The 60,948-nt window shown below is 41.5% G+C and overlaps 3 protein-coding genes across 14 annotated transcripts in view; 2 read left to right on the top strand and 1 right to left on the bottom strand.

Annotated features, from left to right (window-relative positions):
• The first annotated feature begins 462 nt into the window (after positions 1–462).
• On the top strand, positions 463–37,600 carry f2 (coagulation factor II (thrombin)). Its single transcript, XM_019365363.2, has 15 exons — positions 463–620; positions 1,286–1,366; positions 1,827–1,906; positions 1,995–2,019; positions 4,605–4,670; positions 4,739–4,853; positions 5,459–5,595; positions 24,286–24,579; positions 24,668–24,784; positions 24,947–25,070; positions 33,351–33,518; positions 33,595–33,768; positions 34,350–34,528; positions 34,765–34,835; positions 37,364–37,600. The coding sequence occupies exons 1-15, from the start codon at positions 548–550 to the stop codon at positions 37,517–37,519; spliced, it is 1,860 nt and encodes a 619-aa protein (XP_019220908.1). The 5' UTR covers positions 463–547; the 3' UTR covers positions 37,520–37,600.
• Positions 37,601–38,929: 1,329 nt separating this feature from the next.
• LOC102081024 (zinc finger protein 271) lies at positions 38,930–50,578 on the bottom strand. Of its 2 annotated transcripts, none has more exons than XM_005462666.4 (12): positions 50,451–50,578; positions 49,183–49,385; positions 47,533–47,601; positions 44,705–44,800; positions 44,515–44,613; positions 44,312–44,435; positions 43,914–44,214; positions 43,776–43,822; positions 43,050–43,162; positions 42,346–42,859; positions 40,808–41,263; positions 38,930–40,697 (listed from the first exon to the last, which is right to left on the bottom strand). In XM_005462666.4, exons 1-12 carry the CDS (start codon positions 50,452–50,454, stop codon positions 40,483–40,485), a joined length of 2,241 nt encoding a protein of 746 aa, XP_005462723.1. In that variant the 5' UTR covers positions 50,455–50,578; the 3' UTR covers positions 38,930–40,482. The 2 variants fall into 2 exon arrangements, with proteins under 2 accessions (XP_005462723.1, XP_005462724.1); XM_005462667.4 differs by having other exon boundaries at positions 44,705–44,797.
• Positions 50,566–60,948, top strand: part of sft2d2b (SFT2 domain containing 2b) — a 14,670-nt gene continuing 4,287 nt past the window's right edge. The window contains exons 1-11 of one of the 11 annotated variants that reach the window (XM_019365377.2): positions 50,574–50,648; positions 51,256–52,082; positions 54,773–54,997; positions 55,086–55,184; positions 55,612–56,689; positions 58,464–58,553; positions 58,630–58,715; positions 58,858–58,939; positions 60,083–60,118; positions 60,208–60,266; positions 60,369–60,398. In XM_019365377.2, the coding sequence (XP_019220922.1) occupies positions 56,621–56,689; positions 58,464–58,553; positions 58,630–58,715; positions 58,858–58,939; positions 60,083–60,118; positions 60,208–60,266; positions 60,369–60,398 (452 nt within the window). In that variant the 5' untranslated portion in view covers positions 50,574–50,648; positions 51,256–52,082; positions 54,773–54,997; positions 55,086–55,184; positions 55,612–56,620. Of the gene's footprint in view, positions 50,662–51,255; positions 52,083–52,117; positions 52,981–53,564; positions 53,627–54,298; positions 54,358–54,772; positions 54,998–55,085; positions 55,185–55,611; positions 56,690–58,463; positions 58,554–58,629; positions 58,716–58,857; positions 58,940–60,082; positions 60,119–60,207; positions 60,267–60,368; positions 60,399–60,948 lie in introns of those variants that run through there. The other 10 variants (XM_003457772.5, XM_019365379.2, XM_025903358.1 and 7 more) reach the window with 10 other exon arrangements.

The raw sequence follows: 60,948 nt of genomic DNA, 5'->3' as shown, positions 1-60,948 counted from the left end.
ATCTTATTTTAAATGTTGAATAATTTTTGTGTATGATGGGTTTGGACAGAACGATGGATCTTTTCGCTGACTTCAGGAACCCAAGACTATGATAACTGAATCTATCTACTGCCAGGTGATAGCTTTCGCCTGTAATGAAAGACCAGAACAACTGGTTTTATTATTATTAAACGATCAAAAACACTGCAGGTGTTCGAATGTAAGAAATGTCCCAAAGATGGTACAGGCCAAATCAAGACATTTTAAGATTTTTTTAGGGACTTGTTATTTTGTAAATTGTGACTTGCCATATGAATCTCATATGTTTTAATACCAAACAATAATTCATGTATAGTTTCAGAGCCGTTGTGTTAAACTACAGCAGTATTAACTCACAGTAGGACTCGAGTTGTTGAGAAAACCGACTTATCAGTCTGGCTCAAACTTTGACCCTTTGGTCCATAATCCCCCCCCCTCCAGAGGACGGACAGAGAGACAGAGACGGACAAACAAAGTACTCTGAGTACTGCTGGATCTGGTTCTGAGGTTCTGCTCAGAGGTCTGGATCATGATGGAACCAACATCAAAACCTGCTGCTGTTCTGCTGCTGTTTCTCCTGCACAGCTGTGTAGCAAACCATGGTAATGAACTCCTTTCCTCTTTAATGTAGGATCAAGGGTATTTGCAATGTGTACAATAACAGTAATATGAATAATCTAGATCAAAATTGTACTTTGATATGAATATGTGTATGTACATGTATGTATATACGTAGCAATTCATCTATAATGCATATTGTGCCATTTGAATATGATAAAATCTTCACTGATATTAGAAAGAAAAAAAAGTAGAAAAATGCATTTTGTGGGACCACAGAATGCATTTTTGTGTAAATCCAATCCCAAAAAGTTTATATTCAAACAGACAAAAATATATTTGATCAAAAAATGGAACTTAGAAAACATGTGAAATGTTTACGCTGAGTAAATGTACTATTTCAAAAACCGTACCTCATGTTGAATTTGATGGCAGCAGCACATCTGAAAGGCCTGTGTTTACCTGTGTATAGCTCTCCTCTCCTTTATCAACTGTATGTAAACATCAGGGATGAGGAGAGCAGCTGATGTGATTTTGAAAGAGGTACTTTGTCCCATTTTTGTCTGATAGAGGGTTCTAGCTGCTCAACAGTCCCAGGTCATCTTGCATTTGATCATTTGTGTGACTACAGAACAGATTTTAAATTAAACTGGAGGCTGAGTGTTGGTGATGCTGGAAGGGTTTAACTGATTTTCCATCTTTGTTGTAGTTTTTCTCAGCAGCCACCTCGCATCACAGGTTTTGGTCCGGAACAGACGAGCCAATCAGATGTTTGAGGAGCTGAAAGCAGGTGACCACACAGCAGCTTTTCTCCTCATTATTACATCCACTATTGTTCGACATCTTGACCATTCATATGATGATGTGTCTACTGAACTGAACAACACTTAAAAGAAACACTCGTAAAATCTCCTTGATTAAAATAAATGTTTGTACAGGGAGCAGGTTCATTTCTCTCCCTTTCGTATCTACTTCAGATTCAATTGTAATCACTTACTTTAGCATGCGCTGCAGGTTTGGAACAATATTAGCTTTGAGTCTTTGTTGACAGGAGGTGGGCAGAGACTGCTAAATGTTAGCATTAATTTTGGAAAGTAAATCAAAAAGAACCAAAAAGAGCCAAACAAAGACAACAAACAACTGTGAAGTGACACAAAATGACCCTAACATGTTTTACAGGTGCTCTCTATGTTTGTGTCTCATGATACTGTCACGATTACAGTGTGTTAATGTGGATTATTTCATATCAGGGAACCTGGAGAGAGAGTGTGTGGAGGAAATCTGTGACCACAATGAAGCCGGAGAGGTGTTCATGCAGCCAGTTGAAGCAGTATGTCTTTACTTCTCTCTGCGTCAGAAGCTTTAACAGTTCTGAGACAGTTCAAAGTCTAACTGCACAACAATCTCTCTTCCTACAGGAAAAATTCTGGAGCAAATACCTGGGTGAGATATACTGCATTTAAACATCATATATATTTGATACTAAGAGATACGTATAGGTATGATTTTTTTTTTTTTTATTACAGGGAAACTATATTTTCCATAACTATATTTTATTATATTAAACAAGAAAAACATTTCTTTCTTCAATTTTCTTGTTTTGTAGAAACAACAGTTCCAAAGTCATTCAGTTAGTGATGTTCGATTCGTGAACGAATCGTTCAATACTCGAGAATCACTTTACTGACTCGTGAATCATGATTCACAAGCGCAACTGACTCACTGACTCATCATTGTTGCTGTTAGCAAACTAATTCCATTAGTAGAAATATATCTAGCTTATAATTAAAATTGTGGGGAAAAAAACAACATCCAGTTTCCTAACAAAAACATTTCTGCTCTGAACTGGAAGAAAAAACCCTGAGTAGAAGCTCACATCAAGACAATAGCTCCTCGGTTCACAGTAGCATCGTTCAGCTAGCATGCTAACAGCACATTTGAGTTACTCACCCCCTCCCTTGCTGTGCTGAATCATAGCATAAGCGAATCACTCAGGACTCACTAACCCCCTCCCTCCTGGCTCACAGCTCAAACGAGTTGAACGAATCACTGACTCACTCACCCCCTCCCTTCCTGTTACGAATCACTCACTGGCCGTTTATCAATGCCCAAGTACGCGAGTACGTACTCGCGTTCTCGGTGAGTATGTACTCGCCGAGAACGCACGGGAGTACGTACCCGCCGAGAACGCGAGCACGGACTCGCGATTTGTACAATTGGAACACCTGCGTACGTGATGATGTCACAGGTCCGGAGTTTTTACTGCCGTCCCCTCTTAATTTAACTGTGAGTAACATGTTATGAAGCTTAACTGTAATCACAGCCAAACCGGTTTACTCAGGAACAAATAAAACACTGAAATAAACCAAACATTAACATTTAGAAGTGATCTAAGTGACTTATATATCATTTTTAACCTCAGTAGTGAAACCTCTATTAATAAAAATAGTGTACATGTACATACGTGTACATACCTTAATAAAAACAACCAGGTGAGATGTTAGAACGCTTTTATTTCTATTCTAGTGGACACTCAATACTATAGACAGCTGCTGGGGTTTCTTTAACCTGAGTAGTGAGAAGTGGGTGGTGGGGGGGGGTTGAAAACGATGTGCCGGGAGTCCGCTGTTGAGTTTTGGACGAAATGCATTCTGGGATATTTAGCTGTCCCAAGTCCACACCGATGCATGCTCGATAAAACGGGCGGATCGAGAACACATCCGGGACTTTTTCGCGTTCTCGGCTTGGTCTCCGACTGATGACGTATCACGAGTACACGAGAACGCAAGTACGCACAAGTACGCATATTGATAAATGCCCACTCACTCACCCCCTCCCTCCTGGCTCACAGCTTCTTCTTCTTCTTGGTTGGCAACCAATGTTAAGGTGCTTTACCGCCCCCTGGCTCACAGCTCAGTGGACATTTAGATGAGAAAAGATATATTTGACACATTTAAGGAAAATACCAATAAAATAAAATAAAAATAAATAAATGTTCCCTTTAGAATTTTTTTTTGCTCTTTTTTGCTCTAAAAAAAATAGTTGTTTTCTTTTACAATCATTCATCTTAGCAGTAGAATTTATATTAAAAGAGAAACAAATTAAGTTTGAGTGAAAATATACATTTTTGCACTCTCTGGTCAACTGACTCAGTGACTCAAATGACTCAAGAAACCCAATTCACTTTGGTGAGTGACTCATTAAAACTCGATTCAGTAAAAAGAAGCGAATTTACCATCACTACATTCAGTGTATCAGAGGAAATTCTTATATTCTTTTTAGACAAAATAAAACAAAACATTCATCCATCGATCCATTTTCTTCAGCTCCTTCGTGTCCCGGTCACGGAGGCAGACCTCCCTCTCTCCGACCACCTCCTCCACTGTCCAGGGAACACCAAGGCAATCGGTCTGCTTCCTCAATGGAAGAAGTGGAATTAAGGAGGTCCTTGAAGTATTCGTTGCACCACCCACAATATCCTTAGCTGAAATCAGCAGCGCTCCAGCCGCACTATACATACTGCAGCTAGCGCACTGCTTCCTCCACCAGAGTCATCAAGGACACTTGTGTCCACCCCTCTAAAACAGAGTTGTTTGTGTTTATCTGGATAGATGGATGGATGGATGGATGAATAGATGGATGGACGGATGGGTGTTTGGATGGATGGACGGGTGGGTGGATGGATGGATGGGTGGGTGGGTGTGTGTTTGAATGGGTGGGTGGTGGGTGGGTGGTTGTTTTAGTCCAGTTTAGCTTTGTTGTGTTTCTGAATAGAACCTAGAATTCATTGAGTGTTTCTATGCTTTCTCCTGGTTTGAATGAATTTGATTTTGTTCAATCTTGTTAAGTTTTTTTTGCTTCTGTTAAACTTTGTGCAGTTGGATGAATGCAAGCAGTGTTTTTTTTTTGTTATTTGTACACCAGAGTTTATTCAGCTGTGAGCTGCACTGCAAACACGAACAAAGTCAAGAACAGCACACAAAGGGAGCAAACAAACATCTCACTGTGTCTGTCTATTTGTTCTGCAGGCTGTAATGGAACTCAGATGTCAAGAACAGCAAAGAACATCTATCTCATCAGAACATGCATAAAAGGTGAATATAAATGCAATATAAAGCAGTTAACTAGCGTGCATTAACACAGAGTGTGTGTCTGTCCTTAGATCAGTGTATTTCTGCTCAGGATAACGGTGTGAACTACACAGGAGACATCAGCATCACGCAGTCGGGCAGAGTGTGTCAACACTGGAGGCACGGCTTTCCACATCCTATCTTTAGGTAACTGAGCAATTCCCCACATAAAAACAAAAATTACAGTTCTGAAACTAACTAAAGAGCTTCTTAAATTAGGTAAGAAATAACCAAAGCAAAGCAGGTCATCACTCATTACCTAGGCAAAAGCAGAAAAACACAAAGGACATTTAATTTAGTCATATTTAAAAGGGCTAGCTCACAAACTAACTGGTAAAACAAAAATGATTAACTGCCCAAGTCATAACTCAGTAATCAATGAAATAAACAAAATGAATGAACTAATGAAGAGCAAACGTCCTGCTAGGACAGATGCCGCAACTTCCTCCCTTGACTCTTACCCTGAGTACCTTCTAAATGACTCAAGTCCTCACCTTATATCTAAAGCTAAACCCTCACTTGTGTCCACAATCTCATTCTTTTCATCACTACCCATAACTCACTGACATAGGAACCATTAAATCTTCAGTTTTGTTTTTACAGTAGATCAGTACAGCATCCACATTAGTGCAGACGTAATGCCAGTCTGACAGTCTTCCCGTTCCATTCTCTCCACACTGGTGAACAACACACTGGGATTCTTCCTCCACTTGGGTAACTAATTCATTCCTTGTTTTCCTGTCTGTCTACAGAGAGTATAATGCTTCAGAGCCAGGCAGCAATTTGAAGGAGAATTTCTGCAGAAACCCTGATAGTCATCCAGAAGGACCCTGGTGTTTTACCAAAGACCCATGTGTCCAGAAAGAAACCTGCAGAGTACCAATATGTGGCAAGTATCTGCTACAGCCACTGAGTAAAGATTATGAATACAATGATGTGGCAGAGGTGTGGTCTCTGGCCCGCTGCAGAGTAGGACTGACGCAGTGAGCTCGTAGGGCAGCACAGAGGTGGGAAGAACAGGTGTACCTCGCAGGTTAATTGACTGTGTGTCTGCTCTTTTTGATAGTGACAGTCAGGCAGGAGAGGAGTGTGTGGCAATGAGCAAGGACTGTCTGCGTCCTGAGCTGATCAAGGCTAAAAACCACAGTTGCATTGCCACAAATAAAATGATTGTTAATCCACCCTTGTTAATCCAACCAAGCTGATAGGGGCTGCGGAGGAAATGTGGGCGGCACGGGGACCTATGGTGGGAATGTCCTATGATGGAGGTGGGCCAGGTGTTCCTCGTCGCCGCGGCTCCAGCACCCACCCCCGGTCCAGGAGGGACGTACTGACGTCAGGTGTCAAGGGGGTATATGCCACAACTTGGTGGACATGGGCTACATGTAGACCTTGGTCCACCAAAGTTTGGTTCTCCCTGGGGCATTGTTGGAAGCAGAGTGGGTGGACATGAAGTGTGTGCATGGTGACATTCACAAGTTATTCTGTAGTGTCGCTGTTGCTAATAATAATAACATGTATGTGGTAGTCCCCATAAGGAAATTACTCCTCTGGATTTAACCCATTCACCCAGTGAAGCAGAGGGCAGCCACCAATGCAGCACCCTTGGAGCAGTGTGTATGGACGGTAACTTGCTCAGAGGTACCTCAGGGTATTCGTTCTGTGAATCCGAACCCCCGACCTTCGGATCATAGGGCAGCATCTCTACCCTACTGAGCTAGCCCTGTCCTGCTAAAGTACAAGGGCAAAACGCATAGAGTAAGGGCGGCAGTTAGCCCTCGCCTGTGCGGGGTCGTCCAACATTGAACCCAGGGGGAAGGGGTCAGCGGGACCTTCTACGGAGGTCCCACCACCTCTGGTGGTGTGGCCCACAGATGATTTTCCTCTGGTGCAGTCTCGGGACGACACCCTACACTCAGCCTATGACAGGGGATTTCTTTAAATCACCCCGTAGTTCTTCAGCTAAGACCCCTGAGTTAGAAAACACAAACACTGCAGCTTCTTTCACTAGCGAGGGCAGCCATGAACGCACGACCTGCGTCTCATCATTGCCTGCGTGCTTTATTTATACAAGTCTGTGTCTGTATGTGTGTGTGTGTACAAAGATAACAACGTCACTCAGAGCAGCGGGTTTTTCCCTTTTCTACATCTGTATGTTCTCATAAAAGAGCTGAGGTTTCTCTTCTCTACATCTAAATGTTCTCTGAAAACAGGAAGCGGTTAGTAGCTGAATAAATTCATTTTCAAGTTACTAGGTGAAAAGTCACGTAGACATGTGCTTAATGATAAATGAAGGAATACATTTCATGGAGCTGATCACATATATACAATTTTCTTCTGACATTCCGCCCTGTTTATCAGAGAAATTAAATGTACAATTAATCAGTGAGTAACTACTTGTCTTTCACATTTTCAGTTACTACATCATTAGTTGCACTTCATCTTCATGAAACAAATAGGAAAAAAGTCTTCATGATCTTCATCGGTTTTGGTACATCTGCATACAAACTTATCATCCGTGAAATTACAGCTTTAAACAAGGAATAACATAAGAAAAGAAAAGCAAAATAAAACCAGAAAAACTCCAACGCTGATCAACAGTCTCTTTAGCATCTGAAGCCATGTTTAAAGAATGTACATTATCTGGTATATAGGTGCAGCATGTGGTGTTGAATATGACGCACAATCCTCCTTTTCTCAGCCAGGATCATGTCCAGTGCTACACGATGTTGCATTACAGCAATTCTGAGAGCGTCTATTTCTTGGTTTTGTCCCTCGTTGACCTTGCAGGATGCTTTGAGAAACAAGCCGAATCTATAGTCCAGTATCTCACTTCTGAGAGCATGTTTTCCAACTCCTGCCTACAGGAAGAGTAAGTTGAGTACCTTTTGTCCAGTTGTCTAGAATTTGAATTCTTCAGGTACGTCGGTTCCCCAGATTGAGTCATGTGGTCTGACTGTTGAAGTTGAGCGTTTCTTCCTGGATGAGGATGATGATGATGGTGTTGTTGTGCACTTTACAAAAGTCATTCTGAAGGTGTGGTCGGAGATCAGAATTAGTGCACTTGTTCCAGGGTGTTTCCCATACATGGTTGTGTTAATGCTCGGCACATGCAGCAGACATAACAGTCTTTCTCTGTGATCCTGTTAAACACGTATCTGTATCAGGCATTTTCATCCAAGGATGGATGTAGTCTCGTGTCATGTCCATTAGGTGGAAGTTGTCATACGTCCATCTTCTCTGTCTGCCTCGTGGCTCAGCTGCTGTTGGCATCAGCTGGGGTCCTGTAAGGGTGAGCTTTGTAGTCAAGGTAACCAGGAGGGTTCCCCTTCCCATTGTTGCACATAGGTCCATCACACCTGCACCTGGCTGCCCTAAAGTTGATCGGATGGAGATTAGAGTGCGGGCTTACCCAACGGGGGCCCAATCAGCACTGCCCCTCCTCACCTTTGAAGCAACCAAGCGTAGGTGAGGCTTTCCTAATGTGCTTCCTCCTTGGTGTCGGGGCTTCCCGGGACCTCAACCTTTTTGCAGTGGCTCTGATGTATCCAGGAGGGTCTCTCTGCAATTTTACAGGCTGTGGGTGTTGTCAATAACACTTGGTATGGGCCCTGCCAGCGAGGCAAGCTCCTGGTTTCAACCTGTAAGAGACTGGAGAAGATTCGTACGGCAGTTTATTGTTCAAAACAATATCCTTGTTTTCTAGTAGTTTTGCCATCCATTCTGCCAGAGTTGTTTCTCTGACAGATTTGTCTAAAGGTTCACTTTTTGCAGCTGAGATTGCATCTGCTTTTTACACTGGATAAATCTCTGGCCATTTTGAGAATACGTCTATAATTACTAGAGCGTATTTTGAGCCTTGACTTTCACTCAATTCAATAAAGTCCATGTGAATGGTGTTTTTGACAGATCATGCATGTCCTCACAAATTCCTTTGCTGAAGTTTCAAAATTTAGAGTATAAAAGTGTGTGTTTATGACTTGGACCATCCCTCCCGTTGAAACATGGGTCACTCCATGGGTCACCAATGCTGCTGTTCTGTGTAGGGACCTGGGGAGTATTGGTTTACCTTCACAAGTCTTGGACAGTTTCGGTCGTTGTGTCCTTGGGCAAGACACTTCACCCGTTGCCTACTGGTGGTGGTCAGAGGGCCCGGTGGCGCCAGTGTTCGGCAGCCTCGCCTCTGTCAGTGCGCCCCAGGGTGGCTGTGGCTACTATGTAGCTTGCCATCACCAGTGTGTGAATGTGTGTGTGAATGGGTGGATGTCTGGATATGTAAAGCGCTTTGGGGTCCTTAGGGACTAGTAAAGCGCTATATAAATACAGGCCATTTACCATTTTACCATTTACAAGTCATTAGATCATTTTCTAGTTGTGCTCCACACTTTAACCATTTCTTCTGTTCTGTGGTTGATGCTGCTTTTGTTCATCTTTAAGTACATCAAGTGGTATTTGCATAGAGGATGCAGACATGAATGTGTCTACAGTTTGCTGTGCGGCTAACTTAGCTGCTTGATCTGCAAAGTTATTGCCTTCAGTTATTTCTGATTTATCTTTCTGATGTGCAGCACATTTACACAATGCTAACTGTTTTGGCAATGTTATCACTTCTAACAGTGTTTTCAGAAGATTTCCATGTTGTACTGGGTGTCCAGTAGATGTAATCATTCCCCTGTTCTGCCAAATTTTTGCAAAGTGGTGCACTGCTGAAAAAACATGCTGACTGTCAGTATATATATTTATGTCTTGGCCTGCGTGCAATTCACATGCACGTATGACTGCTGTGAGTTCTGCACGCTGTGCAGAGTGTGAGGATGTTAGCGGTTTCGCTTCTATGACTCTTTCTGCTGTAGTTACTGCATAACCTACACAGTTTCGTCCTAGGCTATTTTTAGACGCTGAGCCGTCTACAAAAATGTCAGTGAAACCAGCTTATGGTGTGCTGTAAATGTCAACACGCGGCTTTGTCTCCTCATCTAGTTTTTGCATACAGCAGTGTGGATGACCTTCTTTGGGTGAGGCCAAAAGTGTGCTCGGGTTCAACTGACCACACTTCTCGATTCTAATGTGTGATTGTGACAATAAGATTCCAACATACGACAGTTGTCTTGCATGTGTGAGGTAGGACAAATTGGCTTGGAGTAAAATTGAAGTCACTGCGTGGGGTACTTTGATGATCAAAGTGTGCCTTAAAACAATGTCGGCTGACTTTTTTACTGCCTCTGTTGCGGCTGCACAGGCTTGCACACACGTAGGCAGGCCTGACGCAACAGTCTAATTTGTAACAGAGTAGAATGCAAGCGGGCGTTTATTTTGTCTCCAAATGCCCGTATTAAAACTGCTTTAATGTAACCTGCTCCTCCATCCACATGTAAGTAGAAAGGCTATTTTCAAGTTACTGAATGCTTCTTCTGCTTTTTTCTTTGTAGATGAAACACTACATTTTTACTTAAGGCATTTTAGGCAATTTCTATTTTTTCAAAGAATTCATACATGTCACACATCTTACATATGTCAAACTTTTAAGTTAGGATTAAAACTTTGCATTGCTTACAGCTCATAGCTCACGGCTCTAAAACTAGGCATTAGTAAATCATATGCCTAATCATTATATGTCACTGTGATCCACAAGTATGATCTAAAAGACAAATAAAAAAAAAATGTGTAACTTGCTCATAAGGTTGGTAGTGTCCACATATTTAATTCAGCTTCTCAATCCTGTGGCTTTAGCTGTTGTATACAGGATTTGGCTTATTAGTTGTTAGTATAGGAGTGCTCTATATCTCAACAATGTCTCATCTAGGATGACAGGTTTTCAATCAGGTCAAGTGCCTCTATGCACCTGATTAGATTAGGTATTTTCCTTATTTTCTTCATCTCATATATCATTGTACTGAGTTTGAGCAAACCTTAAGCTTGAATCAGACTACTTTTAACAATTATCCACCTCACATCATAACTGACTGAGGTGCCTCTTCTTATTAATAGTATGTCATTATTAATGTTATTATTGTTTTGTTTTTCCTTTTTTTTTATAACAGCAATAGTATATTACAGTATTTTATTAGTATATTACAATATACTACTATACTACTAATATACAATAGTTTATTATTTTATATTTTATTATGTATCCATCAGGGGCTGGGGGTGATCTGCAGTTTCACCCCCTCCCAAGCTGGAGACATTTACCTTTTCACACACTTTCCTTGGCTGAACAATGACACAGCCTTAATATACCTTATGCATCTCTCTATTTTATTTAATATGTTTTTGTGTGAATTATCTGCTTTCATTCATTCTATTCATTCTGGGCATGGTTGCCCTTCCCAACTATGTTTCATTGTTAATACCAGTTTACAGGTTGTTATCCTTCCTATTATTAGTTTGAATACAGTATAGATAAGCTCTAATTTAATTTAACCTTTTGTTTATTCCACTTTATTCCTCTTGTATTTACATGTATTCAGTTGGGTCTGTATCCAGCCCTTTTTAAACTTTGATCTCTAATCTTTTACTTGATAAGGGATTATTATGTCCCTCCTGATATGAGTGAATGTATAGTGGGACATTTTGTTTTTTTAGGATTTCTCCATCTACAAGCACTGATTTGTCCGGCGCCTGGACATTTCTTTTCTAGCCACTGCTCGTCAGCAGTGAGTTTGGTGGGCTGATTTCCCATTATCACAGAACTGCAGAGCCTTCTCTGGTACTAGACTCGGGGGTGGTAGCTGACACGCCCTTCCCTCTGCACTATTCGGAGCAGTGTCAGTTTTATGAGGCGAAACTCAACCTTTCCCCTTTATCACCAGTACTTGGGCTTTTGCAGGATACACAAAGAAAACAATAAAAAACAATGGAAGTAGTTCAGCAGCTTATAGTGCTGTAAAATCATCTTACTTCCAAAAACATACACAAAACACATATACATACACACAGATAGACATTTGCGCGCTAATTTGTCACGAAGTATTTCCGGCTACTTCTGAAACCAGTCTAAATATAATTTATTACGAAGTAATTGCGGCTACCTCTAAACCCAGCCTAAATTTAGTTCCTTCCGGCGAACTCAAACCTATTTCATGTGTTTATTTCTTTTAACCCTTGCGGCGGGTTAGACCCCTTTAGACCCTTGCGGCGGGTTAGACCTACTTAGACCCTTGCGGCGGGTTAGACCTAAACAGTGTTTTCTCACCCTCAGTCGTCTTTTGCTGGTTGTTCAGATCATCTGGCTGTATCCCAGCGTCTTGGACCAGAACTATTACACCGGCCTGGACCTGAATTTTTCTTACGTCCCAGGTCTTTCACCTCTACCTGGAGAGGGCTGTCGACAGACTTCGGTGCTGGCTTCCCACGACGTCAGGATACAGCAGTCAGACCTTACATTGGAGTCACAGAAACGTGTCTGTTGTTTCCATCGCTAAGCTCGAAGGACCAATTTAAATGACAGGGGATTTCTTTAAATCACCCCGTAGTTCTTCAGCTAAGATCCCTGAGTTAGAAAACACAAACACTGCAGCTTCTTTCACTCGCGAGGGCAGCCATGAACGCACGACCTGCGTCTCATCATTGCCTGCGTGCTTTATTTATACAAGTCTGTGTCTGTGTGTGTGTGTGTGTACAAAGATAACAACGTCACTCAGAGCAGCGGGTTTTTCCCTTTTCTACATCTGTATGTTCTCGTAAAAGAGCTGAGGTTTCTCTTCTCTACATCTAAATGTTCTCTGAAAACAGGAAGCGGTTAGTAGCTGAATAAATTCATTTTCAAGTTAGTGAAAAGTCACGTAGACATGTGCTTAATGATAAATGGAGGAATACATTTCATGGAGCTGATCACATATATACAATTTTCTTCTGACAGCCTACAACCAAGTGATGGATATTGTTGGTCACCTGGTCAACCCTGAAGCCACGCGGGCTTACCTGCATTTATCGGCTTTATCGAGTGAGTGGCAATGCTCGCACAAATGAGACACCCAGTTGTTGGTGCCACACCACGGCAGGGCACATGGGATGTGAAAAAACTGTGGAGCATATAATGGCTGGCATCTTGGCCAATGTGCGCTGATGGTGTGCATCATGCCCAGAGTGCCAGCTGGTTATTCCAAAAGCACCTTTGCGTCTATTACCCTTAATGCAGGTCCCGTTTGAACGTATTGGTATAGACCTCATCAGGCCATTTTACCGGAGTGCATGCGGCTATCACTTCGTATTAGTCCTGGTGGATTATTCGACGTGATACCCGGAAGCGGTGCTGCTGTGCACCATCTCCGTGAGGAGCGTGGCACAAGCACTGTTTCAGGTCATCTCCCTAGTCGGTATTCCTAACGAAATACTGACTGACCAGGGCACACTGGTCATGTCTCGCACACTAAAGGAACTATACGGATTCCCCAAAAGTTGACTCTGTTCATCTGGATGTAGCGTTTTCTGTGGAAGAAGTGTTTCTTCACTCATCCAAGTGACTGCTTCAGTCTCAGCTGAAGAAACTACACGGATTATTGGGCATTAAATCTATTCGGACTAGCATCTACCACCCTGGGGCGATCGTGGCTCAAGAGTTGGCAGTTCATCTTGTAATTGGAAGGTTGCCAGTTCGAGCCCCGGCTCCGACAGTTTCGGTCGTTGTGTCCTTGGGCAAGACCATTGACTGTAGAAAACATGAACGACGCGACTCCGCCTCCTACCATTGTGCAAAAATGAAGCCAAAATACCCCACTTGTGGAGGCTGCCATCTTGCAAAGTTGGAGCCAGAGTCTGCGCAGTAGTGACTTGAGGTGGAGCGACTGTGTAACGCTCCCGCCCACACACCCGCTGGACGTGACCGCAAACACGCCCCCCTACACTTTTTACGTAGCCCGGCTGCTCGAGTTTTTTGCTGGTTTACCGCGGCTGACGACTCCTTTAATTAAGGTAAATACAACCATGTCACTGTTATGAAAAAAGACACACAGCTTATCATCTTATAGTTCTAAAATCACTCTGTTGTTAATTCGTTAGTTAGATTAGCCGCTAGCATATGCACTGTGTTGGAGGCTTGTTGCTAGCTAGTTAGCAATGCTACACACCTAATACTCTTAATAGTCTGTGTTATTGAAGGATTCAGCACTTCTTATGTTTGTTATCCATTTTTAGACAGCGATGAGATCAGCTGCACACTCTACAGAGGCCCAGAGTTACTGTTAATATCAAAAATATAATGCTGTCCTTTGAGATTTTAACATAAGACTGTGAGTGTAATGGATCTAAAACTGTTTAAATCTTCAGAGCCCTCTACATCCTGGTAACATGGAAACATCAGCAGAACGTTTCAGTAGTGTAGTCTAATTTGTTCTTTTCATTTAATAATAGAGTCCATATTTTATCAACAGCTACATTCACCCTGGGGAGAAACTAGTGAGGGAGACCATCAGGACCAAGCTGGGTTTCCTGGGTCCAGAGGTTTGGAGAAACTTCTTCCCTTTCTTCATCATAGCTGTCCTGTGCCAGAAGTTCTGTTGACCGACTGAAAGAGGCATCATTTAAGAAACACCAGGAAGACTGAAGCCCGTCGCATTGATCAAACAGGATTCATGATCTTCACCAGCAGCTCCCTCACAGGGAAACCTTCAGCACTCCTCCGTAGGCCCGCCCCAGGAGATGGATAAACCCAGCATTTCATGAACACTGTGATGGAGACCTTTGGTTTGTGTAATGTTATAAATACTCGGATACTCCCCAGAGGCTCCGGACTTTTACATAAAGATATTATATTCAGTCCTGTAGAAAGTTATATATTTAAAAATATATGATCCTCTCTAGTTACTCTGGTATGAACAACTCTGAATCACTTTATGGTAAATAACACACTATGTGCAAAAAACTGTGAAAGAATTCCAGATGACAAGTTTGTAGTTCAACATACAAGTGACGACCTTTGACCTTCATCAGGTTTTATTTAATTGTGAGAAAATCTCATATGCTCTTCATGCAGCTGAGTACATCAAGTGTTTAAAACAGAAGCTGTGCAGGTCTGAGATCAGCAGCTTTGTGAAACACCAAACTGAGGTCCTGTTAATGCCGATATATAGTGACACTGTTACATGAGTGATTAATCCTTTTGTTTTTTTGTCTTTAACTTTATCAATAAAGCTGCACCTTTCACTACAGCACGTGTGGTACTTTAACCTTCGCACTGTTTTCATCAGTTCATTTTGCAGTTAACATGTGAACATGTTGGATGATCTGTCTGCTGTCACTGGGTGGTGCTGAGGTCTGAATCTGAGGGCAGCTCCTGTAATCACAAAGAGAACAGAACCATCAAACTCAGATATAAATTTTATCCCTCAAAATTGAAATAAAGCTGATTCTTCTGTCCTCACACACTCAGGAACTGAAGTTCTTCTCTTACATTTTTTTCCATATTACAGTACACTACAGTACTTTAATCCATAGTTCCTGATTAATGAGGAGTTACTGAAGTACAAGCTTTTAAAAAAATGTTACTGTCTTTACAGATGTGGCAAGAGACTGAAAACATGCTGTTGTTTGCACATATTTGATATTCAGCTCTGCACAGGAGCCACAGCCTGTTGCTTTTACAGTATAATACTTGTAATAAAAGTACAGTAACAGTAATTAGTGACTGAGTAGCCCGGGGCGTTTCTCTTGATTTCTTTAGTAAATTCATTCACCTGCACAGATTAGCTAAACGAACCCTGACAGCCGAGTGCTCATTTTAGCTAGCTAGGTCTCAGGAGCTAGCTAAGGACAGTAGTTACGGATTAGCTTACAAACACGTTTAACTTACCGAAAAAGTGCAGCGGGGCCTCGGGTCCTTCTGTCGGGTAGTCCAGTATACTGAAGAACACCTCAGGCTTTCAGGTTAAAACAGTTGGTCGTGTTTTCGTAACGTAAACGCTGGTCCTCCTCTCAGAACCTACGCTCTATCTGCTATTCCCGAACAGAGATACGCAAGTTTCTCCGTGACTGCAGCTGTCAGTCAAAGCTGCTATGATGACGTTTCACCCCAATTTAACATCACCGCGGTAGGAATTAGAATCAAACTTATGGGAAAGGAGACCCCTTGGACATCAATCAGCATGATGAGAACCCAGATAGCAAGACGACATTGAATCTATGTTGATTTTTCATCCGAACCGTCGTATATGGTCGGGGTTGAAATGCCAATGTTGTAACAACATTGAAATACTGTGGTAAACCGACGGTCTTACTATAGAGACGTTGTAACGATGTTGATTCCCCGTTGTTTTTTTGTCATTGATATTTGATCTATTTGTAGTCGACCAGGTGACAACAACAACGTCGAGAAAACGTCTATTTATAGTTGACGATCATTCGGCTCCGGTCACCATCAAAAACCATCGATTTGTAGTTGAGCATTAAATTGCACTGCAACTGATCGGGTATAAAGTACCAGAGAAAGTAGATTTATTGTTCATTTGTTATCAATGACTTGGTCTAGTTCACCAGCTTTAAAAAAATCATGTCTACGTGCAATTTATGTATAGTTGACCGGGAAATTAAAGCAGCGATCACTTGGACTATTCCGCAGCACCCCTCTCACATTGGTACATCCCCCCAGGTATTCATTGTCTTCTACAGTAGAGCGGGACATTTGATTTACTCTCAGCGGAATTGACCAGAGAAGGCATCAGTTCATGCACTGCACTGGCCTGCACCACGATTAGTATAAGGTAAGAATGAATGATTTTTTTTTCCTACTCGTTATTTCCATGTTTGCATTTGAATAACAGTAAAAAAAACTCGTTAATGTTGTACATTAACAAGTTTTTTACTGTTATTTACGAGCCCGAAATTGTGTCTACTTCTTACAATCCGGCAACAAATAAACTGCACTGCGAACAAAGTATATCAACAAAGAAAACATTTTCGTTTCATAATTTCTTCGTTATATTCCCTTACAAAGCTAGCTTTAACGCTTCGAGTTTTCCTTTGTTCTTGCCGTGGCCTCGGCGCTTGACCCAGACTTTCGCTCTGTAGTTGCTTAGTACTACAAAAAATTCTAAATCTGTGATATATGATTGATAAACGTAAAGTTAACTGTATAAACGTGTTCAATGACTTTGTTACTTTTGATGATTGGAGAGCACTCGTTTCAATTCGCACACGAAAACTTTAGACTCAGTTTGAATGCCCACGTGACTGTACGTTGCACGCTGACCTAACTTTACGTTGCACGCGTACATGACTTTCCGTTTGTGCCTTGAATAATGAATAAGGCTACGTCCACACGTACCAGCGTATTTTTGAAAACGCTGATTTTTCTATGCGTTTGCACCTTTTGTCCACACGTAATTTATGTCTGGCCGTACATTGTGTTTGTATTTCCAGGCACATTTCACGAAGCAGAACGCAGTCTTCAGAGATATCCACGTGAACGCTGTGATACGTCTGACCTTCAGTCCGAAGAAGAAACCCAGACCAGTCTTAAAAGCAAGCACAAGTAAAACCCTTTTATTCACAAACATATCTTTGATTGTTAAGAATTTATGATCTTGTCTTTTATACATATCTGTGGTGCTTGCATACTGCAATATCACCACATAATATAGTCCAAAAAGTGGAAGTTTGTAAACTTTTTAAAAATGCAAAGTCGTGTACACTTGTGCACTTCAAAAATTCATTGTATACTGTACCTTCTTGCACGTCTCTGTTTCCTGTGTGTGTTGTTAGAAATCAAACTAACTTTAGGAAACAATATGCCAAAAGCATATTTACAATTACTTAAGACCATTTTTAATTTCTTTTCTTTAGACCAAATCCCCTGTACACATATACGGACTCAGAGGATGAGCAACCTACAAAAAAACGGTTTCCCCAGGCCCCTTGAGTGAAAATACCAGGTAATAAAATACTGTCTAGTGTCTGTGTACATATCTGTCTGACACAAGGAAACTTTTTTTGACAAGTTGTCTGTATTCTTAAATACTTAAAAAATTATCTTTTTCTAAACAGCCCTCATCACTCCAGTCTGCCCCCCAGCCCACTGATAGCAACCATCATAATGCCCCACCCAGCTTCCGGCACCTTTCGCCACTCCGGCACAAACCGACACAGCTTTGCGATCTCGCCAGCATGCAGTCTGATGTCTTCCCTATAGATGGTATGCTTTTAAAAAAAGTTTTAAAGCTGCATCACAATGTCATTGTACTCTTATCTAAAAAAACAAACAAACCCCAATTTATACTCCTGAATGTCATCTTGTTGTGATTTTTTTTTTTTTTTTTTTTCCTGCAGATTCCAGAGACTCTGTGAGGCCACTATTACAAGGCAAGTTTGAAAATCTTGGAATTTCACAGTTTACATGGTATAACAAATATATGTGACAGGCAAAAACTAGTAAACACAAGGGAATAGAAATACATTGTACTGCCAATACTTTGGTTTATTCTTTGTATGACTTGAAAATCAGGCTTTAGGGAAAACTAAATGACATGTTTCTATCATCAATTACATGAAGTAAACACACAAGCACTTGCATACACATTTAAGACATGAGACATGCTAATTCCATCTCATAAAATGTGTCTATAGGTGAGACGCTTTGCGTTGATTGGTGCTGCTGGACCACACTGGAGGTGCGAGTCCGCCGTGTAATGGTTTATGCCATTACAAAGGAGCTGGCCTCTGTACTCAACTGGGCAGGGGAAAAAAAACCAAGGACCAGACAAAGCAAAAAAGGGCATTTAAAGAGACAGCGCTGTGCAGATGCACATTTGGTAAGTTTTAACATTTATTGTAGTTTTATGAGCTTAAAGTGAACAATAAAGGGATCAATTGATGTGCTGGGTGCGTTTCACATTTCCTATGTCTGTTTTTTGCTATATTACTTTGTCTTTCTTAATAACAAGACTTTCATGTCCGGTTAATCTGGAGATGGAGTCTTTGGTCTTCGGCTTGTTTTATCCTCGGGTTGTACACTTTGCACAGCCCGAGGACCCCATGTTTTCTTTTCTTTTTTTTTTCTTTTTTTTAAAGGATACACGGCACACCATGCTAAGACATATCACATTTTCAGCTTATAGCTCTTTGGGAATCAAATGCGGCAGTTTACTGATTTCCGCCTGGTGACTTTCATGTTTATCAGCCTAGGAGTTTACATACTTTCTCCCTGCTGAAGACAATTAACAAGAGCTTATTCATGTGCTCTAGTTCCCTTTTTTTTGTCTTTGTTTTTTTTGTGTGTGTGTCTATTTTTGTCCTAGATGGCCTGGCGCAGCAGGTAGGGGCGAACTCTGTCTGAGTTGGTCTTTGCTCAAGCAGTCCAGAAATGGCTCAGATATGCTCCAGATCGTACGGGTGGCGCAGGACGCACATCATCCATCCCCATCCCGGAGTAAATAATAAAAAGTGACGTGAAACATAGAAATGTAAATAGGAAACTTTGTCTTTTAATAAAGTATTTTGCAAATGATACATGTCTATTGACCTTTTTTGTTTTTTGTTTTCAATAAAAAGCAACTGTGCGAAAGAGGTGGAAAATCAATACCATAGCTCAACAGTGTTTCAATATCAGAATCTGACATTGTTTCAATGTCAACAGTGTTAGAAAATATAACGTCGAATCAATGTCAGGTTTCAACATTGATTCAACATCAAAACCTGACGTTGTTTCAACGTTAAAAATGGGTGCAAGAGTGATGTTGGGTCAACGTCACACTTCAACGTTGCTTCAATGACGTCGCCTGATATTGACTCAACACTGTTTCAATGTTTCCTTGCTATCTGGGAACTATTGATAACAAAAGAAAGAATCTTTGGAAAAAAATTATCTAAGGAGAATAAATGTATTTTGGTCTGACCCCAGTCCCATCCGTTAACATGGAGGAGGCGGGGTTTATGACCTATACTGCAGCCAGACACCAGGGGGTGATAGAGACGTTTTGGCTTCATTTTTGGGGGGCTGTCGTGTCGTCCATGTTTTCTACAGTCAATGGGCAAGACGCTTCACCCGTTGCCTACTGGTGGTGGTCAGAGGGCCCGGTGGCACCAGTGTCCGGCAGCCTCACCTCTGTCAGTGCGCCCCAGGGTGGCTGTGGCTACAATGTAGCTTGTGAATGAGTGTGTGGATGGGTGGATGACTGAACGTCTAAAGCGCTTTGGGGTCCTTAGGGACTAAGTAAAGTGCTATACAAATACAGGCCATGTACCATTTACCCTCAGAGCGATGGGTTGGTGGATCAGCTGAATAAGACGTTAAAATCATTAAAAACGTTAAAATCCATGATATGATCCATAGTTAATTCACAAGGATGAATGCAATTGGGATTGCTGGTTAGACCCTCTGTTGTTCACAGTGCTGGAGGTGCGCCAGGCCTCCACAGGATTTTCTCCCTTTGAGTTGCTGTGGCACCCCCCGTGGCAGGTAGCCACGGCAGGCAGCCACGGGGGTGCTCGACCTGATTAAAGAAAACTGGGAGGAAGATCCGAGCCCTGCAAAAAATGAAACTCAATACATGCTGGACCTGAGATTAAAGCTTTACTCTTTGGGGTGGCTCTCACGAGAAAATTTACTCCAGGCCCAGCAGCGTCAACAGAGCTTGTACAACAGAGCGGCTAGACTCAGGCAATTTTCACCAGGGGGATAAGTGCTTGTATTGCTCCCTTCTTCCAGCTCCAAACTGCTTGCCAAGTGGCAAGCACCCATCATGGTCACACGGTGAGTGGGGGACTTTGACTATAAGGTAGTATGGTCGGACAGGGGAGGAGCCACACAGATTTACCTCCTCAACCTCCTTAAAGCCTGGAGAGAGGGTGAAACCACTTCTTTGGTGAGCCTGGTGATCGAGAAAGATGACTTGGGGCCGGAGGTGCCAAAATCCACCATCCCTGCCTCTGTCCATTGTGACGACCATCTTGCACAGGCCCAGAGAGCGGATGTTGCTGTGTTGCAATGGTGCTTTGCCAATGTGTTCTCCCCCCTCCCCGGCTGTACTTCTCTCATAGAGCACCATTTTGAAACACAGCGTGGCGTCAGTAGCGGTTTTAGATACGTGCGACACGGGCGGTTGCCCAGGGCGGCATCGTGATGGGGGGTGGCATCACGGGCATCGGAGAAAAAAAAAAATACTCATACTCATGCCGCCCCCGCATATTGGGAATGGCATAGGTATCGATCGGTTTTCTATCGCCCATTTGCGGGGAGTAAGGGCCCCCTCCGTTTGCGAGGTGCGCCTGCTGCTTGCGGCGCAGAGAGGAGAGGGCGGGGTGGCGGGGGATTCTCTGGCTGACTGGAGCAGCATTTAATAACCAACTCGCAAAATAAAACAAAATAAAAACAAACCAACAAACATGAAAACACCGGACATTATGATACAGACTTATAATTTGCACCGATGTTTTTTCAAAATTCTATACACGAAAAGTGAGCGCGAGAGCCCTCGGTGCGCCTGCTCGCTCCTGAAGTCAAAGTAAACTTTATTGTCATCTCCGCTACATACAGTCCAGTATATAGAGAGACGAGACGACGAGGCTCCAGTCCGGTTGTTCAGTGATGACGTGACGAATCCTACTTCCGGGCCTAAAGTAGTCTGCGTTTAATATGGCTTTTGTGTTGTTAACATGTTTAATGTTTTGTATTTTCTTCTATTTGATCTCAAAAAGCTCCTAAAACAGTCAGTGATCACTGTTGACCTCCCTCGGCTTTTATTACTGCTAATCATTTATTTAAGCTCAGTTTTTAAAACCTTACAATGTAACTACAGCACAGCCCATGCAGCAGTATATGAATGACTAACCTCGTATTGTGGATGGATTATCTCTTGTTCTCCTGACTGAAGTTTAGTCCGCATCCTGCCATGCGATTACATTTGTTCCTGACCACCGAGAACACTCACGTTAACTTTTATCGAGTGGAAAAAAAGTTAGCTTGTTTATGTTATGCTAACATAGCTGTGTCGCTAGCGGTCACGTAGCACATCATTATATACCAGCTAGCCAAACTTCAGTAACCCTACAAACGTCACTGCTGTTTAGTTTTCTGTCTTCATTTATGTTGGAAGTTATAGCAGAGCTGTACGTTTGAATTTTTTTCCAAAACCCCGCAGTCAGGACATTCTATATTGTATTTAGATAGAAGCTAGCGAGCTAACTTCCTGCTAACTTCTAACGCCGTTAAATGTCATAAATTCCATTTTCATGGATGCCTGGATGTTAAACTCAATTGTTACACCTGGTAGAGCAGAACACTGATCATTTTATTAAAGATGAAAGACTTTAGACAGTTTTTCAACTCTCAGTAATGCCACAGTGATCGTTTGATATATGGACCTGCAGCGGAGTTTAGGCCCAGACACGGCCAGTTACGTCAGACTGAACAACCGGGTTACAGCAGTACAAGTAAACAAACAATAAATATAAGGAGAGTAAGAAAATAAATATACGCTTTTGGACTAGGGGTAAAAGGATCAATGACAATTTAAAATTTACAGTTTGATGATTTAAAGTCTCACACATAACCCGTCGAAAGGGGAGGGAGACCTGCTGCTTCCAAATAGAGCACATTTCATTTATAATGTTGTAAATCCAAGTCCATTATGTATTCATGATTTGAATCCTGGGTTGTGTGAAATCCCAGAAATAAACCCTAGACAAAGTGAATCTGTGAACTAAGGTGTAGGTCTGTTAGGTTATGTTGTGGCGATCCTTGGATTGAGGGATGGGTGTTGATACTGGAGTGCAAAATTAAAACCAATGGAAGATGGACAAGAAAAGTTCAAAGCCATCAGGTCCTCAGTTTAGAAAAAAGAGAAAAGAAGAGGAGGAGAAACGAGCAAAAGATACATGTAAGCAGATGTGTCATTGGATAATGGCAGGTCATCCTGAAACAATCAGAATCATACTTTATTAATCGCTAAGGAAATAATGTGGGTTACAGTTGCTCCAAGAAGAAATGGTAAAGATAGCAACACTAACAGACTAAACTCCTAACAATACATTATGTTACAGATTTTAATATTGATTAGTCATTGTCAATTGTTGATTTGTCCAGTTCTCATTGTATGACGAATTATGATGGCTGTTTGGTAGCTGTTTGCATACTATCCATACTCTCTCTCTTCATATGTGTGTGTGGACAACAGTTTTATGTTAATGTACAATCCTTAATATGTTTTGTGTGTGTGGGGGGGGGGGGCGCCAGAGGTAGTGTTCGCCCAGGGCGCCAAACAGGCTAGGACCGCCACTGCCTGGCGTGATGGTGTGTTCACGGCCCTACAGGCTGCCGCAACAACAAAAAAAAAAATTAGTGCAGGAGGAATTTGCTGAGATGCTAAAGCTGGGAGTAATAGGAGTCTCACAGTGGGTGGTATAACCCCATAGTTCTGAAGTGGTGAAGAAAAATGGGTGAATACGGATCTGTGTCGACTATCTTAAGTTGAATGAAGTGTCACGGTTTGATGTGCATCCAATGCCCCGGGTCGACGAACTCTTTGTTGGGCATTGCCCAATTTTTAACAGTGGCACTGGAGACACTTAAGAACTGGCAGGGCTACTGGCAGATTCACGTGTCTGTCCCTGGAAAAAACTGCCTTCTTCACTTTGTACAGTTTGTACCAATTCGTGGTTTGTACCAATCCGTTTGGCTTGTTCAGAGCCCTGGCCACATTCTAGTGCCTCATTGACCAGGTATTGTGGCCACACACTGAGTATTCTGATGCCTTCCTGGATGATGTTATCATCTATAGTGACACCTGGGCGGAGCATGTGCAGCGGGTGGCCGCGGTCCTGGAGTCCCTGAGGCAGGCGGGGCTCACGGCCAACCCGAAGAAGTGTGCGGTTGGACGGAGGGAGGTACAGTATCTGGGGTACCACTTGGGGGGCCAGCAGATGCGCCCTCAGGTAGAGAAGACAGCAGCAATAACATCATGCCCGTGCCCCAAGACCAAAAAGGAGGTGCGATGGTTTCTGGTTTCAGTGAGCTCGTAGGGCGGCACAGAGGCGGGAAGAACAGGTGTACCTCACAGGTTAATTGACTGTGTGTCTGCTCTTTTTGATAGTGACAGTCAGACAGGAGAGGAGTGTGTGGAAACAAGCAAGGAGTGTCTGCGTCCTGAGCTGATCAAGGCTAAAAGCCGCAGTTGCATTGCCACAAATAAAATGATTGTTAATCCACCCTTGTTAATCCAACCAGGCGGAGCGGCACACCATGGTGCTGGAGCAGCTGATAGGGGTTGCGGAGGAGTTGGTGCCACGGTTGTTGCATTGCCACAAATAAAAAGGACTGTTAATCCAACCTGACGCCAGTGCGTGCATATGTATGTTCACGGGGTCCTGTGTCACAAATGATAATAATTAATATTCTTGCACCATTTTATGCTAGTTGAAACTCTTGTGCTAGTAATGTTGGAAAGCCATGTCAACACCTAAAATGAGCTGCTCACAAGTCACTGAATTTCTTCCACAGTCTCTGGTTTCCACATCACTGCTGAACTCTTCTTACATCCTGGAGTGTTTCAGGGCTCATATACAATCTAGGATTATATTTCTCTGCAGTATGCGCTCCTTGTTCTGCAAGCTGATCTGTCTTTTTTTATTTATTTATTTATTTTTGTTAAAGGTGAAGACTTTGTCCCACCCACTGTGGCCACAAAACCACACAAACCTATAGTGTGCTTGCCCAATTATGGTATAGAATATAATGGGGACCTAAGTGTTACCATAGGAGGTCACACCTGCCTGCCATGGTCATTACTGGAGGTAAAAACCCTCAGTCAGGACAAAGAGTTCATCCCTGAAGTTCAGCTACAGACCAACAAGTGCCGAAATCCTGACGGTGACTTTGAGGGCCCCTGGTGCTATGTCAGGATTGCTGGAAATATAACAATGGACTACTGTGATCTCCAGCTATGTGGTAGAGTACAAACCTACAATCCACTATTAAATAAATCCTCCTGTTTACCAGGCCCTTACCTTTCCAATTGGCCACCTGTTTCCTGCAGAGGATCCGCTATTAGGGCCTGAGCAAACAACTGTGACCGAAGAAAGGGAGCGCTCCGTCTTAGGTCAGGCCAGGAAAAACCTTTTCAGTCCTCGCACGTTTGGACAAGGAGAGGATGGTGAGTGCACTTAATGGGCAGTGACAGCAAGCATCAGGTAATCACTGTACCCCAAAAAGCTGAAAGAGAACTATTCAAGAAGGAGGTGATCAATCTAGCCTGTTAATAGTTTTGTTGTGTTTGACCATCTATCAAAGTTTTTATTTATTTCTTGTGCTGTAGATTGTGGACAGCGTCCCATATATGAAAAGAACAACATAAGAGATGTAAAAGAAGCATGCATGGGTTTCAACGGCTGCTGTCGTATGATTTTGGATGATGACGCTCAAGTGGGCTCAGCTCCATGGTAATGGCACTAGATAAACATGACTTTAAGGATGATTGACAAAATTGTTCTGGATGTCTGTCAAAACAGATCAGACTCCCATCAGGAGATTATCAAAGTAACATAAGAGGCGACCGTAACTCAGGGGGTTGGGAAGCGTATCTGCAACCAGAAGGTCGCCGGTTCGATCCCCGGGCTCTCTGTCCTGGTCGTTGTGTCCTTGGGCAAGACACTTTACCCTACCGCCTACTGGTGTTGGCCAAAGGGGCCGATGGTGCGATATGGCAGCCTCGCTTCTGTCAGTCTGCCCAGGGCAGCTGTGGCTACAACAGTAGCTTGCCTCCACCAGTGAGTGAATGAATAGTGGCATTGTAAAGTGCTTTGGGTGCCTTGAAAAGCGCTATATGAAATCCAATCCATTATTATACTTAATTTATCCCAAAATTCAGGAGACTGCAGTGCTATAGCACCCAAAACATAAAAACAGTAACATATGCTAGGGGCTCACACACACAGTATATCTATGCCCAGTATACTGCTAGCCAATCTTCAGTCCATCAAGAACAAGGGTGATGACCTCAGGGCCAGAGTCAAGTTCCAGAGAGACATTCGGGACTGCTTCACCGAGCAGAGGATGATGGGGAGTAACGGAATACATGTACCGCCATTACGTATTTAAAATACAAAATATGAGTAACTGTATTCCGTTACAGTTACCATTTAAAAGGGTGGTATTCAGAATACAGTTACTTTGCTGAAATAAAGGGATTACACGGCGGTATTTTCCTGTTTCATATGTTCGGCTATGCCCTCTCTATTCTAATGCCTGTGTCTCAGTCTCGCGGCCCATGTCACCTCTACTTGCGGCCCACATAATGACGTGAAGAACTATTTAAAAAAAATATTCACAAAAATGATTTAATATGAAGGCAATAGCCAGAGTGTTACAGGCATAACCCTAAAGAATGTAGCCTCATGGGCAGTGTAGTCCGTGCTGCAGGGAGAATGGACTGCCATACACGTTATGTGTCTGTGAGCGAGGGAGGGAGAAAAAGGGAAAGTACGAGCTGTCACCGAGCAGAAACGGGAGCTGGAAGCATGTAAATATAATAATAACCACTGCAGCCAAAAAGAGTGCCTGACGAGCCCAGTTATAAGTAAGCTATTAAGACTCGACTGTACACTTTTTTCGTGTTTTTCTCCAAAACAATAAGTTCCGTTGGAGCAGCCTTTCAACGCCTCTCTCCGTCTATCGCTAGCAAAGTTGACCCAGACAACAAAGTAAAGCTAGTTTTCGGCTATGAGCCCGACATGAACCCGACGCATTAGCCAGAGGTCCCTTTACTATGGTTCAAAGCCGCGGACCTGTTTTATATACATGCTGAATAGTTTTCTATACGAGATCGCTGCAAAATGTGCAGCCTTACCTAATGTCCACCTACTGTTACTCATTTTATATTAAGATTTAAAAATCTAGTCGGTATTGGTATGGCGAGTAACCTTCAGTAAAAGTAATAATTCACACGCAGCAATAGTACATTCATGTAATTGTAAAAAGCACGATAATATAATAGGTAATCCAAAGTATTCAGAATACGTTACTGTCATTGAGTAACGTAACGGAATACGTTACAAAATACATTTTAAAAGTAACCTTCCCAACACTGTCACCGAGACATTGCTGAACCTAGCGATACTTTCTCGGTCTACCGCAGAACAAATGAATGGAACAATGGCACCGAGGAAGAAAAGAGGTGGTGAAGTGTGTTTGATGGTAACCAATAGATGGTGCGACAGCACAAGCATTTTTCCACTCACAAGCTCTTGCTCACCCAATCTGGAACTTTTGCTCGTTAAATGTCACCCTTTCTATGTCTGTGAAGGTTCTCAGTCATCCAGGTCATCGTAGTCAAAGGAGTTTGCAAAGAAAAGCGTCTGGACTTCTTTAAGTTGCTTGAAGACGTTTCACCTCTCATCTGAGAAGCTTCTTCAGTTCTAAGGTCAAATGGCCGAGAGTCCCAGATTTAAACCCAGTGGGAGTATCCCCCCAAGGAGGGACAAAGGACCCCCTGGTGATCCTCTAATCACATGCGCCAAGGTGTGAAAGCGGGTGTGGTACCTAATCAGCCAGGGTTTCGGGTGAGCTCATTGTGAAACCTGGCCCCACCTTGTCATGTGAATTCCTGAGGTCAGATGGCCCAGGATGTGAGTGGGCGTTAAGGCGTCTGGGGAGGGAACTCAAAACTGGATTATAGATGGCAGACAGTTGGTGTCGTAAACCACCGCCTCTGTTCAAAGATGGTCGCTCACAGTGGACATAGATGGCCTCTTTCACTCCTCTTTCAAACCATCTGTCCTCTCTGTCCAATATGTGAACGTTGGCATCCTCGAAAGAGTGACCTTTATCCTTAATATGCAGGTGGACTGCTGAGTCTTGTCCTGTGGAGGTGGCTCTTCTATGTTGTGCCATACGCTTGTGAAGTGGCTGTTTGGTCTCTCCAATGTAGAGGTCTGGGCATTCCTCGCTGCACTGTACAGCATACACCACGTTGTTAAGTCTGTGTTTTGGAGTTTTGTCTTTCGGGTGAACCAGTTTGTGTCTGAGTGTGTTGCTGGGTCTGAAGTACACTGGGATGTTGTGCTTGGAGAAAACTCTCCTGAGTTTCTCTGATACACCGGCTACATAGGGGATGACAACGTTGTTGCGTCTGTCTTTCTTATCCTCCCTCGCTGGTGTCTGATCTTCTTTTCTGTGCCTCTTAGCTGACTTTATGAACGCCCAGTTCGGATAACCGCATGTTTTCAGTGCTTCCTTTACATGTGTGTGTTCCTGAAGAAGCTTCTCGGATGAGAGGTGAAACGTCTTCAAGCAACTTAAAGAAGTCCAGACGCTTTTCTTTGCAAACTCCTTTGATCACCCTTTCTATCTTCCTCAGGAATTCACTGCGGTCATTGACTGCACTGTTTATATTCTGTCACACACGGACTCAGACTCTGCCTTATGTGAACTACATGCGGCTCTCACACAACAACAAACACTTCACTAGGATGCCGCTCTCATTGTTATGGGAGATTTTAACAGAGTAAATCTCAAATGCACATTTCATAACCTTCACCAGCACATCCCCTGCCCCACCAGGGCCACAAGAACACTAGACCACTACTGCTACACTCCATTCAAAGACTGCTACAAAGCACAGTCTCTGCCGGCATTTGGAAAAGTGGACCACACCATCATCTTCCTCGTGTCTGTTTACAAAGACTAAAGCAGGAAGCACCAATCAGGAGAGAGATCGCACGCTGGATGGATGCACTGGATGACGCAGACTGGAACATGTTTCGGTGCAGCTCTGATGGCATCAACATGTTTACGGAAGTGGTTGTGGGATTTATCAGGAAACTAGTGGATGAAGCCGTGGGTGGATAAAAACATCCATGATGGTCTGAGATCGCACACCACTGCCTACAAAGCGGGTCGCGTCTCCAGTAATATGGACCAATACAAGGCTGCTTACAATGTGCTCACAATGTGCGCAGCGTGGTTGCAAAGGCAAAGCGGAGCTACGGGGAAAAACTAGAGTCACAGCTACAACAGTGCGACTCTAGGAGCCTATGGAAAGGACTGCAGACAATAACAGACTATAAACAGACAGCTTCTTCAGTGATGAATGCCAACGCTTCACTGGCTGATAAGCTGAACACATTTTATATTCGCTTTGACGCTGCAGCAAATAACACAACAAATGGCTGCATGCGTGCTGAGAGGACCAGTAAGGAACAATGCTTTCAACGCTGTTCACTCTCCTGAAAGCCTTCCTCACAGAAAGCTTTCAGGAGAGTGAACAGCAGCAGGAGAAGATCCAATCCCTGGTTGGGTCCTGAAAGCCTGCACTGACCAGCTAGTACCGGTGTTCACAGTGATCTTAAACCTCTCCCTGGCCCAAGCAGGGGTTCCCATGTACTTCAAACAGTCCATCGTTGTTCCTGTTTTTATGAAACAACAGCCCACTTGCCACAATGATTATCGTCCAGTAGCACTTAGGGCTGTTCGATATAACGATATATATCAGATGACGATATAAAAACATCTATTGTTTCATTTTACACTATCGTTTGTTTCGTGGTGTCGCAAAATAAACTGTTTACGGCAATATTTTTTCATCGTTTTGATGGTCATTGTAGTGGCTATATTACATTTCTTAAAGTTCTCTCTTTCTCTTATATTTAATATAACCACACTACAGACGGACAAGCGCCTGTTTTTATGCGTTGTCGTTAGCAACAACGACGGTAAAACCACCTCGTGTCCACTTGTTTATTTTCCACATAAACCTTTTACAATAAAGCTCAAGATCCTGTTCAGGCTTTTCAAAATAAACTGAATCACGTGAAAGAGTATGCAGAGTATTTACAGATGAGATGCATAAAAGAGCCGTCAGGTGCTAAAAAATAAACCTTTGACTCAAACGTTAGAACAGGCTTTTCCCCGCAGCACGCTGTGTAATAAATACTCACAAAGAAAACTGCAGCCGTTAAAACTTATGTCTAAAAATGTATGGTTTCATACATCGGTTAAAACACTCGACTCCAGGTAAATGACGCCCAGCTGGAAACAATTCACGCAAGTCGAGCTGCCCGAGATTCACAGAATTTACAGAAAATGTAAAATTTTTGTAATTTATATCGTTATCGGACGATAGATGTCTTATATCGGGATATGAGATTTTGGTCATATCGCACAGCCCTAATAGCACTGATATCAACAGTGATGAAGTGTTTTGAGGGACTGGTAAGAGACCACATCACTTCTTCACTTCCTGCCACCACTGACCCACTTAAGTTTTCATACTAGACTAATCGTTCCACAGACGATGCCATATCACACCTGCTTCACACATCCCTGAGCCACCTGGACACTGGCAGAGGGAATTATGTTAGGATGCTGTTCATGGACTACAGTTCTGCATTCAAGACAATAATTCCCTTAAAGCTTTTCACCAAGTTGAAGGATCTAGGACTAGGCTCATCCCTGTGCCAGTGGATCCTCAAATTCCTTACAGACAGACCCAATCAGTGAGGGTGGGAAAACATGTCTCTCCCTCCATCTCATTCAGTACTGGAGTGCCTCAAGGCTGTGTTTTAAGCCCCCTGCTGTACTCACTGTATACTTACGACTAGGGATGGGTATCGTTTAGGTTTTATCCGATACTGGTGCCAAACCAGTACTTTTGAAACAGTGCCGGTGTTTAAAAGGTGCTCAAACCGGTGCTTAAAGAATGGAGAACACAAAATTGGTCCAAAAACCTCTCATATTCAGCTGTTTTTTTGTAAAAAGATAACAATGTTAGCCTTTTCTGCAGCTATAGGGCATATATGGTCTCACTCTTGGCTGGAAGCAGTGCTTAATCAATGGAAAAAACACAAACTTTGTCCAAAAACCTCTCATGTTTAGCTGTTTTCCACTTTTTCTTTGGTCATTTTAGCCTTTCTGGCCAGGGTGAAGGGAGTATCTGCCATCAAACAAGAAGACAGCCACATTTAACTACGACGGTGTTTGCTAGTTCACCTTACATGCATTAATGTAATAATGTGGTTAGCCTACTCAACGTTAATTACACACGAACAACATTAAGCTACTCACGCAGAGAAGAACAGCTGCTGCTGCCATCATCATCCGTCATCATTTCTGCTTCACTGGCAGGGCTAGGGGCCAGGACTCTACTCGTCTCTTCGGGTTCTTGGGGGATGTTGCTAACTCCAGGTCCGATAACAGGCACCACACCCGCAGTAGATGTGCTCGGTGTGAGGTCTCGCAGCAAGCTATCAAATACGGCGCATTTCTCGGCTTTTAAAAAAACGGTATGCGTCGCCAGGTGTTTCATCGGATTTGAGGAGTTACCTCATTTGCACAGTATCACAGTATTAGCTTAAAGCACTTGTTGCAGGCTGCTGGGTTTGCATCTTTTGCTGTGAAGTACAGCCAGACTTTTGACCACTTCGCCTTGGGCATTTTTAATCTGTAGCTCTGCTCTAAAAGAACGTACGTACCTGGGCCCGCCTACTATCCTCAGAAACGTAAAATGATTGGCTAGAATCTAAAGTGTATCACAGCTCAGGAAAAAAAAGCACCGAAATGTGCGCTGCTTTTCGGTCTGGTTACTACCGTTTATGTCAGAACGAAACCGGTACCCATCCCTACTTACGACCGTGTAGCGACATCAGATACCACCTCCATTGTCAAGTTTGCAGACGACACTGTTGTGTTGGGCCTGATCTCTGACAATATCGAGAAGATCTACCTGGAGGAGATTATGGACCTGGAGAAGTGGTGTCAGGAGAACAACCTCCTGCTAAACCTCAGCAAGACTAAGGAGCTGATTATGGACTTCAGTACAAAGCAGGGAAAGAATTATGAACCCCTGATAATCGCTGGTGCGCCAGTGGAGAGAGTGGACAGCTTCCGGTACCTGGGTGTCCGTATCACTTAGGACCTGTCATGGTCATGTCACATCAACACCCTGTTCAGGAAAGCTTGCCAGCGTCTCTTCTTCCTCAGAAGACTTAGAGACTTCCATCTGCCACTGAGGGTGCTTAACTTCTACTCCTGCACCATCAAGAGCACCCTGATGGGAAACATCTGCACCTGGTATGGAAACAGCACCAAGCAGGACAGACAAGATCTTGAAAGAGTGGTGCGCTCAGCCAAAAGCAAGTGACAAATAAAGCTTTTTCATCATCAGCAGCATCAGCATCAGCATCATTTGCTCTGAGCTTCCTGACCTGCTGTCTGTCTACACTAAACGTTGCAAGACCAAAGCCAGAAAGATCATGATAGACCTCTCCGATCCCAACAATGAACTTTTCTCACTGTTGAGGTCAATCCTGGTCAAAACAGAAAGAATGAGGAGGAGCTTCTTCCCCCAGGCTATTTGGGCCCTGAACCAGGGGTAGTCTGGACTCTTATACATCAAATCATCGCAGGCAATCTGTTTATTTGCACTCTTCTTATACTTTCTTTTTTAAATTGTCTATTAGCACATTCTACTTTTTTATCTTATAATTTATCTTTAACTCTTAGTTTACTCTTTACATGTTAGGTTAAATTCTTAATTTATTCTTTAAATCTGTTAGATCTTTTTAATGGAACTTTTATTGCCTCTTTTTATGTACATTTTTCAAAGTGTAATTTTTTTTTTTACTGTAAACTACTAAAATATAAAATTTGTAAATTTAGCAAATTTCTTTACTGTAGGCATTGCACAACAATAACCATTTCACTACATGTTGTACTGTGTATGATTGTGAGTATGACAAATAAAATTGGAATTTGAAAATCAAGTAGCTTCAAAGGTAAATAAAATATGCAAAAGAAAGAGCTGAGGTAGCAAGGAAATAGAAAAAGTGAAGGGCTCTGTTAGGTCTGTGCTTGCAGGCCTCACTGATTCAAAGACTTACAGTAAGTAACATCAAGCAAATAAATAAAAGTATGAGACAGGGAAGGTTTTCAGTATCTTTTCTTTGTTGCAAAAAAGCTGAGACAGATTTGAAAGTCATGCTGCCTGCCCAGGTTATGATGCAAAGGGTGGGCCAGGTCTTCCAGTTATTATGCATAGCCATACGCCACAACCATACTCATTTGGTTGACCTCTGTGTTAGCTGATGGAGGAATCTAAACAGTGGTAAGTGACAAATTAGTAATATGTATACATTCCACAGTGAGCAGTTAAATATTGACACCAAAGAAATGTTCCGTTTGCAGAAATATATCTGTGATTGCATCCTTCCCCTCACAAACAGTGCAATCCTGACGCATTTGTTCTTCCCACTCAGATTGGTGTTTCTGTCTGCTCGAAAGCTCCTGAAGGGTGGTACAGTCAACAAGTGTCCATTGTCCATGGTTCGCTGGTTTTTAATCGACTCAGCGAGCTTGTCCATAGATTTGTCCAAACTTAGATTCTCCATAACGACAGCTGGAACAGCTCAAGTTTTTTCCACTGTAGATCCAACAGAATCTACAGGCCTTACTCTGCCCATTAGAACTGTCAGAGCAAACATCCAATGAAGATTCTCCTTTGCCAAGAATATACCGAAAAGAAGCAACATCAATAGCTTTTAAATCTTGACAATGTCCTTAGAAAACACACCAAGCAAGAAAAATTGACTCACTACAATTAATCAATAAAAGAAAAAAGTTTGTGGGATCCTGCCAATCAGAAATAAATAAAAGAACCATTAAGATACAAACTGTTTGTGACTCAACTTATATTTTTCTAACTCAATAAATAATTTTGTTGTTTGCAGGCAGGTGATGCTGTACAAGCGTAACCCACAGGAGTTTTTGTGTGGAGCCAGTCTGATCAGTGATCAGTGGATCCTGACCGCAGCTCACTGCATCCTTTACCCACCCTGGAACAGGAACCTCACTGTCAACGATATACTGGTCCGGCTGGGAAAACACAGAAGCAACATGTAAAAAGGCGTGTCTGTCTTAATTATCATTAGTTTCATTTGAAGGCCTGTTGACATTATTTAAACCTTTTTCTAGGTTTGAGCGTAACATTGAGAAGATTGTGGCAATTGATGAAATCATTGTCCACCCCAAATACAACTGGAAGGAAAACCTGAACCGTGACATCGCTCTGCTGCACATGAGAAGGCCGGTCATATTCACTGATAGGATCCATCCTATCTGCCTGCCCAGCAAGACGGTCGCCAAGTTGTAAGACAAACGCAACATTTGCAACCAATTACAAGTTGACAAGTTCAGACCAAATTCTTTAATTATAATTCCCACCAAATGAAAGGAAACAAGTGAAAATGTGTCTTGAATTAAATTTCCAGTTCTGTCATGTGATCTGGAGCGTTTTCATGTGGGGGAGATTCTGGGTCAGACATAGAGCTTGCTGGAGAGATTATTTTGTTCATATGGTGTTGAATACTGCTAGAAATATTAATTGGGGAGGTATCAACACAGTTTATTATTGTGCCAAGGACTTTGCCTAAAGTACTGAGTAAACAACAATTTGATCAAATCAAGTCAGGTCCTCAAACTTGGTCACATAGCTATTTCTGCATAGATATTGATTTTCCTTTTCTCCAGTTATCCTGCAGGGGGATAAAAGATTCTTCAGATCCCACAGATTCCTTCTGTCTTATTGGAAAGTCTAAAGTAATGCAAAGACTGCGCCAGTAGAGGGTGCTATTAAGAACTGTGGTCAGAGACACTTTGGTTCAGTGAGGTTTATACTATGGATGGTGACAGGCCTTGTGATATATCTGACTGGTATTTTTTCCCGGCAGTCTGATGTCTGAAGGCTTTAACGGCCAAGTTACCGGGTGGGGGAGCCTGAAGGAAAACTGGAATCCTGCAGTGAGAAAATTATCATCAGTCCTTCAGCAAATCTACCTACCGATAGTGGACCAGAACATCTGCCGCAGCTCCACTTCAGTCAAGATCACAGACAACATGTTCTGTGCTGGTAAAACAAAACAAAAGAGTTTCCACATTTGTTCAACAAGAAAATGCTTGTTTATATTTTATTTTTGGCTTATTTTTGGTCCAACTGTTTGATCCTGAATAAACCCCTGGTGTGCTGAGTGATGCTGCCGTCTCATCGGCTGTACTGAATGGAATTTGGCTGTTTCTCTCAGGATGATCCTGGATCTCCTGAAGGTGTCATAGTTTCTCTATAATTACAGTCTCTGTGTGTTTCAGGTTATAAACCAGACGATTACAAACATGGAGACGCCTGTGAGGGAGACAGCGGGGGACCTTTTGTGATGAAGGTGAGAATCACAATGAAAGAAGAATAACTAATGATAGATTAAGTCTCCTCTTTACCATTTCTTATCATTAGATAACATCCGGTTTATATCTCAAGCAGCTGTTTAATAAAATATTTGTTAAATAAATTATAAGACCTACTGCATGGGAACACACAGAAGTGAAGGCAGTGTAAGACAGTTACAGAGTGATACAGTAGCACTGTAAAACACAGTCTATTAACACTTAAACAGATTTTAATATGTTCTGTTCAGTGCTTTGTAACGTTTAATGTAAATATCACACATATACATTAATTTAATCTGCTAAAAATTCAGGACATTGTTTTAATTAACACATAGTAATAAAATATGTACACAGTATATTAACTGTTACATATAGAATCAAATTAACATTTATATCAAAAATTAATGCTTTCTTGTTTATAAGTTGAACAACAGTTTAATTAGACTTTTGTTCCTGACACGTTAAAAATGTTAAACATTTCCTGAAAATCTATCTGGACATTAACAGTATTTTATAACTATAATATGTTTTACCACAACCCAAATATATAAAATTACTGAAAATGCAAAATGTTTTAATTACGAATTACCAATGCTTCGTTTGACCTGTACCGAACTCATACAGCCATGCTTTCACCAACTAAATTCGGATTCACACAGGCCTAGAGACCAATTATTAACTCCATGTCAAAGGTTTCTAGGGAAAAATGTGTATTCTCTGGCACACCAATGATGATTTGACTCACACAGTTTGCTCAGGATTTTTATTGCTTTAACTCCGTGAGTAGGGCTGCCACAAACGATTATTTTGATAGTCGACTAGTCACCGATTATTTTTGCGATTAGTCGACTAATCAGATTATGCATCCATTGAATGTAAAACGTACAGTTTATTGCACCAGCATGCATCTGCTCTTATATAACTATCATTATCTTACAGCTTTAAGTGTTTCAGGTATGTGCTAACTAAAAATAAAGACAAGATGATAGTTTATTGAATTTAAATGAAATTTGCAGATTGTTTCGGTGAAGTTTAATAAACGCAGCCGTCTGCTCCTTGCTATCTAAAATATAACAGGACACCGGAGTATATTCTCGAGCATCTCACACTTCTGATAATCAGTTGTCTGCTTGACGTTTATTCAGCTGTGTAAAAACTATAACTTTATTTCTCAGCTAAACCGATTTACTCAGGAACAAATAAAATACTGAAAAAAGCAAAACAATAAAATTTTTAAGTTATCTAAGTGACTTATATATCATGTTTAACCTGAGTAGCGAAAGACGGCGGTGGGTTTGAAAACGATTTGCCGGGAGTCCGGTGTTCTCACCGGTTCTAGTGAGCCTTGAACCCTGGCTAACTATCGAGCTGGTGGGTAACAGACGTCTCCGAAAACGTCGGGGCGCTTTTGAAAATATGTGATATCTTGATAAACTGAGCAGATATTTGAGGTTTACACAGCTACATTCTCCCCTGAAAATATGTTAAACGTTTATTTTGTGACCCAGAAAGAATAATAAGAGTAATATTAAAACTAACTAGCTGCCGCCATTGTTGGAAACTGAGCAGGACCACGATGGGTCGCGCTATGAATTCTGGGACACAGTTTCTTCTTGTTCGGGGTTTAATGGCAGCTGGCATCCTTGTACATGCATTGCTGCCATCTTCTGTTTCAGTCCGTCATTATACTCTTAAATCCTACTACTTATTCCTGCGCCTTTTGGGATCTTACGAAGCTTCAAACGACACGTCGACTATTAAATTAGTCGTCGACGATTTTGATAGTCGACGTAATCGTGACTAGTCGACTAATCGTGGCAGCCCTAGTAGTGAGTATTTTTTTATGTAGTTGATTATAAAGGTTTTTTTTGTGGTCTGTAAATCACTTTCTACCTAGGTTTTGAAAAGTGCCACGCAGCACTGATTTTATTATTATTAATATTAGTGTTAAAACATATACACTGCACAATAATACACCAATATTTCACTGGATTGCCTTTAGCTTCGATGACGGCACACATTGTGTGGCATTGTTTCAGTAACGTTATGCAGTTCACGTTCAGGTCGCCTACTAATGGGAAAGTTGTTGGTTTGATCCCTGTCTGCGTGCCAAATACCCTTTGGGCACTTTGGCACCAGAAACCTTCATCCAAAAGGTAGGAACTGAAACTCACTATTCACTGGTGAGTTTCAGTTAGTGAGGCATATTGGGCAAATTTCTTAAAGCTACACAGCTGTTTAGTCCCATATGAAACATACTTGTGTTGTTCTTTGGAATGGCCTTTTTTCTGGCAGGATCTTTAAACATAGGGTTCCCAAACCGTGTCTTCAACATCAGCCCAGAACTTCATCAATTTTTTTGTCCAAAGTTGAATTTAAAACTTTATAGACAAATACTGATGGTTTTTCTTTCTCTCAGCTCTGAAAAGTCCTTTTTACTATTTACAAAATGTTCAATCTGAGAATTTAGAATAGTTGCCTTTGCAAACAATGAGTCTTATTTTGAAACTGTCTTCCTGTGCAGTACCGGGCAGAGAACCGCTGGTATCAGATCGGCATCATGTCATGGAGCGAGGGCTGCGATCTTGACAAGAACTATGGCTTCTACACTCACCTGTTCAGGATGACCAGGTGGATAGGCAAAGTTATTGAAAAGACGAGAGGAAGCGATGATGAGTAGACACAAACCATCGATGTCAATCACTTCACATTCAACCTTGTTAAGCAACATGGCCCCAATAAAGATTGTCATCGCATTGTACCCTGGCCTCTGGTGTTATTCAAGCTTTGGTTTGACCTGCAGCAATAAGAGTCAGAGAGTTAAAGTCCCATCAGAGCAGCTTTTATATGAACAAAGATTAAAAAAATCAAACCGGCACAAGGAGGTCAAAGTTCACGCTCAGATACAAACAAGATAGCACAAACAGCCATCTTTACATTTAAGGTCACAGCAGTCACTACAGTGGCAGGCATGGCCTCATAGTCCATTACTATTCTGATAAACAACATATTCTAAACCAGGATTTATTACAAAGACATTACACATGTGGGATATGTTGATAATACTGTAATTTATTAAGGCAATGACGCTGTGTAAACTGAGCACAACTCTGTGAATTTCCCATTCTGACCATTTAACCAAATAAGCCAACGTGATCTTAGGAGTTCCTCTGGAGATTTTTCCAGAAGTTTGTAGCTACCAGCCAACAGATTAACAGTTAACTTAAACAGAGGTTATAGCTGCACTGTACATCCCTGTACTGTTTATATATACATGACAGAGGCTCTAAAGTGTTCTCATTATGTTTGTTTACTCCTGAATCATCTTCATCTGTTGAGCCATTTTCATGGTCTCTTTGACTTCACCAAGTTTCTCCAGCAGTGCTACTCTAGATCTGTTAACCAAAGTTCAATTTAAAGCATTACAGTTACAGCAGCGATACAAACCAACCACCAAATCCAAGCCCAGAGATGACCTCAACTTTACATTATCCTGAGCACCAGTGGGCTATTAACTGTTAAGGAACTCTAAGAGGTAGATTAATAAACTTGTGGTTCCTTCCACTATTTCCCAGATAAAGGCCAAAAGGTCTCCTTAGTCTGCAGCTGGATGGACTAAAACTCCAACATCTGGGAATGCAGCTGAAGATCAGAGCCTGACAGAGGTGGAGAAGCTCCTCACAAACCTGCATCGCAAGCTGCAGTCCAAGATGATGGGAGTTAAAATCTGTTGGCAGGATGAGGGACCCATTGCAGATGCTCTGTTATTTAGACTCAGATTTGGTGTTTCAGATTGTGTGGCTATTCCTGCCTTAGAGGCTAACTGTTTTGGGTGAGAAGACAAGATTTTGGTTGTTTAATTTCCCCGATTTAGTTATCTCCATTCTTTATAATTTAACTAAGTAGAGCACAATTGCTGAAAAGTGCCACAAGGTGGAGCCCCGTTCCTTGCTGTGCTCAACTAGAGTTATAGCACAATACAAAACAGATGATTTTTTGTATAAATATGAAAAACTGAACTTTCCAAGAAGACTGTTGGAGGACTGTAAAATGAAGGCGAAAAGGAGTTCAGACAGCTGAAAACTTTAAAAACTTGTTTGGGTTGATCTTGTTATACCACATAATAATACCACATACAGATAGACAAACAAAGAGGTTTGTAGTTTGGTGTATATTTCAGATTAAGGACAAAGGCTGGAACAATTTTTGTACATGTAAACAGAGTCAGTGACACAAATTGATTAAACACTTTGTTTCACAGCAGAGTAAACATTAAAGTGCTCCAGTCGACCTCGGGGTCTGCAGGGTTCACCGGGTCACGTTTAAGATCACCAAAATAACACTTTAACATCTTTTTAAGTCAAAATCATGAAAAGAAAAATGGCCTTGTATTATCCTATTGGTGTAAGCACGTCCCACCAGTGTGAAACTAACAGATTAGTGATGTAGTAACGTAACGTGTCACTGTACAATAAAACAGTCATTCATTATTTTTACTACCAACAGCAACTGAAGCAACGGACCCTGGACTTACTCCACTAACAGGACAGCGTATTCAGCTTTACTGCTCATCAGTAAAGCATGCGGTGATGCAGCTGTGAACTGAGTGGCAAATATTTGAATTTTCTTTGTAAAACGTTAGAAAAATCTGACGTTTTTTGACCAACAGCTGGAAACTGAGTGAAATTTAGTTTCAATACAAAATGAGAGACCAGAAAATTTACTTTATCGATACTGAATTTGAATGAATCAAGTTTTTACCTGCAATGTTAAAAATTTACTATGTTCCATACATTTTATATTTACCTTTTCAACCATTAAAAAAAAAATTTATCCTTTAATATTTATTTATACATTACTGACATTTTTGCTAACTTAGTCGAGATTTAAGAGTGAAAATTTACTTTTATATTTCATGTCATTCACAAAATATGAAAAATAAATATGTCATGTAAAATATTTATTATGCTCATTGTTATTAATTAGTATTTATTTATTTTTTATTATTTCAACTGTTTTGACTAAATTTATGCAATAAATCTTTTTTAGTCTAGTATAAAAAATTAACAACTTTATTCTTTATTTTTAAAGTTTCTATAAATCTTGAGTATGATTATCTAATTACTGTTTTTTAATAATTAATTAATACTTTTATGAAATAATACTTATGTGTTTTCAACTTTAATTGATTTTTGACCTGGTGTATTCAGGTAAGCAGTCGATTGTGTTGTCATTTACATTTTTCATACATTGGAAGATTTTTTTCCATTTATAGTAAAATAAAAATGTTTGAATGTAAGAAAAACGTAAATGAAAGCATGTCAATAAAAACACATCAGTAAAATATGTTTTAAGTGTTAAAAAAATACAAATAAAATATTCATAAACATTCAAAATAAAGTTTCTTTGATTCGTGAATTAATGATCAAACTCGCTTCATCAGCTGAAGTTGCAGAACTGCTTTCTGTTGTTTCCAGCTGTTAGTTTTGCCTGTAAATCAGATCCACATTGATCACCAGCTCCCACCTCAAACTGCATCACCACAAGTCGACTCAGACTCAGGAATCTGCGATCGATTCACTCACTGCAGGAATGAACGCATGAAACTCGTACAACGCGCACAGTTCTGATTTAAGCACATCCTCAGGGTTCCTCGGCCACCTGCACTGCCGCCACCTCGCCGTCGGCAGTCCGGTGTGTGAGCAGGTGTCTGTTCAGGTGAGTTTTGCGGGTGTAGCTCTTGGTGCAGAAGGTGCAGGCATAGGGACGGATGTTGCTGTGGGACAACATGTGTTTCTTCAGGTCAAACTTCCTCCGTAAACATTTCCCGCACTCCGGACACGAGAACGGCTTCTCTCCTGGAAAACAGACCAAGAGGTGGTCGGATTCAGAACTGGCACAAAAGCATCTGGAGTTACGACAGCATATCTTTGTGTACCGTGATCATGTGACCAGCTTCCTGTCTTACCTGTGTGTATCCTCCGGTGTTCAGTCAGGTGACAGGAAATGGAGAAGGCCTTCCCGCAGTCCTGGCAGACATAGGGCCGCTCGCCCGTGTGCGTCCTCATGTGTTTCTGGAGGTCACCACCGGACGGCCAGCCTTTACCGCACACCGTGCACACGTACGGCCGCTCCCCGGTGTGCCGCCGCACGTGCACGTTGAGGCCGGCGAGTGCGGTGAAGTCTTTGGAGCAGTAGGGGCAGCGGTAGGGCCGCTCCCCAGTGTGTGTCCTCAGGTGGCCCTCCAGGCCGTCGCGGGTCTTGAAGCGCTTGCCGCACTGTGAGCACAGGAAGCGGCTCTCAGCGGTGTGGGTCGCCCGGTGGGACTGCAGGCCGGTGAGCGAGCCGTATGTCTTGCTGCACAGGTCGCACTGGTACGAGCGGAAGGTGTGTGTGCGCTGGTGGATACGAAGCTGGGTCACCCCTGGAGACACAAACATTTAAACACATGTTTAACTTCCTCTGGGAACAGGAGACTCACATCATGGATGTGTGTCAGTATGGATCAGGATCTCGAAGAAATGTTTTCATCACCTTTGTTTAATCTGCGCGGCACAGGAATAAGAAACAAGGACTGGATGCAGGACTAATAAGGTGTACCTAATAAAATGACAGTGCGTGTAAATGCTATTTTGTTCATTAAGTTTGTGTTGTTTCCTTTTTGCGTAAAAATCAGATTTGCATCGAGAGTTGCCACCACACTGGATTTAATGAAACCCTTTCTTAAATCCTGCAGCTGCTTTTACAATGTGAATTATGATCTGAAAATATTTTCCTTTCCCAAGATGAGCTCTACAAATTCTCTATAGGCTCTGTTCACGTGTTTGTTTTACAGCAGCTGGCAGCAAAGTGCTAATGACCAAAACACTGACGACTCGCTGTGTAATACCTTTTTGAGACGGTCTTCATGTTTTTTCCGTAGCACACAGTGGTTACCAGGGGGAGGGAGGCTGTATAGCGTCATGCATCGAAAACAGCGCGCAAGTTAACAGTACATGGTTAACAATCATGTGACTGCAAAACCTGAGCAGGTCTGAGGAAAAGTAAAAAAATAAAAAGTATAGCACTCAATTATTTCGAGCGCTATACATTATGTTGCTTCAGGGTTAATGGGATGAAACATAATTATTCTTTCTTGGAAAATAAATTTTCAGTTGATGACGGTTGTTGATGAGCAAGCTTTTCGTTTTTTAACATTGTGTTGTAGTTCTGAAATGGAAAATAATTATAAAGGAAAATAATGAAAGCAACAGACTCTTGACTGTTTTAGAGCAGCAGCTCAACAGCAATGTTTTGTTCCACCGTCATCCTTTTTCCCAGAAACATCTTTAACAGAGGGCTGACTCAGATGAACTTGATGTAAACCTGCTGTTTGCTGCTCACTGAGTGAGTCAAACACACACAGCCGCCTCGCTGAGCTTTCAAATCCAGATCTGCTGCTAAGAGGTCAATGAGCCCATGGAAAGTGCTCTGAGTTAGTGGGGTTCACTGGTTTCAGTGGTCTACCTGAGAAGGTCTGGTCACAGAAGCGGCAGTTGTAGCGGAGCTTTGCCCCCTCCACCGAGTGCGTCTGCAGGTGTCGCAGCAGCCGCGTCTGTGAGCTGAATGTCTGATCACACATTGTGCAGGTGAGGTCGGGCAGCCGGTGCTGCAGCCGATGGGCGTCCCTCTCCTTGGCCGACTCGAACACCTTGTTACACCGGCTGCAGGTGAAGCCTCCCTTGTCCAGGTGTGTCTGCTTGTGATTGGTCAGGCTGGATAGATGGTGGAACTCCTTGTCGCACTGGACGCAGTGGTAGATGGGGCGTGCCCGGTGTGTGCGCTGGTGCGACAGCAGCTCGGCTTTGGTCTTGAACATGGCGTTGCACTGGAAGCAGGACAGAGACCTGACAGGACGGGGAGGGGGGCTGTTCTGAGGGAGGCGGGGCTCTTTGTCAGCACCGCCAGGTTGAGTCTGTTCGAGCACGGATGTCGTTAAGGCCAAACCGCAGGACCTGTTGGTGCGCAGGTGTCGGATCACCTGCAGACAGTCAGACAAACATCTAAGGGAGTGTGGTATATATATGTATTTTTAATCTAAAATAAATAAATGTATTTCAATTTTTATGTGTGGTCTCATTGATTTATTTTAAGATACTTTTTTTGTTCAAACAGACAAAAAAGTGACCATATAATTACTGGCATGCCACACTGAGACACTGACACACTACCTGTGAGCGGTAGATGAAACATTTGCCACACTGAGGACACTTGTGAGCCACACGCTGGGAATTGTGGGAAATGCTGTGCAGAGCATTAGCTGTGACCTCTGAGCAGGAGAGATCTGATTGAAGAAAGACAGGAAGCTTTAATGACTTGGTTCAGTTTCTATAGCTTTGTCACAATTCTTAGGCCGCATACTTTGAAGGACCCGGCCTTCGCAGTCTACGTGGGCCGGGTCCTGTGAAATAGGACGGTCTAGCCTTCAGATTTGTGTCACCAGCTTTCTGCGCGGGGTCTAGAAACAATGTGCCGGAGTCCACTGTTCTCACCGGCTCTAGTGAGCCTTGACCTCCCGGTCAGCTATCGAGCTGGTGGGTAACAGACATCTCAGAAAACGTCAGAGCACTTTTGCAAATATGTGATGTCTCAATAAACCAAGCAAATATTTGAAGTTTACACGGGTACATTCTCACCTGAAAATATCTTAAGTTTATTTTGTGACCCAGAAAGAGTCATATTAAAACTAAGTAGCTGCCGCCATTGTTGGAAACGGGAATTGGCTAGGCCGCGCTATGAATTCTGGGATAGGTTGGGCCACAAATGATACACCCAACCCATCTTTCAAGTCTGGCTGTGATTTAAACAGCCTACAAATGCGGCCGCTGAAGGATGTGGCCTAGGAATTGGGACACAGCTTATATCTACGTGTGTGTGTGTGTGTGTGTGTGTGTTACCTGTGTCTTCTGATTGGTTGATAATGTCTCCACATGAGTCCCTCAACCTGTCAGGCAAAAGCTGGTTATATTTTGGCTCTGAGGACTCTGAGGGATCCAGGATTATTTAAAAAACAAACAAACAAAAAAAGGTCTCACCTGTCCACCTCCACAACCACAGGTGTGACTGCACATTCATTGCCAACTGCTGCCGAGCTCTCATTGGACGCCTCCAGCTCTGAACCAATCACAGTCTCCTCGATCTCTTCCTGCTCGTCCTCTGTTATCACCACCACCTCCACCTTCACCAGCTCCACGTCCAGCTGCAAGGGGCTACTAACCTCAGGTAGCACATCTGATTGGATCTCCGTTTCAGGTGGAGGAGGGTTGGGATTGATCAATTTAGTGAAAAGGGGGTGGGACCACACAGACAGGAGGGTCTCCTCTGTATCACAACCCACTAAGAAATTAAAAAAACAAAACAAAAAAACATTAAAGATCAGCCAAACTGAGTCTGATTCTCATTTAATTTGATTAGTTCTTGATTACTTACTTACCTGTCGCCAGTGCCTGTCCCTGTAAACAGCTCTGATTGGTCAGCAGCTCCCTCAGATCATCCTTGTCTGCCTTCTGCAGACAGTCCTCCAGCCCAGAGGGGGCAGCATCGAACCAGGAGGCAGCCTGAGATGGATGAATGGCCACATAAATGAAAATGAAATACAGCAGAATTACTGGATTGACTCAAGGTTTTACTGATCACCTGTTTGAAGTTGGGAACAGGAAAGAGCTGCTCGATCCTGGACAGGAAGTCAGATATGAGGGACTGGAGGGCGGAGTCAAACCTCTGGTCAAACACCTCCTGGAAGACAAGCACAGAGAGAGGTGAATGATGGACGGATTGAATAATGGAGCTTTGTGTGAAGCTGATAATTCAAGGTGGCAGCTCTGACCTGTAGGAGGCGTTGAGAATTGTCTGGACTCTTTGTCAATTTGTCGGTGAGCGTCAACAAAGCAGACCAGCATTCGCTTACATCTTCATCCAGCTGCTGAGAGAACAGATGAGAAACAAAAAGAAACTTTTATTTTCAGCAATAACTGAGGACATCAGCCAATAGTTACTATTATTTTTCTAGTTATTATTTTATGAGTGGTCCTATCATTAATGATGCTAGTTTTTATAAGTCTCCAAGCATTTTTCTGCTGAACAATTTTTCTAATAATAATTTTTCTGCTTATTTCTTGTCATTTTCTAAGGCTTGTTTCCATTGTTGATTCTAGCTGTTAATTCTTGGCCAAATGAGCACAGGAAGAAACCATTAAATATTTTTTCCTAAAATAATGTCTCGGTATATGGTATGCATTACCATAGGTTTTCTTATGGTAATGCTAATACAGTCGTGTGAGAAAATTAGGACACACTATGAAAGCCTGTATATTTTAAAATATATTTGGACATATGGATATTTAATATCAATTTTAATGATACTGAGGGATCCAAATAATATAACTAAACAATTAAAAATAAGAAAAGCCTTTTTAAAACTTTATGTGAAATGTAATTTAAAAAACAATTTCTGGTGTAGAATAAATTAGGACACCCCACCTGTTATCCCGCTTAAAATGGTTAAAAATCACACACAGGTGTATCACGTCAGGTGCACATGATCAGTACATCTTTACCCATCATTTTAAAGGGGCCTTGCCTATTTAAAACCTCAGATTTAGTTTGGTGGTCTCCTGACTGTTGAAGTGTTGAAGTGAGCGCCATGGTGAGATCTAAGAGCTGTCTGATGCCCTCAGAAAGAAAATTGTTTCTGTTTATGAGTCTGGTAAGGGATTCAAAAAGATCTCAAAAGAATTTGACATCAGCCATTCCACCATCTGGAAAACTGTTTACAAGTAGAGGACATTCAAAACAACTGCCACCATGCCCAGGTCTGGCTGTCCAAGCATATTCACCCGCAGAGCAGACGCTAAAAAAAACTCATCAAAAATCCTAAAATGTCATCATAGGAACTACAGCAGGCTCTGGCTACTGTCATTGTGAAAGTGCATGACTCTACTATCAGAAAGAGACTACACAAGTTTGAGTTTCATGGGAAGTGTGCAAGGAGGAAACCTTTGCTCTCTTAGAGAAACATTAAGGCCAGACTGAAGTTTGCCAGAGCAAATGTAGACAAAGACCATGACTTCTGGAATAATGTTCTTTGGACAGATGGGTCTAAAACTGAATTATTTAGACACCAGAACAGTAGACATGTTCGGCATAAACCAAATACAGCCTTCCAAGAAAAGAACCTCATACCAACTGTGAAGCATGGAGGTGGCAGTATTGTAGTTTGGGGATGCTTTGCTGCAGCAGCACCTGGCCAGCTCACCATCATAGAATCCATCATGAATTCTGTGTATCAGAGGGTGCTTGAAGAACATGTGAAACCATCTGTAAAAAAACATTAAGGCTGAAGTGGAACTGGACACTGCAACATGACGTTGCACGTCACGTGAGGTGACTTAAAACAGACTGTATATGCCACAAAACCCTCAAACATCTCACAGCTGAAAGAATTCTGCATTGAGGAGTGAACCAAACTTGCTTCTGATCGATGTCAGAGACCGGTAAAAGGCTACAAAAGGCATCTCACTGAAGTTATATCAGCCAAAGGGGGCAACACTAGTTATTAGGGGGTAGGGTGTCCTAACTTTGTCCTCCATTAAAATACACATTTTTGTTCATATTTGTTTTTATGTGTAATTTTTTGTTGTTGTTGTTGTTTAATTGCAACTAAGTCACTTTCTTTTCCAGTAATACATGAAAACATGATTGGACAATGATATGTGAACATTTCTTAATAAAGAGCAGATTATTTAATGGGGTGTCCTAATTTTCTCACATGACTGCATGAAAGGCAGCAGAAGTTCAACTGATAATGGAGAACAACGACATGGTTAATGTCATGAAGACCAATTGTACAATCGAAGTTTAGATATGGACGGCTGAAAGCACGAAAACATCTTAGCAATTCATTTAAAGAAGGAAATATTGAAATGTGCTGCATTAATGATTCACTGCTTTTTAACATATTAAAAAAATTCATTAGTTTAAATTGTTTGTAATTTAAATAAATATTCCAATTAATGTTTAAAAAATGTAAAATGAATACTGATATGAGGCATTTTCAGTTATTTAAAATATATATTTAAATATATTTTAGTGCACTGATAAAGGTGCAGGATGTTCCATCTTAAATATTTGTTATAAAATATTATATTGTTAATTAGAATTTTTTATTTTTTTTTTAAAAGCCAAAATAAAACACACAGGGCTGGTGTTGGTTTCCAACATTTATCAGATTGATTACACCATTAATCAATAAAGAGCTGGGGTGCAGTGAAGTGACACAGATCATGTGAGCCTGTCCAGTAATCTCCCTGCTCTCTCTCCTGGGCTTCAGTACCTGGATTAACAGGCTTCAGGCCAGAGCAGCACAGAGAGCAAAGAGCTGCTTTTGGTACTAAATGAGATAATTTCAAGTCATTATTTTTTTTGAGAAAGGTCCCAATTTAGTGCTGCCCAAACATTTAACAAGCTGAAGAGCTGTAGACACACACTCACTATTAACCTGGTTTTCTTTTGCTTTTGTCATGAAATAAAGGATTTAATCAATTATTTCCAGTGAAGTGACTTTTCATGTTGAATCCTTTACTGAAATCACAGGAAACAGTTTGAATAAAAATAATTTTTAGACACAGTCGTAGTCTGAATTACTTGTGGTCTCACCGTTGCCTCAGAGTGGATCCTGTCTAGGTGGGAATGGATGGCAGCTGATTTTGGTTCTGACAACGTGACCTAAAGAAAAAAAAAAACACAACAACAAAAACCAACATAATCTGACATGTCCCTTCAATGTTAAAAAGGTAAAGTAACACACTCTATTTTGTTTAAAGTTTACATTTTAACATTTAGTGATATACCTAACTATAAAATAACTCAAATGAAATTCAAATGAACCAAGAACAGAACCCTGAGGAACACCATGGAGAAAAAAACCCCCCTATTTATTACATTTACATTGCTTATTTAACACTTGTGCATGAACTTTCCTGAGTTCCTGTAACTGTTTCGTCCTCTAAACACTGTGGAAACTAGTGTAGAAATGTTTAGCTTATTTTAGAGTTTAGACATGTAGGAATGTTTAGTTTGTTTTAGAGTTTAGAAATGTGTTAAGATAGAATGTAGAATTATGGTAGAGACACTGACACTGCCCTGGATATAAATAAAGGCCTGACTGTGTCATGAACTTAGGAGTAGATCTTAGGAGACCCTCCCCAGTTGAACTGTGAAAGTAAGACAAAGAGGAGTTAATGCTGAGTGGAAATTCCCCAAAGGATACCTGTGTGGGGGTCTCAACATGTAACTTGATAACTGTGGTCTGGAAGGGAGATGGTTTTTATGGCCCCTAGGAAGAGACACACACCCACAGTGTTTTAACTGATATACTCACACATCCACATGCACACTCACTCACGTGCACTCACATAGACACGTGGGTACGCGCACACACAGGCACTCACGTGCTCGTGCATACACACACAGACATACAGAGTTTCCAGCACACCATGGGGGATTTATGATGGGGTCGCCTCTATAAAGCTGGCTGGAACTAACAAAGGGGTGAAGATTGTTTCAGAGGGACACCGGCCTCGTCTTCCCTTCTAGAAGTGCATGCTTAAATGAAGATGAATAAAGATGAATAAAGATTTTGTAAAAATAACTACTGAAGTTCCGGTGCCATTTCTGGATCCCTCGACGAATAAAAGAACCGGGGTAAAACTGATTTCGCAACACTAGGAACTATCAATGTTAATATAAAACCATTTTGGGGACTTTGGGGGTTTTCTACTACAGACCAGGCACTCTGCAGCACAAGAGGAACCTTTAAGTAAAGTCTAGCTAGTATGCAACCATCTTGATAAAGACTTCCGACACTTATTTCATCACTTGTTCAGAAGCTTTATTTATTTTAATATTGAAGGTCACTTGGAGATGAAAACTGCATCAGTATCTTTGTTGCTATTACACTAATACCCAGGTACACAGAGTATACGCTCCTCTCTCAGATGTTGTACAGCATGCATGACATATACATCATATACATCAGATGTGGTCCTATTTTAGTTTCTTTGACATGGTAACCTTCAATCTTTCCAGTTATTTTAGAGAAGGAGAGGCACATTTCTCTACATCTGTAATGTAACTTCTTTTGAAGAAATGTGTGGTCATGCCGTACAGATTTAATTAACGCTTAAAGTTGTTATTCCTTATCCAGCCAACATAATGTGTTAAAAACAGGTGGGAAAAGGGAACTATTGGATAGTTCATGAAACCTTCAAATTCAGGTGTTACATTCTCTCCTTGCAAAACACCAACCTTTGCCCTCAGAGCCAGCAGCAGCAGACACCTCTGTCTGTCCGTCAGCAGTTGCGGGACGGCCTCAGTCACCAGGGAAACAAAGTCCTCCAGCATCCCATAATGCTTCACCATTTCGTGCCGTGCGACCTGCCACATCGCCGCTGTTAGCAGGCGGAGAGGCGGGACGAGGAGACGCAGAGAGGAGAGGGGGCGGAGGGAAGCTGCCGGAGAGGACAGGTTGACATGTCAGAGCAGGAAGCATCACTTATCTGGGTCAGTGTCAGGAGCTGCTGCACGCACACCAACCAGGACTCTGTTATTCTTACTTAATGCAACTGTAACAATATGTAGGAAACTCAGAATGTAACAGACTTTAGTTTGTCAGGGCAGGTAAATTAGATATGTGCCCATATAAAATTTAAAAAAGGCTCATTAAGGTGTGCCACTTTGGCCACACCCTAATCATATTGATAATTATTACAATTTATAAACAGACAAACTGTTATCAGTAAACAAATGAGGTGAAAATATTTCAGGAAGTTTAAGATCTTCTGATTAAACCAGAGAATTCCGAAGTTTGAAAAATGTAACTTGGGAGTTTGCCTGGCAAAAGAAGCTACCAAACTCTGTTAAAAAAAAAATCTCAGTATTTTAAAAGTCAATGCTTATGATCGACTGAATGCATTTAATAAAACTGCACTAAATACATCTAAATAATTACAATATATAGTTTTAAATCGGCACAGTTTGATATAATATAGCTTTACTTAGACCTTGGAGTGTCATGTTTACCTTTAGTCCCATTAGTGATCGTTAAATGTCAATCAGATTGGTGTGTTGGTGAATTACAGCTTATTCTACTATTGTGAATGCACTGTTGGCAATATAGGGATTAGTGACTTACATGACAGCCAAACTGCTGCTAATTAACAGTTTAAATACCGTTAAAATACAAGCAGCCATCTGCACAGTCTATCAGTGATATATACGACTTTTATCATAAGCAATCCAAGCTTGATGCGTTACAAATACGCCGAATTAAAGTGTAGCTACAATCGACTTATTATCAGCTGTTAGAGGCTAATCAATAAAGATTAACCTTTCAAAAACTAAGAACATATTTAAAAAGCAAAATCTTTGCATAGAGTTTGGTTAGTATGGGTGCATGCGCACAAGTTGGTGCTAGTTGGCTATCGCTCGGTAATTAACAAAAGAGACAAAAATCCTGATTTATTTTTAAAGAGCACCAGAATAACCGATAAGAGAACAGACTAGTAAGCACATACCCATTCCGCGTGCAAACCCACTCACTGTAAGCCCAATTTTTTCCAAAATGTTAGCTACAGAGGCTAACGGTTAACTGTTTACACTACAGCTACTGACGGCTCCGCCCCCTTTATACCGGAACCTTTTTTGAAGAGCCAAAGAAACACATCCGGTGCACGCGTGCGTAGCAGTGGGGTTTATTTTCGTCCGTGATCCAGGTGAGTGGAACAGGTGTGGCTTAAAGGTCATTATTTGTGCTTAAGAATAGAGTTTATCCTCGTTTTACCTCCTCAGCAGGTTCACTCCTGAACAAGTTGAGAAACTTTACTTATTTAATATGATTGTATTTAATTCTATAGTAAAAAGAGTTAGAGAGCAAAAATCATGATTAGGACAAAATTGTATCAATTAACTAAAATCCAAAATCTGATATTGATAATTACCTTAAAGAAAATTTTTTAACAATTAAAAAAATTCATTAGTTTAAATTGTTTGTAATTTAAATAAATATTACAATTAATGTTTGAAAAAATCTAAAATGAATACTGATATGAGGCATTTTCAGTTATTTAAAATATATATTTAAATACATTTTAGTGCACTGATAAAGGTGCAGGATGTTCCATCTTAAATATTTGTTATAAAATATTATATTGTTAATTAGATTTTTTTAAAGCCAAAATAAAACACACAGGGCTGGTGCTGGTTTCCAACATTTATCAGATTGATTACACCACTAATCAATAAAGAGCTGGGGTGCAGTGAAGTGACACAGATCCTGTAAGCCTGTCCAGTAATCTCCCTGCTCTCTCTCCTGGGCTTCAGTACCTGGATTAACAGGCTTCAGGCCAGAGCAGCACAGAGAGCAAAGAGACACTCGAAATACAGAAAACACAAACAATACCAGCAGTGAATGTGGAAGAGCTGGAGGCCGGACTTTGTGTGGACTTCGGATGGATCTGCGGGGGGTGGAGAGAGGTCGACAGTCAGGCCTGTTCCTTGGAGGCTCCTCGGCTCCTGCTGGCCTCCTCTATGGCCGTCTGGCTGCCAAATGCTGGAAATGAGCCTCTGTGTTTCTTGTTTCTTCATTTAAATAATTTATTGTAGCTTTCAACCAAGACTTAAGAACATATTTTTGCTTTAAGTCGACCCAGCATTATTTTAAGCCAGCCTGGCATGCGTGGTTATAATCTACCATAACCTGGCTGTAGCTTCATTGAGCCAGCTTTCACATGGTCACAGCTTGTAAGTGTGCTTGTAGATTTTTCATGATTTACACCACAGTTTTATCAGGAAACAGTCTGTTTGTTGCTGCTGTAGCGTTCTGCACCACAAGGGTAAACATACATATCCTCGTAATGGATCCTGACAGAGAAGAAGCTGAAGTATTTTCGGACCCCGAGGACCCATTTGCTCTAACAGCAGAGGATAAGGAACAGGAGGAGGATGAGGAGGACGAGGATGATGATGAGGAAGATGCCAGGATCTTCAATGCTTGGATGCAGCGGTACCGGGGAGGGGAACAGCAGAGTAAAGTAGGAGAGGAAGAAGTTGAAGATGACGAGTCAGAGGGAGGAAGACTTAAAAGCAGAAGCAGCCCGGAGCTTCCGGCCGCGGTAAAGTCAGGCCGCCGAGCATCACTGCCATGTCCGGTAAGAACACCAGTAACTGTACAACTCCAGACCAACTGTAAAGTGCAGTAGTGTGTTGTCAAAGGGAGGGGTAGTCGTTAATGCTTGCCTTCTTTGATATGCTGAGCCATAATTAAGATTCAAATGTTGTTGTGGACAAGTGGTCAATCACAGGAACTTAAGCAGAAGAAGTTCTTCAAATGCTCAAAAATTGGAAACATTCCTTAGTGATACAGTCCTAAGCTCAAGAGCAGCTAGTAATAGGTTGTTTGTTGAGATTTTGTTCATTTTGTCAAGTGCTGTCTTCAAGGTCAAGAAACAGTTCATCTCCTCTATCATTCGGGAAGAGTCATTCAGTCTAGAGGGTGATGGCCATCTGGCTGTGTGGATACTCGTGGTCTAATTGGGATACAGTGGTCAGTCGCTCCTTTTAACTTGTGCATGACCTGCTTCCCGTCTTGCCATGATGGGGAAGGTAATGAGAATTGAATTCATGCATTACAATATCTTGTCCACAGTTCTTGGAGCCAAAGATTTTTTGATGCAGTCTTTAGTCTTGCTTTCAAAGATAAGATATAGTGCTCAGGCTACCAGAAGAAGTTCAGGCTGAAAACTGGTGTGGGCATCTGATGCAAATTCCTGCTGAATTGTGCTGCTGGTGGCAGTCCCAGAGCACACTGAGTAAGAGCAATTTGGGATGATATCTGGCAAACATTCCTTAAGCCTTAGCTTCCCAGCTGAGGTCTATTTTTTGATGTATTCAGACTGTATCCAGAATCCAGAGCTAGAGCTACTAGCAGAGTACCTGGCAGGAACCTAATAATTAATCTAATTTGCCTCCAACTTGAACAAATCCTTAGTCTGCTACCAGAAAAACCCAACAGACAAGCATGGAGACCTTTCATGTCCATCCCACAAGGTAAACACAGCCATTAACTTTTCTGCACCACTATATAATTTACCCTGAAAAATACAACAATCACATATCACCAGAAAAATAACTGGAAGAGAGCATCATAGGACTCTGGAATTGAAAATGTGCCGGGCTTGCTCTTTTGAAGTAGATTCCAGTGGATGGCAACCGATTATGCATTAAGAATGTCTGCCCTTTAACCAGTGTGGTAATTTAACTGTGGTTACATTTGCTGTGCTTTTTTTGGGTTAATGTCACAAACAACTTATAGAAATTTGTAATCCAGTGCAAGATAACCCTACTCATGTTGTTGGAATATCGTGAAACGTGTCTCTTGATGTATCATCATGTATCTCAATAATTTTGAGAGAGATAAATTTTGCCAGTAATCAAAGTGACTTCATCCTTCTCTTGGAGGGACCGTGAGTTCACAATAATGTGTTGTAATGGGTTCACAACACAAGACTGTGACTATTCATAATAAAGGATGAACATATCCAATGTGACATCAAACATTGTTTTGTACTGTCTGGTGATGAGACTTCAAGCTAAGTGTTTTCATTGTCCCCCACCTTGTGTTTGGAAGTTAGACGTGACCTCAAGGCCATGGTTCTCAGTCAGAAAAGGATGGAGTGCCAACTATGGATTGGAAGTGAGTTGCTGCCCAAAGTGAAGGAGTTTATATCAGGGTTTGTTTACAAGTCAGGGAAGAGAGGAGCACGTGATTGACAGTCAGATTGGTGCAGTGTCTGCAGTGAGGTGACACTGTATTTGTCTGTTGCAGTTAAAAAAGAGTTAAAAGAATCAGATCTCACATAGAAGCAGAAGATATGAGTTCCCTCTGATGTCTGTGATCTCCCTTTGAGACAGGGGATCAGAGCAGAGCTGCTACTCCTGCACACTGAAAGAAGCCAGTTGAGGTAGTTTGGGCATCTAGTTATGATACATCCTGGATGCCTCATAGGTGAGGTGATTCAGGTATTTGCAACTAGAAGAAAGAACTAGGACAAGTTGGAGATGGTCTGTCTTCAAGTTGTCTTGGATTCACCTTGGTCCCCCCTCAGAGGTGCTGGAGGAGGTGGCTAGCGAGTAGGAGACTGATGGATATCTTGTTTCAAGACTTTATCATCTAGCTCTTTCCTTTTCTCATAGCATTGTAGTGAGGGATGATCAGGAGCAAATGGTGCCTGTTTTAATGCAGTTACCATTAAAAACCAGTTGTATCAGTTTATATCAGTCATACTTTCAGTCGTCAGGGTGTTCACAGCTCATGATCTCTGTCATCCATAAACCAATGTCTTATTTACTGTTTTCTAACCTTCAGCCTTGCAGTTTGGTTATAAGGGAAGTAAAGACTCCCAGAGGTGCTAATGAAGCTTTTAGGTACATGTTCTTGTTTGTTTTTTGTTAATGGGATAACTGGGTCAGTGAGTCTTTTGTTTGTTCAAGACTTTTTTTAACTGCAGAAAAAAATTAGAAACAAAGAAATAAAACTGTGAGAAAGAAGGAAGACAAATATTTACAGAGAGTAATGAGTTAAATGTTTATTATAAGCAGTCCACTGACATTTCAGTTTTTTAAATCATCCTTCAGTTTTGTATAGTGAGTATTGACTTTAATGTGTACTTTTTCACTTTATTAGTCATATTTTTCTTCTTACTTTGCTTTATGATCTTATATACTATATTTGCAGTTCGTATTCAGCATTTTGTGCCTGTAAATTACTTTGAATTGCATTTAGCGTTTATGCTCTCTGCATGAAGTTTGATTGATTAATTCATTGATCTTCTGTCTTCAGTCCACTCTGTCGGCCATGCAGCTGTCTCGTCTCCACTCGTCCACTCAGGCTCCGGTGACGGCGAGGGTTTTGTTGCGTCGCTCTTCCTCCCGCCGCCTTCTTCCATCACCTATGGAGGCCGCTGTGCCCACCTCAGAGCGCAGGCAATCTCTCATACCCACAATCCCCGAGGTTGTGCCATCTGAGAGGCGGGGACAGTTCAGAAGACGTAATGTCATGTCGCTGGTGTGTAGACGCACTTCCCGATTTATATAAGACAAAATTAAATTGTGTTTTTAGGCTCTTTGTGACTTTAATTGTTTGTGTGTTCCAGAGTGATGCTTATAGTGTGTGTCTGATCTGTCATAATGACTTAAATAACGGCGCTGGTGGCACCAGAGAGCTACAGTGCACACACACCTTCCACAAAGAGGTAACACATACCAGCAACAACATCAACACATAAACCTTTTCTTGGGTTAAAAGTTGGGCAACCATAGACGGGTCACAAGTAAACTCAGCACAGACAGATGGACCCTGGAGGGTTATAGAGGTCCAATGAAGCCCCTGTCTAAGTTGGATGAAGAGGTCAAGTAGATGACTGCAGACACTCATACAATGACAGAGTCACTAAAATAGGTTTAAAACAAGCTTAGTTTCCCCCTTTTTAAAATTTTGTAAGAAATGAAAGACATGTTAGTCCAGTCTTCCTCTGAGACGTTTTAGGCCATTCATTAGTGAGAAAAAGATGCAACCACTATAAAAACATCTTTTTGACTCAATGGTCTTGTTCCTCTACATGCTGGTGCTCCAGGACTCCATGATGGTAACGTACTCTCTTATGCCTTCTCTTTCCTCAGTGTATCGAGGAGTGGTTGTGGAGGAAACAGTGCTGTCCAACATGTCACGTTCAGGTGTCCATGCCACAGCCATCTTACTGGAGCTCCAGCAGGGTCATAATCCCCTAACATCACCAGGAAAAACGTCAATTAAACTGGACTTTATTGGATAACCGCTTTATTAAAGCCCAGTGAATTTATCATTGTCTTTCAGAATATTATCAGAAGAGGAGCGTGACTTTTGACGCAAAACGTTATTCAATAGATTAAAAGACAAAAAGATTAACACTCAGTATTTATATAAGGAAACATCCTGTCTTTTATTTGTCTCCATTTTGAGCCACACTGGTTTCAACAACCAGGTTATCCTGAGAATAAGGGAGTGTATTCCCTGTTTTAACACCCATATCATCTCAGTGTGATACAAATAAGTCATAGTGGATTAGAAACATATAGTAAAGGACCAACGCTGAAGCTGGAGAACAACCAAAATAACCTCATGTATGTTTTTTTTTCCTTTTTGTCTTCTTTTTATGGTAACTTTAACAGTATTTTAATGACTTTAAAATAAAATGTAATTGTGTCCGAGGAGAAAAATATGGTGCAGACATAACAAATTCCCAGTCTTAGAAAAAGTTTGGGGTTTTTTACTTCTAAAACTAATTATAGTTTCTTCTGCTAGTCTGTTATTCTCTATTTTTATTTGTTTTTTTCTTGTTCTATATTTTATCATTTCATTTGTCTTTTGGTGTGAATATTCCTATATTTTATTTGCAGATAATCACTCAGTTATCAATTTATATCAATTTTAAACGAGCTCTACCAATAAATGAACTGAAGGGAACAACGCCTCCTTTGTGTGCGTTGTGGCCAGGGGCGGTACTGCAGGCGGAAGTGCTGCACCTGTTGATGTGCTCTTCTCTTCGGTGAAACTTCACCGCCCCAAAACACCTGAAACTTCCAGCACTTGGGAAGCTTCTGGAAATTTTAGAAGCGTTTTATCGCCTTTACTGAAGAACAAAAGGAGTTCATGGATAAATTGAAGAAGGTTTTGAGCGGGCAGGATGATGGGAACGCAGATGGGAGCGGCATACTGGAGGTGATGTTGTTTTTAGCTGGTTAGCTGGTTTCGCTAAATTAACCTGTTAAAACGGACGTAGTGCCAGAATCTGCAGATATAACTCAGCCAGGTGTGAACTCACAGACTTCAAAATGGTACTTTTAGATCCAGTGTGACTTGGACCTCCAAGGGAAAACATTATGTGTGATGTTCATCCAGAGTAAACCTTCGTAAAAGCGCTTTTAGAAAGTAACACGCTGCAGAACATGGCTGAGAAGTGAACCGATTTTAATTTTACTTCAGTGTCCCGGTTACTCTCTCATAGATATCATTACATGGATGATATATAACGAAGAGGAACCTATAGGGTTTAATTCGGCATACGTGGTGTTATAAGATAAAAACAAATGTTCATGTAAAGTATAGTTAATTCAGGCGAAACTGCTTCTTCTTGTTGTTTAACCTCTGCACAAATCCTAAAACTGCACTAGAAGGAAGGTAATAAAGTTAATTTTGATAGTTAGTTAATAACGTTGACAGTTGCAACTTAAGGAACTTAAGGAAGTCAACTTCCACATTTGAAATACTAAGAGGCTCGCAAATGTGCATTTCGGGGCGGGATTGTGTTTTTATTATCATCAAACTGACATCTGTTGGATAGACTACCACTGCTGTCATGAACCAGGGCTGTCACACTCATTTTAACTGATAGCCCACATAAGCTCAAATATATACAACAGACCTCCCTCATTAAAGAGTATATGGAAGTGTCTGCTCACGCTCACATGAACCATAACCAGGATTTAAAAAGTCTCTAACCTTAAATTGGAGTAAAACACCTGTCACTTCATCCACCTGACGGCCTGAGAATTAAAACAGCTCAGTTTTCCACACTCATTGAGTCTATTATCAGTATATGCAGCTGTTTAAAGTGTCACATTTTCCCACACCCTCCGCACTTAATCATCTTTTAAATTAATAGTTGAAAGGATTAATGAAGAGTCACTTTCCCTTTTCAGACTCAGCAAAGGTGGAAAAACTGAGATTTTAAACCCGGGTACTAAAGGTGGGAATCAACAGGAATCCTGCGATACGATATTATTGCAATTTTTTAAGATTTGTGATTCACTGAATGATTAAGTAACAGGTAAAATTTGTCTGTTTTATCCAATAAGTCAATGTTATTTTACCTCAGTTGTTTTTTTAGGTTTTTTTGGCTGCTGAATGAGACTGAGATATGAAGCATACAGACACTGTCATGAAAGGCTGACGTAAATGCTGGAATAAGAGTATTCAGCAGTTAACTGTGATGAATCTTCAAAAATCACAAAATCACATATAACTCTTAGAGCTGTGCTCCTTTTTGTGTTTTGAACTTTCCAAACATTTCCATCAAGCATCGCCACAAAATGAACAAAAGTGCTTTTTATTGAAAAACTTGAGTAATGAATGAGCATCCAGTGGGTTGAATTGGACACTTTGGTGCTGTGTTAGACACGCCTGTACTAAACAAATGCTAAGACCATTTAAATTTGGTTAACTGAAGAAGAGTAAATGTTAATTGAACAATATTTCTCAGACATTACACTTTAATGTCACAATAGTAACAGCTGTTAATGGTCTTCATTCACTTTAAAGCTTTTAGTTACTTGCCTTTGACACAAAGAAAATAACTTAAAGACTCTGAATGTCAATATACGATCTTCATTTTAAACCCCTTTACTACTATAGTCACTCCCAAAAAATAAACATCAATAACAAACATTTAGTCTGTGAGATCATCGGGATGTTAATGACGACAAATTCTGTGCAGAGAGCCAATCAGGCATCGACGCTGTCCTGGGGGACACGGGTGAAGGGTTTCCTGATCTGCTTCATTTTAGGAGTTGTATGCTCCATCCTGGTGAGTAAATGATGCGTTGACTGTTTCTGTGACAAAAAAGATTTGCTGTGGTGACTTCCTGTTTTTCTCTGATCAGGGTACCTGCTTGTTGTGGGTCCCTGGCTTTGGTCTCGCTGTGTTTGCTGTCCTCTACAGTCTGGGAAACATCTGCGCTCTGTCCAGGTAATAAGCAGACCTAACCTGATACTACATTACCCATCATCACTGAGGGCCCGTATTGACTTCAGTGTTTTTATGAAGGGAAACGTCGTCCTCTAGTGGTAGAAATCAGAGCTTTGACTGACGAAATCTTTTTCTTTTTCAGCACCATGTTCCTGATGGGTCCGTGCCGGCAGCTGAAGACCATGTGGGCTAAAGAGCGAGTGCTCGCCACCATCATCATGCTGGTGAGAACAAATAGCTTTTCATTATTGTCTGTAAGTTTCTCAGTCATCCAGGTCAAGGTAATCTAAGGAGCTTGAAAAGAAAGCTACTGGACTCACTTAAGCTTCATGAAGGTTTCACCTCTCAGCCAAGAAGTTTCTTCAGCTCTTGGATGAAAGTTGAGACATCTTCACAAAGCTTAAAGAAGTCCAGATTTTCATAATTTTGTCCTCATGTTGATTTAATTAGAGGAATTTCTCAAATACACAGTGATGGAAGAAACTGAACACACAAACAGCAGGGGTCCAGCTAGGATTGTCACGATGGTAGGATTTCAAGCCTGATACTGATTCTTGGAAAAATACCTGATTGTTGGGGTTATGGATGAACTGGTCCCCAGTCAGTGCTGAGGTTGTGGGAAATTGGCAGATTCTTGTCCCTGACCAGTTGATCTGTAATTTATTACAACTATAGAGTCCAGTCTAGTTTTCGTTCAGGAGTATTTTAGAACACAATGAAATCAATCAACAAAACCAATCAAAAATAGAGAAATAATATTGAAAATAAACACCATTAAAACAATGATAAATAAAAACCTGACCAAACAGTGTGACTAATGTGACAGATAAGATAAGTGGTAGAGGGCATGTAAAAACAGATTTCCTATTAAAAAGAAGCCTCTCTGTATAACTTTTACATTTCAGTCATTTTTTTATCCACATTTGCATTTACCTTATTTATGTGTCTCTAAGGTTTCTAGTGGGTCTGTAGTGTAGTGGTTTACATATACAGTTAGAATCTGGGAGCAGCTTAAAGTAGCTTTCATCTGTTTTTTGTTTTTGTTTTTTTGCATTTGTTATGCATTGGCAAATTTAACTGTGGATGAAATCTAGTTTAAAGTGTCTAATCTCTGTATCCAGGTTAGGGCTGAAGATGAAGTTACAGCTGAAGATGATGAAGATCAATTCAATCTTTTAATCACGGAGTGAATCATTTTCTATATGTCAATGTTAATAAAGCTGATTTCTCTCATAATTTGTCCAAACATGCTCCAAAAACTGAATTTACAGGAATTTACAGGAAAAGCCACGTGACGTCCTGATGAATGACAGGTATCTGAAACTCACCTGTAAGCTCCACCTGAGTGAAACTGTCTCTCTCTGCAGGTGTGTCTGGTGCTGACGCTCTGTGCTGCGTTCTGGGTGAGAAACAAACTGCGATGAAACGTTTGGATGCAGCGAGTTGTGTTGTGTTGTTTTTGTGTTTGATTCGTGTTGTTGTGTCGCTGCAGTGGAAGAACAACGGCCTCGCTCTGCTCTTCTGTATCCTGCAGTTTCTGGCCTTCACCTGGTAGAAAACACGCACGCACACACACACACACACACACACACACACACACACACACACGTTACTGTTTGTAACCTCTCTGACTGCTGCTGCTGTTTCCCACAGGTATGGCCTCTCATACATCCCATTCGCCAGGTAAGACAAACACACCTGATCTCACTAGTGTACGTTTCCTCGGGAGATAAAAACGTGATGGCGACGGGCGGTTTGGTTTTAGTCTCGCTTGTTCGAAGGGATAAAAAAAGTATTAACCTTTAAAGTGAATAACTTGTCATACATACATGTGTGCTGCTGTGAAATTTCTGATTGTAGAAATGTTTCCTAGCAAGTTTTTTACAGTAGCTGACCTTTCTGCGGAAAGATCTTTGATACATAGACGCTTTGTTTACGTGATAGGCTTTGATTTGACTGTAATTTCCCATCATAAGCACTAGGTTGGTTAAAAGAAAGCTTTTAATTTAACTTTCTGCTCTTACTGAGCACTCAAAGCACCGGACACTTATATGTTGATAATAGCCATGATAATATTTCAGGTTCAGATTACTTTGTTTGTGCCTGCACATAAACTTTGTCTGCAGTAGGTGAGTCATCCATTTTCAAACAACAGATAAGCATAACATAATGAAGAAGAATGAATAATAAATAATCCACACTCTATCACAAAGTGTATAAAAGCTGTAATTTG

This window comes from Oreochromis niloticus, linkage group LG23, assembly GCF_001858045.2.
Source record: "Oreochromis niloticus isolate F11D_XX linkage group LG23, O_niloticus_UMD_NMBU, whole genome shotgun sequence".
NCBI classification, from domain to species: Eukaryota; Metazoa; Chordata; class Actinopteri; order Cichliformes; family Cichlidae; genus Oreochromis; species Oreochromis niloticus.
This window is presented reverse-complemented; position numbering and strand designations above follow the sequence as displayed.

Bases quoted from the DNA above. Each gene is read 5' to 3' on its own strand.
- LOC102081024 (XM_005462666.4), bottom strand. The intron at 44,215-44,311 runs GTAAGTAAGTAA...TTAATTTCTTAG, and splicing joins GGGACAGGCACTGGCGACAG to TGGGTTGTGATACAGAGGAG. The intron at 41,264-42,345 runs GTAGACCACTGA...TTGTGTCTCCAG, and splicing joins CTGTGACCAGACCTTCTCAG to GGGTGACCCAGCTTCGTATC.
- f2 (XM_019365363.2), top strand. From the start codon at position 548: ATGATGGAACCAACATCAAAACCTGCTGCTGTTCTGCTGCTGTTTCTC. The intron at 1,367-1,826 runs GTGACCACACAG...ATTTCATATCAG, and splicing joins GTTTGAGGAGCTGAAAGCAG to GGAACCTGGAGAGAGAGTGT. The intron at 4,671-4,738 runs GTGAATATAAAT...GTCTGTCCTTAG, and splicing joins CATCAGAACATGCATAAAAG to ATCAGTGTATTTCTGCTCAG.